Source organism: Podarcis erhardii (assembly GCF_964252035.2).
Source record: "Podarcis erhardii genome assembly, chromosome: 8".
Lineage (NCBI taxonomy): Eukaryota > Metazoa > Chordata > Lepidosauria > Squamata > Lacertidae > Podarcis > Podarcis erhardii.
In genome coordinates, this window is record NC_138499.1 from 30,801,794 (window position 1) to 30,873,882 (window position 72,089).

At 42.4% G+C, this 72,089-nt stretch overlaps 1 protein-coding gene across 1 annotated transcript; it reads right to left on the reverse strand.

Moving 5' to 3' along the window:
- Positions 1-10,066: 10,066 nt before the first annotated feature.
- On the reverse strand, positions 10,067-41,259 carry STMN2 (stathmin 2). The gene is made up of 5 exons (XM_081874839.1): positions 41,015-41,259; positions 18,543-18,638; positions 18,153-18,325; positions 13,206-13,397; positions 10,067-11,641 (listed from the first exon to the last, which is right to left on the reverse strand). The coding sequence occupies exons 1-5, from the start codon at positions 41,031-41,033 to the stop codon at positions 11,582-11,584; spliced, it is 540 nt and encodes a 179-aa protein (XP_081730965.1). The 5' UTR covers positions 41,034-41,259; the 3' UTR covers positions 10,067-11,581.
- Between the last annotated feature and the right edge of the window lie 30,830 nt (positions 41,260-72,089).

Sequence of the window (72,089 nt, forward strand, 5' to 3'; positions counted from 1 at the left end):
GGGGGTAAATGTGGTCCTCCAAGCCTCTCTGTCTGGTCCTTGATACTGGAATTTCCAATGAATCAAAGGGGAAGTACAACACTGTCATATTGTTTGCAATGTGTTTTAGGAGTGGTTTAAAGTCACTGCTTGCCTGACACACTCAAAAGATAATTATTTCACCACAGGCCCCGTTTGCAACTCAATCCACATTTGCTGTGCAACTGCTCCACAGACTTTTGACCTCGCTCTGGCTAATGCGGGATATACATGGCTTGGATTGCAAAGGAATGTCTATGGCAATGCAATCACACAAGCACCTCATTACCTCTTGAGCTCAGGTCAGGTCTACTCAATTCTCAGGCTAGCCAGACCACTTTGTTTGCACAAACTGACTCCTGGAAAACCCTATGAAGAATGCTAAGCTCATTTCCCAATAATAAAATATATTGCCTGTCCGTTTAAAACACAAACAAACAAACAGCAAAAAGATCCAACCTCGGCAAACAAATGTCAGTGTAATCAAGGTTTGCACAGTTCAACTTTTCATTTTTCTTTCTTCCTGAGAAATCCTTAAATGCTTCTGCAGCTCTTTTGTTTGGTAAAGCAGGATTCTCTCCCACCCACGCTTGAAAGTGACACAAAACATCAATATTCCATTTCACAAGAACGATTGGCTTCCGTACGGTTTCTTGTGTGTGACTTGAACAGGTTTTTAGCAGCAGTGTGGTTTTAAAAAGTCTCACATGCTTTCATGATGTATGAGCAGTTAAACTTAAAGCAAAGTGTCGCCCTGCTACATCTGTTGCCTTATTACACGTGATATTCCCAGTGAGCTGATCTGCTTCAGTGCTGAGGTTGATCGACTTGGATTCTTAACACTGACTATAATATGGAAGGATAAATGGAAACACAGAGCAAAAGTTCCATATTTTGGACACCACCAGTGCTTTTCCTCTAGAAAAAAAGGGTGCCAGCACCGTGCACCCCTGAGTACCCCCGGAAAATGAACACCTGCCTTTGCTTGTCTTCTCTCTCTCTCTCTCTCTCTCTCTCTCTCTCTCTCTCTCTCTCTCCCTCTCCCTCCCTCCCTCCCTCCCCCCTCTCAGCCATTAAGCCCCTCTTGTCCCACAAGTGTCTCAAAGAAAAAAAGCCCCTTCTGAAAGGCTGATTGCTCTTTCGAGTGCTTACGAACAAATACTGTTTTACCACCACTAAACAGGTCATGGGCCTTGACTAGTATCACAAACACTAGCCTTGTAGTAGATAGGTAGCCGTGTTGGTCTGCCATAGTCAAAACAAAATAAAATTAAAAAAATCCTTCCAGTAGCACCTTAAAGACCAACTAAGTTAGTTCTAAGAAGAACTAACTTAGTTGGTCTTTAAGGTGCTACTGGAAGGAATTTTTTTATTTTGTTTTGTTTTGACTAGCCTTGTACAATAGGTAATCCTTATTGGTTCAATAGTTTCAACGGTTATGCAGGCCTGAAGTTGTGCTCCCAAGGCAAGGGTGCAGCGGCGGCAGCAGTGGGGATTCTCAGGTTGTAGCTGCATTTTTACAGCACATGAGGAATGGGTCTCCTAGCTCCACCACTGGCTATGGCTTCTGTCCCCTCATCTTGCTGGTTCCTCATTGATAGCTAGGACCCAAACTTTTGGCGTCACATACTGGGAGCCAAGCCTCTTGAGGCACTCATCTGTCATGAAGTGTGAATAGCTCATATGAACCTACTGGAAGCCCAAAGTTCACCATCAGAAGCCTTGGTCTCTGGTCCATTACTAACTAGTGAAGATCAAAATGATGGAAACTTAGTGGCCCCACAGCTGTGGAATTATTATTATTATTATTATTATTATTATTACAGTGGCAACTCGGGTTACAGATGCTTCAGGTTACAGGTGCTTCAGGTTACAGACTCCGCTAATCCAGAAATAGTACCCCGGGTTAAGAACTTTGCTTCCGGATGAGAACAGAAATTGCGCAGTGGCAGCACAGCGGCAGCGGGAGGCCCCATTAGCTAAAGTGGTTGTTATGTACTGAGTTGAATAGGATCCAAACTGCAGCAGTCTGATTGGTCCTAGAACAATAGGATTCAGAATGCAGCAGTCTGATTGGTCCTAGAACAATGCAGCAGTATGATTGGTTGGCAGGATCCACCCAATCATGCTCCAGATATAAGTGAATCCACAACCTGATTGGCTTACAGTAGAATTCCAGAATTAGCCAATCATGTGCAGCCCATTGTGTGAATAATGTATATAAAGCAGATACTTTGAGGGGACATTCATTCATTCCTCCTCACCACTATGAGCTGAATAAAGAGCATGAAATCACTTTGCGACTCTGAGTATATTTCAGTGGTGCTTCAGGTTAAGAACAGTTTCAGGTTAAGAACAGACCTCCAGACCGAATTAAGTTCTTAACCCTAGGTACCACTGTATTATTATTATTATTATTATTATTATTATTATTATTATTTTGTATACTGCCCTATATACAGCAGGTCTCAGGGCGGTTCACAGAATAAGATCACAGTATAAAAACACAAAATACATAATCAAAATGAAAACAAAAGCAACCCAATACCCCCCCCCATTTTAAAAGGACATTGGATGTGCATCAACCAAAGGCCTGGTTAAAGAGGAATATCTTTGCCTGGTAAATTCCCTCATTGGAAAGCTCTATCAAACCCCTCTCCCCTTAATCAATCAATCAATCAATCAATCAATCAATCAATCAATCAATCCATTTATCCATCATTTCATTGGTATGCCTCCTTTCCAAAGTTAAAGCCATGCTTAATGTGCCTTACAACTGGGGCTGGGTGATAAATTGTCTGAAACCAGTATGGTTCTCACATTGTTGGCTTGGTGATGAAAGGGATGGAACAAGTAAGAGGATGTTCCCAGGCAAGTAGCAAAATATATGTAGCTCCTCCCTCCTCCTCTCAGCTCACGGTAGGAGTCTCTCTCACAGAGTTCTCTCTCTGCAAAGTCTGAGCTGCATGCTCAGACTACATTTAAGCTAGACCTAAGTACAGTATGTCTTTGTAACTGAATTACCATTTTAAGCCTGCCTGAACAAAGCTGCTGTTCAAAAGCACGTAATGCAAGTAGATAAATAGGTACTGCTCCGGTGGGAAAGTAAACGGTGTTTCCGTATGCTTCTCTGGCTTTGCTAGAAGTGGCTTAGTCATGCTGGCCACATGACCCGGAAAAACTGTCTGCGGAAGCAGACAAACGCCGGCTCCCTCGGCTTGTAAAGCGAGATGAACGCCGCAACCCCAGAGTCGTTCATGACTGGACTTAAATGTCAGGGGTCCCTTTAGCTTTTCTACCAGGAGAATATCAGCCTGCCTTAAAGCATTGGTTTTAAACAGAAAAGCTAAGCTTCTTTTTAAGCTGCAAAGAGATGGCACTCTGCAGAACTCACAAACATGAAGGAGGAAGGTTAATAAATATATCCTCTCCTAGCCTCTATTCACATCTTGACAAAGAGGATCACAGCTCCAGGACTCTGTTTCAGAGCAGAAGCATTGTCTGTTGAAGCACCTGGTAACTGATGCACTCTCTTTGTTTTGGCAAATGAATGAGATAATAATGAGGTGCTCAAGCTTGTTGATTTAATTTGTAATATTTATATATATGGAAGATGTAGAATAAGGCTGGGTACTTACTTCCTTTTCTTTGCTGGGGTTCATAGTTCATGTTAGAAGTTTAAATGGTATCATTTCCTTGCCAGACTGATTGCAAAGCAAAAGTTAGAAGGTGGATTTCAGCTGGCTGAAGATCTTTTACTAAAACTCCATGTCTGTTACAAGCTGAGCTGAGTTCAGTGGATCTGACTTCCAGGAGTGATGCACAGGATTGAAGAAGTCATGCTAATCCTAATAAATTAGGTATTACACAGCTAATTGGTATGCATGAAATTAGCTATGGGGGCTGTCATTATGAGCTCCTTTGCTTTAAGATTTACCACTGAACAACTGTACTGGTTGCTGGCTATTGCATATCTGGTAAGGCTGATCAGTAGCCGAATTTTTTTTCTGCAGATGTACAGTGGTACCTCAGGTTAAGTACTTAATTCGTTCCGGAGGTCCGTACTTAACCTGAAACTGTTCTTAACCTGAAGCACCACTTTAGCTAATGGGGCCTCCTGCTGCCGCCGTGCCGGCGGAGCACAATTTCTGTTCTCATCCTGAAGCAAAGTTCTTAACCGAGAAGCACTATTTCTGGGTTAGCGGAGTCTGTAACCTGAAGCGTATGTAACCTGAAGCTTATGTAACCTGAAGTACCACTGTATTATGTTCTTTCCACTTGTGTGAAGATTGGATCGTTGCTGAGGTCAAAACCCATAACTCAGATGAACTGAGGATCACTGCAGAGAGAGCCTAGACATGGTAATTATGTTCACTAGTCATAGGTTTAGGAACTACATTATTATTATTATTATTATTATTATTCTTGAGAAATCTGTGTTTTCTTTTCATAACTAGTTGTTAGAACAAGTGGGAAAGTAGCTTATTAAAGCAAGTGCTAAAATGACTGGCTTTTTCTTCCATTCCTTTTCTTCTTTGAAAGCCTTTCAAATATGAGAAAAGAGCAGCAGCGATGAATAGAAAATGAACAAACAGATATAAAAAATGGTGCTGGTGGTGGGGAAGAAGGGATGAAATGCATTTCTGGCATAACAAATAATGGTGCAAAGGAAGATCGATATAGACGGTGACAAATTATTACAGCAAGATAATAGCAAGGTGTCTATTATTATTATTAAGAATTATCTAGAGATATGTGATGGAAGCAAAACAAGCTGGTGTACTTGTGAGTGTTTTTGCATGCGAGAACACAATTATCTGAAGCTCAGAAGAAAAGGCATTTCTAACAGCATGTTTCTTAAAGCAGTCTGCTCCAACAAGACCTTGCATGTTGAGGAGCCAGCATATTATTGAGATGGGTCTGACAACATATGGCAAAATGGGTGTGTGTATTTGTAGGGAAGAAGCATTTCAGGAGCAGCTGTCCAGAACAGATGTCTTCTCCTTCCAGTGGATGGGCCCAGCCCATTTCTGAGATGTAACTCGGCTTGACAACAAATCTAAACAGGGAAGCAGCTCTTGCGAACAGCCGTCCGGTTGACTTTGTTAAGACGATTCACATCAGAAATGAATGCGAGCTGATCTGTCACTTGACTTGCAGTAGCTCCTCCCAGTTCCAGCTCGCTCGGTGCTCTTGCCATTGTCTCAAGCTAACATCACCTAAAGGAGACGTTCTCCAAAGTGGTGTGTGACAGGATGATGCACAGCCCCAGCACGTTGCCGCTAGGTAGATCGGCAAGCATGCGCTGAACACAACAGGGCACACAAAGTTCAAAGAGCTGGAGTGCTGTGTCTTATTGTGGTTCTGGTCTCTGCGGAGGGCTATGAGTGGCAGGTTTATTCGAGTGCTGCTAGAGCTTTCTGTGCAACTACGTACATGAGCAATTGCTGTGATTCAATTGCAGGGTATATTGGCACGCCTGCTTTTGAACACGTTGGTGGGGAGATGGGCTGTGGGTGACATTCAACAGATCAGCGTTGATCTGTATGTAATTTACTTTTAGATGCATGGCGACATTCCTGTTCTGAAAGCACAGGCTAGGTGATCTAGCTTCATTTTACGTCTTTCATGAGACTATTTGTGTGTTCTGCTGAATGTGCTCAGAATCCTCCATGTGACTGAGGATTCTAAACACAAATTGGTTGGACCCATGGCGAAGCTGGAGATGAGGTCAGTGTGTGCAGCCCTATATCCCCCTCTGTGCATTCCTGTCAAATGCCTGAATGGGGCTATTCTTTAGAAAGGTTCTAGTCCTGTGTAGCATAGAGCAACATTTTGGCCAAAAATGCAAATGCATTCTAACTTGGCCATTCATAGATATATAGACAGACTATTCTGACCTTGAAATAATTCACATAGGGAATGTTCAGTACTTGTAGTGTATTGTTATTACTGTTTCCCAGAAAAAGACTCACCTCAGAGAGAGAGATATATATAGACCGAGAATGAGAAGCTCAGGGCTTCTTGAACACGCTTTGGGGCTCCTGCTAATGTTATTGTTATGCATTCTTCCTTTTTAAGAGCTAGGAAATTCCAAAACAGCACTTACAAGGCTTAGTTTCCATTGAATAAGAGAGCTGTGGAGACTAGGGTGACATACACATGGTGCCTTTAGAGCACATTCAAAACACATACCCACCCTGCTTCGCCACAATTTGTTAAGGGCTGCTGGGAATTGTAATTCTGTGAGGTGCAAACTACAGTGCCGAGGATTATTTGAGGGAAAGAATGTGTTTTGTATGTGTGCATGCATTTTTAAAAATAATATTTGCTTTGTTTACAAATACACAAGCAGAGCACATATACTCCTATGAGCAGACTGAAAAACTGATAATCCTTCATCACTATTAAAGGACAACTTCACCCCAAGAATGACACAGCATTGGCCAATTCACAGCTCCCTCTGCCTGATTTTGCTTAAAAAGCAATTTCTTCATATTTAATGATCCTATATTGCCCTCTGGTGATAAACTAGGATTTTACATGTTCCTCAGAAATCTAACGTGAAATCAGATGAGGCCCTGGTGTGTGTTGGTGTGTGTTTTAAGAAAAGACTACAGCATTAATAGGACTTATGATCTGCAAATATAAGTGTTTGTTTGTTTGCTGCTAGTTTTGGATGTTTGAATTGCCTCTTACAGGTTTTCTGGAAGATGCTCAGGGATAAATTGATGTAGAAGAAGAGAGATCCACAGTTGTGACTTACCTCTGGGAAATCTGCATCGTATATGCGTCTGATATTATATCTTGCAAAAAGGGATTTAACAGTTGCCAACAGATGAGGTAATGAAGAGAGTCCAGGCCACTGAAAACACTGCAGCTCTCACTGTTTCTCTCTTAGCCTTAACAGAGAATTCTTGTGTGGTATTTGTTCCAAAGCCCACTCTTCCCTCCCTCCCACTCTGTATGTGGAGCTGGGATGTGTGGAGAAAATAATACATCCCGCTGTTCTATGCCCTTTTAGGTGCTTCTGTGTTTCTTTGTTTGCATTTCTGAAATACAGGCGACTCCCCATTTACTTGGGGGTTATGTTCTGGCCCCCTGCTCACATAAATGAAATGCACTTAAGTGGGGAGTGCCTTCAGCTTATGGGGAGCCTGTACCCAGAGCCCAAAGGAGACGTCCCCTTTGGCCTCTAGGAAGGGTCTCCTCACATGCCGGAGGCACAGCGGGGCTTTGTTGTTGCTCTTCAGGTCTCTCCCCCGCTTCCAGGTTTCCAGCGCCACATGTATGTGTGGTTATGCATGACTTGAATGTGCGTAATGTTAAGCATAATTGTTTAATTCACACAGAAATGGAAAATGCCTATGTCTTATTGCTGAAGGATTAACATGGTTTTTCCCCACAGTGGCATAGTATGGGGCTCTAAGCTCCTAAATGGGTTAATGATTGGTCTCTGCTCTGAGTTGAATGTACCCTTTGATCATGTGATGAGGTTATTGAGTTGCTAATTCACCATCTTGGAAGGGTGGTGGCTGGAGTCTTTCGCGACCTGCTAATTTTCTAAGTCTGGGTTTTTGGTTTTGGATGGAGGAACATTCGCTCATGCAAGATTCCTTTCCAGTTTTGAAGAGGCACAATCTAGGCATAGGATTTCTGAGAACTCAGCCTGAGACTAGATTCTGAAAGTATGGCACAGCGCTGTGTGGTGTTGCCCTTGGAAATGTGCTTCTGATCCGTTATCATGATGCTCATCTAAGCTCTGTTGACCAGGCCCATGACCAGGTTCCTGTCTGAAAATTTGCTTCCAGCTATAGCTAGATCGGAGGCTAGAGTTCAATATATGATTTCCCTTCACTCAGCTCTCCTTCTCCCCTCTTGTGTGCATGTGTACATGTACATACTCTCTAATATGACACGGCCCAAATCCGGGACACCATCTTCTGAGTCTGAAATCCCGTGTGAATCATGAGACCCATGTGAGATTGTGGACCTGGAAAAAGCGCTTTTGGGGGCAAGACCTTGGCTTGAAATCACATGAGAGTAAAGTGCCCCAAATTGCTGTATTCTCACTGGGGGTGGGGGGTGGGGCAGGATGTCCCAGTTTTTCCAGGTAATTGACAGGTATGTGTGCACCGCTTAGTTATACTAGATGTGACTGAAAGGACTGACTGAAAATATAGGAACACAGGAAGCTGCCTTGTGCTAAGTCATACCACGGGACCATCTAGCTCAAATCGTGACTGGCAGTTTCCAGGTCTTCAAATGAGTCTTTCCCAGCACTTCACAGAACTTTCTGCATGCAAAGTTATGTGGCCTACCAATGAACTACATATATATGGCGCTACTTCAAATATAAGACGATTAAATGGAAGCATTAGTCTCGTGGCACTGTGGAAGTGATTCAGGAACTTCCACTGGTTCTCTTATAGGAACCTCTTGGTTTCGACTAGGGTTGCGTGCTCATTTTTAAATGAATAAATACAGTGGTACCTCAGGTTACATATGCTTCAGGTTACATACGTTTCAGGTTACAACTTCGCTAACCCAGAAATAGTACCTCAGGTTAAGAACTTTGCTTCAGGATGAGAACAGAAATCGTGCTCCGGCGGCGCGGCAGCAGCAGGAGGCCCCATTAACTAAAGTGGTGCTTCATGTTAAGAACAGTTTCAGGTTAAGAACGGACCTCCGGAACGAATTAAGTACTTAACCTGAGGTACCACTGTATCAATATGAAGGACACCCCCTCCCTTTGTTTGTTCATTGTTACATTACAAATGAATGGGGATCTGCCAAATGAAAATTCATTCATTCACACATACATGTAGTGCGATGCCCTAGAGCAGGGGTCACCAACTGTGAACTGGAGAAGCTATTGTGAGCTGCAAGCAACCACAGCCTCAGATTATGAGAGAATGCTCATTTCGAGCCTTATTTCGGGAGGGAGGGGAAACTGTGAGTCCAAGGGAAGGCCTCTGCAGGTGTATATTCATCCAGAGGTGCCCCTCCCATTGGAGAGTGCCAGAATGTCTTCAAAAACGTGCCAATGGTCACCCACATTGTGAGCCGAAGAAATGGAAAGGTTATAAGGTGGTATATCTTCTTTCATCCAGGGGCGGAGCTACCTGCCCCGGCCCCCGGAGAGAGGGCGGGGCTAGCCGCCCACACAGTGAGCATCCTTAGCTGCCTGCCACCTGCGTGGTGAGTGTTGCGAGGGGCGTCGCTAGCCGCCTGCCGCAGCATCGTCCCTAGTAGCCTGCCACTCATGCAGCAAGTGTCTGGGGCCACCGCCCGTGTAAGCTGGGGTGGGTGGGTGGCGCGGCGATGTCACCTGCCCTCACGGCTGACACCTGGTGTGCACCCGCCTTCCTCCGCCAGTACTTTCATTGCCTATAAAACAGGGACTCTTTATCCAATCTGAAATTTGGGTGGTCTGATGCCCAATCTCATTTGGGAGCTAAGGGAGCTGGGCATGTTTAGCCTGGAGAAGAGGAGGTTAAGGGGTGATATGATAGCCATGTTCAAATATATAAAAGGATGTCACATAGAGGAGGGAGAAAGGTTGTTTTCTGCTGCTCCAGAGAAGCGGACACGGAGCAATGGTTCCAAACTACAAGAAAAAAGATTCCACCTAAACATTAGGAAGAACTTCCTGACAGTAAGAGCTGTTCGACAGTGGAATTTGCTGCCAAGGAGTGTGGTGGAGTCTCCTTCTTTGGAGGTCTTTAAGCAGAGGCTTGACAACCATATGTCAGGAGTGCTCTGATGGTGTTTCCTGCTTGGCAGGGGGTTGGACTCGATGGCCCTTGTGGTCTCTTCCAACTCTATGATTCTATGATTCTATGATTCTATGATTTGGATGGGATATGCCCCTTGGTTGGAAAATGACGCACAGAAACAATCACAAACAATGAGCAAAGGCAGGTCAAAATGCTAGGGGATATGAAGTGAAACAAATGGACAAATGAAACAGGAATTTTCTCTCTTAGCTTATATGTACCAACACTTTTCACGCTGGGAGAAGGGAATGAGCGAGTCAACAGACCAGTCCTTTTTCAGTTCACAGAACCCCAATTCTTTATTAATCACAGCTTGCTCACAATGACATACAGGAAAAATAGCACAAATGAAGAGTAGACTATGCAGGCAGCAATTCCCAGGAGGGAGAGGGACAACTTCAAACTGGCAGCTCTATGGGGAAAGCAGGCGAGCGATGCCACACCTGGCTCAAGCATCCTGGCTCCTAGTCGCTCCTGCTGCTTCAGCCCTTGTCATTCTTGGTATCTTTTTAAAACTAGGCAGGAGAGGAGAAGTCAGCAGGATTAAAAATAAGCTTGTTGAGTCTGGATGAAAAATGTCCTACAGAGCATCTCGTGCCGTAATGAAACAGATTAGATTAAGGCTTGGATCCTTCCCACAAAAGTGCACCTGGTTACCCCACTGATTTTAGCAATGGTGGGCAGGACTGTGGCCTAAGATAAATAGAACAGGTCACAGCATCTACACTTAAAAGCTTCTTGACTCAAGTTAAATAATTTCTTCATTGGTGAAGAGGCAGATTTTGAGTTATTTTTAAATCCAGCTTCCCCAAAACCCATAAGCTTCTTTTGGCCAGATATATGATTGGTCATTCTCAGCTGCACACAATGTCTATTTTTTAAAAAGTCAAATCTTGCTTCTGCTTGCCTCCTTGTCAGTGACACTTGCCTTTGAAAAACAGAAGCATTTTTCTTCAAAAGGCAGAAGAAATTGTTCCTGTGAATACTAATTTGCAGCACAACGCTGTGCATGTTTACTCAGAAGTAAATCTCACTGTGTTCCGTGGCGCCTACTCCTTTGTAAGTGTGTTTATGCCTGCAGCCTTTTCTTACCTTCTCCAATGGGTGTTAAGTCCCATTGAATTTGATGGGGTCTGACTTCTGTGTAGAGATGTAACAAGAGATGTGTGGTGCACTGCAATTTTGTTGTTGTTTTTTAGTGGAGCACTGAGGCTGTAATTAAAACATGACTGCTTAATGATTTAGGGGGGTGTTTCAGGACTGCTCTGTCAAGTCCCAATGCCTGTAATTTGCTTATTGTTTTAAGGAAGTGTATTGATCGCAAACCTTTCTAGGTAATTAAGCAATGGCTAGACTCTAGCACCATAGACCTTCCACTGACTTAGATGTTCACTTGGAATGAATGGAGGTTGCTGCAGGGAACTTCATAGGAACAGATCTAACAAATTCAACCAAATGGAAATAGACAACATCAAAAGCCTGTTACAGGACATGTAAAGATTATGAAATAACTTGCATAATGCAATACTTGTATTTTTTAACAAAAATGTAAGTATTTACAAAATAAGATCCAAGTTTTATTTTTAAACATCAAGCAAATCATTCTGCAAAAACTGCATTGTTTTATTTTTTTGTTTTGTTTTCTATTGAGTTCTTGATTCTTCTTCTTCTTTTTTTAAACCGTGTCATACATTTCCCATACTAATATCTCATGATCTGTAATAATATAGGCAGGGGAGTTTGAGGAGGGGTGGGGACTTATCCCACCCTCTCCACTGCTGGGCTCAGCCAGACAGTTCCACCTGGAGCTCCTTGTTTCTGCGGACCTCTGCAGCATGCCTCTCCTAGGAGGAAGAAAATAAAAATAAAAATAAAAACAGGAAACATTTAACCCCCACCTTCCTTCTCCAGAAAGAATTTTAGAAGACAACCATTATTTGGTTTCATGTACTGCAAAGTAAGCAAGGATATTAGAAGCATTTTAAACTACATAGAACAGGCAGGGAACCTGTGGTAGTCCTTCAGATGTTGTTCAAATCTACTGTACTTTCCATCAACCACAGCCAACATTGGCAATGATCAGAGATGATGTGGAATTGTAGACTGGAGGCCCACTGGTTCCCCACCTCTGAGGCAGAATATAACCCATGCTCCTTGGCTAGGATAACTAATGGCCCTTTCCATTCCTCTTTGGATTAGAGGGAACTGGAGAATGGAGACAGAAAGAGGGTTTGGGCCACCCTTTAAGTGTGAAGCAGCTGTGCTTGATAGGGAGCAGAGTCATTGAGCCCCCAGGTTCAATGAACTTCCACATGGAATTTCTGGAGTTATTAACATGGGTCAACATAAATGGTACTTAAGTGGGTATAGACACTAACAAATATGATGTCCAATGTGTGGACAGGTAGTTGGTCTAGAGCAGCCTTCTCCATACTGATGCCACCTTCAGAGGTTGTTGGACCTCATTATTGGTCATGCTGCCTGGTGGGAGCTGGGTGCCCTGCATTAGAGTCAGGCTAGGCACACCTGAGAGGGTAGGAGGTAAGCAGACATGATTGTGCTTCCACACCACATGCCATCTTTGCACGCTTATCTCTGAATCCATCTGTAAGAAAGTTATGACATCTTTGGGACATCACCTTCAGACTGAGGCAGGAAATAAGCTGAAAGCATGTCTGCTGCCTTTGGTCCCTTTCCTACACCTTCTGGGGAAAGCAGAGGGAATTTCCCCTATGTCTGCACAGCTTTCTTTGGCTGTTTCCCTCTTCGCCTTTAGCACCTGGGCAGCCTTTCCCAACCTGGTGCCCTCTAGGCTGCATTGAGACACAAGGCATCTTGGTTTAGTTTTTTCTAATTATAATACTCTGCACTTCTGTCCCATTTTCTGACGTTCCTTTTGCACTGCAGTACCTGATGCATTATGGAACTGTGGCTTTTTAAGTGATAAAACTGGCATGTTGTGCTAAATTTTATTCACACCAGTGCGTGTGGTTTGACATGACAACAAATGCTACCCTGCACTTTTTGCACATACATTTTCTATTCCTGCATGATTCCCCCATGAATACAGCAGGAAAGAACTGTATGCTGGCGAACTACCTCAAATTACATCACTTTACTCCCCTGATTTTCTGGGTTTAGGGGGCTGCAAATGGATTTTTTCTGGAATCAAATAACATGGAAATCAGCACTAAGCATGCACTATATTCACTTAGTTTTCTAGAAGTGTCTTTTACGTCATGTGAACGTTCAAATCCATGCAGAAATTAATAGCTAGGGAAACACTGGGGAAATGGAGTGAACTGTCACATGAATTCAGTCCAGATGTTTTGGACTACAATGCCCATCATGCATATTGAAATACAGATGACCACTTGCCCCCTCCTAAAATAATCTCAACCTGGTTACCTTCTCCTGGAGGCGTTCAATAAGAGCAGCTAAGTTAGCTTCACGGTTTTCTTTGATCTGTTCCATTTTCAGTATCAGTTTTTCCTCTGCCATTTTGCTGAAGTTATTGTTCTCCTCCAAAGCCTTCTGAAGGACTTCTCGTTCATGTTCTCTCTTTTCCGCCAGTTGTTTCAGCACCACAGCCTCCTGGGACTGTGAAAGGAAGGGGAAAGAAAGAGACCCAAGGGGATAGTTTGTTTGAAAAGCATTCAGCCAAGGTTGGAAGGATAATGTGTGAACTTCAGTTTGTCTAAAGCAAGGATGGTGAAGCTGTGTGCCTTCCAGATGCTGTTGGACTCCAACTCCCATCAACCACAGCTGGCATGGGTAATAAGGGATTATGGGAGTTGTAGTCCAATGGTATGTGGTCAGAGGTCTCCCACCTCTGGTCTGAAATGCCAATAAAAATGTCTGAAATTTTTTGAGAGCATCTGACAAACATGAATCCCTGAGTAGCACTCTTACTAACAGAACCTCTTCCAAATATTCTGCCATTCTATTTTTGCTGTTCTATGGGATTGTAGGCAAATTTTATGGGCTGCTTTAAAAACTACATTTTGATTGGGAGTAATGCTTCTGATGCACCAACTCCCCCTTCCTTCTGCAGTCTAGCACCACATCTTATATCGTTTCAGTGGGTTCACCTATCCTCTGGAGTACATTATTTTGGGAAGGGGCAAAGGGAGCTGTCAGAAGGCAGAGAAATCAACAGAAATGGCTTCCTCTGGTGGGAGCCACTGCTAGATCACAGCCTGTGCATTTTGTATTTCACCCAAGTTATGTATTTCACTGTATATTTGTTTACTTGATTGCAGATTGTCTCAGGAGTTAACATTTCCTCCATATCCTACGGAATTCACGATTTCAAAATGCCCCAAATGTTTTGTTGTTTAATCTGGCTTCAAACCCAAGGAGTTACCGAAAGTAATTTTTCTTAACTAAAGAGCTGGAATGTGTTTATAACCCTCGGATACTTTAGCGGTAGCATACTGTCTTGATTACTGCCCACTAAAAGTTACAGAAACAGAGAGCTAGCTTTTGAGTTTTATAAGACTCTTCTTACTGCTGCATGTTGTTAAGCAAAAAGGCAATCCCTTCGCCATTGAAGTTAACTTTCCTCCTTAATACAGGTATTATTACATTACTGTTTGGATTGTTTTGAACGGGTGGACAAAACTATCTGCATTTAAAAATCTCTCTTACTTTCCATATTAAACTTTATTCATCTAAATATTGATTAAATATTTAAAGGTAGCATACGGGGATGACCCAAATTCTCAAGGTTATTTTGCGTCCTGAAGCTGGCCTTTACTGTCAGCTGGGGGATGATTCACACAACCTGTGAACTGGTGTCAGACGATGACATCTGGTTGGGAACCTTTGGCTCCTCAGAAATCGCTGGACTACAGTTCCCATCAGCCTTGATTATTGGCCATGTTTGCTAGGACTGATGGGAAGTGTAGTTCAGCAACATCTGGCAAGCCCAAGGTTCCTCACACCTGGTGTACACACCACTTCAGTTGTGTATTTACACACACACACACACACACACACACACATCGCCATTAACTACTCTGAATGTGAATTGCGTTCCAGTGATATAAGGCAGTGAGAAGTCCATGATTAAATCCCCTACAGTTTTTCAAAAGGAGAAAGATAATGGGAATATGGCACTGGAGGGAGAAGAGTTAACCCTTTCCCTCATGCACTTATTACAATTCATATCCTCCCTAGAGCTGTTATTTGCCTTTCAGGGGAAGCATACAGTTACTGTATCTCCCTGCTCCATGATAATTGCATTTACTCTCACTTACCAGCTCCAGTTTTATATCTCTTGCTGTCTTGTCTAGTTTGCTCATTAAATATGGCAGAAAAAAATAAAATCCTGCACATGGTATGTGAAATGAATACAGTCAGCTCACCAGGAGGAGAGAACTAATATGTGCAGGGATTTCCATCAACTACTGCATGCTTAGTGGTTTTTAAGACGTGTGTGTGTGTGTGTGTGTGTGTGTGTGTTATCTTGCTTGTATTAATGATTTAATATGGGTTCAGACTGCGAGGGGCCAATTTCCACTTCAGAAGATCTCAGAAAGATCTGAGCTGCTCACATAACTGAGCTAACACACCACACTGTTGAATTTACTAGAGGCTTGGGCCAAGCAGATCAATTGCAGAGTCAGGAATGAGCTCCTAAACTAGTCCCAAAGTATTCTTCCCCACAGTCAAAAAGAATCTGAGCATAGCTGTACATGTAACTATATAGTGGGGCAAGTTTGTATTCTCTATCTGAGCTCAATAAATTCTAAGATTAAACACAAACTTTGAGAGAGTGGGTCATGCGCAGAGATGCTTGTTTTGCACTGAGAACCCTGAACCTACCAGAAAAGGAGATCATGAACAGTCTTCTAGTATATTTAAGTAAGAAGCAAAGGAGGAGGCATACACCTCCCCTTCCCACTGGCTTGTTTTAAAATAAAGGTTAAAAATAAAGGTTTATTTAGCTTCTGCATTCACAGACTAGAAAAGGAAATTGGATGGCATTGCCATCTGCTGTAACAGAGAAGATTTTGCTGATGATTAGGTGGAAGCTTCTTTTGCATATAGTCATTATGGTGAGTGATATTAACAAGCAAAAGATGGCCACTGAGCAGCTGACAGCATGAATACTTAAAAGGGTGAACATTATCCCCAATTCTATGGAATGTTAAACAGCAGGGGCTCCCCAATTACCTTTCACATAAATGCAAATCCATTAATAGGATCACATGTAATTTATGCACCATAATCCAAAAGCTACTAAGAATATGAATCCCTTTGGAATATAATTCATATTAATGTTCTGGCTAAGGAAGATCCAACTGTACAACTCAATCTTTGCTTTTAAAACCTTGGAAGTTGGTTTAACAGCTAAGTATTTTGAGTCCCCCAGTTATAGAAACCTTCCCCAATGTGATCCCCTCCAGATTTTTTGGACTATAACTCCCATCAGCCACAGCTATCCAAAGTTTTTGGAGGACACTCAGTTGGGGAAGGACTGGGTAACAGATGCTATGGCATGAATTCTGCCTTGCACTGATATTCAGATACATTTTTTTAGTGGATTGGGGACCATATATTTGGATGGATTTTATTTGTGGTTCTTGAAAATGAGAGGGGTGGATGTGAAATAATATACTACTACAGGCACTGGTGCTAATAATGATACAGCCAACCACATAGCACCACCAAAGCACAGCTGTCAACTTTCCCCTTTTTTTACGAGGAATCCTATTTGGAATAAGGGAATTTCCCTTAAAAAAAGGGAAACATTGACAGCTATGCACCAAAGCTTCAATTCAGGGTTTAGATGACAAGCTAAACTGTAGCTAATTATGACAGAGGTGGAAATGGCAGGGGAAATAAGCCATGGTTATCATGACATCTGAAATAGTTCATGAGTATCATGACAGGGAGTTCACACACTACATTAAGCAAGTGAACAATATGTATACACAAAAAGTTGAGCTGTACACTTGTACAGTTATTCACTTGTAGTGTTTGAGTGTGCAATCTGTGTACCCAACAGTGGAGCCGTACAAATCAACAAGCGCAGAGTCTTCCAAACAACCACTTGTACTTGTGTGGAGATGGCTTGCACCTGTGCTCAGTGTAACCTGCAAGCAAGCCTGTAGCCTTCAGGTGTAAACTTGATACCAATTGTACACAGGTGAGTGCTATTGATCTAAGTGGGGAGGAATGTGAATGAGAAACTAGGTACAAGATTGGGATGTGTGAAAAAGCAAGTGATCTACCGATTTCTTGAATGTGTAGGGACTGATTTTTACCTTTTCTGAATTGTATTTCCTGTATACCACTTAGAGACTATTGCAGTTAGGCGACATTTAAATTATTTAAAGCATAGTAGTAGCAGTAAGAGCAATAGTACACACACATACACAATATTAGCTCTCCTATGTGTCTAACTTCATTTTGAAGTGTTGTTTCACACTCCTGCCTTTGGGGGACAGTGTAAGAACTCAAAACAGCTAGGAATCCCATGGGAGTCTTGGACACAAATAGATTTACCATGACATATGTTTTCTGACGCTGTGGGCTCTGGTCTACAAAAAGCTTATGCCACAATAAATCTGCTAGTCTTAAAAGTGCCACAAGACTTTTAAGAGACCTTTGAAGACCATATCTTAACTAGGTTACAGAAATCCAGAGGGGTTTAAGATGCCTGTTTGCAGAAATGAATGTGCCATAGTAGAACTTCATGTTAGCATCAGCTCAGGCCCCTTTTCATGCTGCAACAACTGGAAATGTTCTCATCAAGCAGTCATGCTGTATCAGATTATGGTCCATCTAGCTCAGTATTGCCTGGGATTTTAGGGTGGGGTCTTTTCCTAGCTCAACCTGGAAGATGCTGGGTTTTGAACCTGGGATACTTTACATGCAAAGCATGTATCACTGAGCCTTGTCCGCTCAGCATTGAATGAGTCATATGCTTGGTTATTCTTAAGTGACTGTTCCATCTGCTTTCAGACACAGACCATAGATTTATGCGAACGAAGCAGCTCATTGATTCAACGTGGAGGACTATGTGTTAAGGAAAGCAATGAAGAATTGCATCTTTCCTCACAGTTTCAATTCCCAGCATTTCCAGGTAGGGCCGAGGGAGACCCTTGCCAGAAACTCTGGAGAGCCACAGAAGAAGAAGAAGAAGAAGAAGAAGAAGAAGAAGAAGAAGAACAACAACAACAACAACAACAACAACAACAACATTTTTGCAATGTATAACTTGTAAGTGCTCCTGCACCATTTTTGGTGTCAATAATAACATGGATTGCAAGTAGATTAACTTGAATGGATCCCTTCTCCTCCTCCCAGTTACATGTTTTGACCATGAAGTAAGTGGCTAGATACCTTTCTCCTCTCCTCTGCAGCTTCCAGCTTTTTCTGGATCTCTCCAAGGGACAGATCTTTCTTCTTTGGAGAGGCTAAAGTCCGTGGTGCTTCTGAGACTGGAGAAGGTGGCTTCAAGATCAGCTCAAAAGCTTGGCCAGAGGCACGCTTATTGATCTGTTTCACTTCCATGTCTGTAAAGGAAAAAATTAAACATTTCAACCCAATATTGTGCTAGTAATCTGTGCTGATAAAAGACCAATGGCAACAGATAATGCACATGGCTTCTTGGGCTGCCACAGACATTAGAATACACACACACACTATATAAGGGTGGGTTAGCACCCCTTATAAAAGGCAGCCCAAGGAATCCTTTGCTAAACCAAAGAATATCCACTGAAAGTTACTTACCATCATATGTGTATATGTTCAGGTTTCGAGGTTCAGGGTAAAAACAGGAGCAGATCAAAGAAAGCATCGACAGCTCCTTCATCTTTTCCTTGTAGGCTGAAATGAAAGAGACTGTATTAATCTGTTTCACCTCTCCTGATTCCTGTCTTACAGAATGTTTAATTTAAATGGCAATTAGTGTTGCTGGTAGATCTGCAAAATGAATTGCTCAACTAAAACTTTGTAAAAAATATCTAAGAAGATGAAAGATTTCTCATAAATGGTGGCTTTTTAAAATAATTTCTTATGCATTGAAGAATCTTTGATCTCTCTCATACATAAACACAGACACTCATTGTTCCAGTAGCAGTAAATATGACTAAGGCTGCAGTTCCACTAAGGGCACTGAGAAGTCTTGCTTCAGCCTCTCCTTTCCCAAGGCTCTCAAGTAGGTCCAGAAGCTCTAAGTTCTGCCCAACATTGGGGGGGGGGGACTGTCATGCGTGTATGATGTCACACACATGATGCACAGTGTGCTGTCATGCAAACATGTGATGTGCGACATGAGGCCTAGCAAGGCCTGCTGCTGCAATGAGGCCAGGTGAGGTGCACCACCATGAAGCCCAGCCCTTCAAGATGGGGGTGGGGGGGGGCGCTCAGCCCCATCCCAAAAACTTAGGGGGGTCTGAAGACACCTCAGCCATATGGAGTTGGCATCTATGCACAGGTCTTTCTGATGGCTCTTATTGGCCAGTTCTCTGCTGTGGAGAGGGGAGAAAAATTGGAACATATAATGTATGCCAATCTGCATTTATGAAGCCAGGATCCAGCACCACAGTGCCAATTATTCAAGTACTGAGACCTCCCCTCCAAGGTCCAGCTTATGTGAATGCAAAGAAAACTCACAAAGACAAGAGGCTACTTCTAGCCTTGAACTGTCTGTCTCATATATGTAGCAAGTACATCAACATCTAACTTGCATGTTTCTCAGCAAGATTGCCAATAGGATGTACTTTGGCTGGGATTCCAAAACCTACTTTCAGTATCCCCCCCCCCCCTCTTTGAGTGGCATTCTCATCAATCCCCTACCTCACTGCCTGGTCACAAACTCCTGTCAGTGTCAAAAGAGCTCTGCAAAATGACATGGGGAGCCTAAACGCAGGTCCAAAGCCCATAGTTCTTTGAATCTAGGGCTTTAAGTAAAATATAGTAAGCTGTGGGTGGCATGCAAAACATCTGAGGAATGAACTGCATAACAATGCACTTCATTTAAATAATGCTGCATGAAACATACACCGTAGATCTAAATATAAATTTTAGCTAACAAGTGAGATTGTCTTGTTTGGTTTTGAATGTATTATTAGTATTATTTCATACGGTCTGGTGGCCAAATTGCATGTGTATAGTCTGGGTTTGTGTGATTCTTTTAAAAACTAAGTAGCAGCTGAATGGGATGTAAACAATCCCATCAGAGAAATCTCAGCAGGAGGTAACTTTGGAAGAATCTCACAGCAAAACTGTACTGTGGCTACATCTGCATGTTACAAGAAACTACGGTTTATTATGGCAGTGGTGACCCTTGATTCTGCATACCCCTTCCTTTTCTCTCCATTCGAATGGCACCTACAAGCTCAGAGACCTTTGCTTCTAAACTGCAGCTAATATGAACTATGGATTGTTGAAACAAGCCAACTTTATAATCCATTGTTTGAAGTTGGCTTGTTTCACTCACTGCAGTCCAATCTTGCTCAACTCCCTTCCCAGCAGCTGCTATTTAAGAATTTAAAAAGAATCATGCAATGTCAAGCTACATATTTAACATAGTTTGGATTTGAGATTATAAAATAGAATTGAAATGTTTTCAGTGAGGTTACAGATTAAATTTTTCCTACAGAGATGGATGTATAGACATACACTGCTATGCCTGCAGATGCCCCAGTAAAAATAAACACTGTGGATACCTGTGCACAAATTTTATCCTATCTATCTATCTATCTATCTATCTATCTATCTATCTATCATCTATCTATCATCTATGGCCTGATCAACTTTAATGTAGGGAGGGAAGAAAAGCATAATTTGCTGTGGATTCCGTGATCATAAAAGCAGAGTGAGAAGGCCCCTCTATGCTTCATTGTTTTGCTTCAAAATACTGTACATTCTCTCTCCATTTCATAAAAAACATCACCACTCAGAGCCACATGGGAGAGGTTCATTCAGAGCTTTAACTGGAACATGGGGAAGCTGTCTACTGAGCACCTGTGAGTGTGCACTCACCAATTTCATTTTTAAGGGAATTTCTTCCTTGTAATTTTTAGCCAAGTCTTTCCATGCAGATTTCTTTAAAAGGAAAACACTAAACAGCTGTCAAGCAAGGAGTAGGCAGCCTCCCAATCTTTCTGAGCTTCCTAGAAAGCCCAGCTGAGGACGTCATGGGGTTTTCAGGAAGCACAGACATCTAAGGAAGGGTACAAAGTGCAGACCACTGGAGGGATGATTTAGAGACAAAAGACAAAATGCCTTTTGCCGCCTTATTTATGTATTTTATTTAGACATCTGTACCACTTAATTCATAAAATATATCTAAGCAGCGTACAGCAAACAAAACAGCAGCACGTTACAAAAATGCACAACACAACCATTAATACAAATGATGAATAAATATGGATATAAAAATCCTTATTTCGGCACGCTCGGCACCTCTCAGCCTCCCACCTCTCACCCAGGGCCCAAACAAACTCACAGATCACTCACAAAATCTCTCAACCAAGAGGGTTCCTGGAACCTGCTGACACAGATACAGGCATAGCTGATTCCTTTGTGGTGAGTGGGCTCAAAGGGGAAACCATAATCTGGCTCAGCCCCACCTTGCTGTCTGCTGCTGAGCCTTTTGCTGCTTAGGGAGGCTTTCAGGATGCATTTGAGTTCCTGACCCTGAATCCAATTTCATTTTCTGCTTTGGGAGAGACGCCACGAGAGGCAGAGGCAGGAGGTTCAAATTAGATGGAGCATGAAATGCAGGCCACGCGAGGGTCGCATTTCCTTTAGTGCATCATAACTGCATTTACATTGATCCCTCGGTCATTCCATTGGCAAAAGCAGTTTCTCAAATTCTGAAGGTTAAATGATTCAGCTATGCCGTGTGCCTTTTGGGTTTGTGTTAAATATGCTGCTGGTGTAAAGCCTGCATTTTTCTTTCAGTGTCAAACCAACACAGATTTGCTGGGCAGCTTTCTTAATTTGGTTCCCTTTGTGATTCACAATGTGGAGTTTCACGCTTCTGATCAACCACAATGAATAAATGGTTATGGAAAAATTACATTAATAGAAATCCTAGAACTAGGCATTAGCCTCATATTTCCTCCCCTAGTTTTTAAAACATCGCCATATCTACTATTTGGTTAGATTGCTTTGACTGCTTCGACTGACAGTTAAAATACAACTACTGTAAAAAATAGTAATAGGCAATGGTCACAAAGGGAAGTGATGTTAAGCACTGTGTTTTTTCTTCTTCTTTTGTTAACAACTGATGGAGTCAACATGTATGTTCTTTTATTTGTCTGCACCAGCAGTGGAAACCCTCCAGCCCTCCCACAACTGTCAATCATCCAGCATCACCTAATGTCACCTGCGCTTAGAGCATTAAGGAACATCCCACAGCTCATGTAATGCGCCTGATTGCAGCTGGGGCTTGACAGTCCATTTAACACCTTGAATCTGGATGAAATTGAGGTGCTGTTTGGTTTTGGGGCCTTTCCTCCACCCATGCCCTGCTGCTTTTGGCAGGGGAATGGACTAACTTGGTGTATCAAACCTGTACTACTATATTCTTTTCTTCTTCTTCTGAGACTTGATTTCCTTCCAGTAGATGTCAGTAGACTTCCTGGTTGCTAGCGACCCTCCCTCCCACTTCTTTCAGAGACGTGATTTAAATTTTTCATTTCATTTCTTCTTTTATTGTTATTCTCCTTTTGTCTTCAGCCCTGTGTACTTTAGCCACACCCACTTCCACCTTGGGTCCTGCCACTATGGGAATTGGACTCTTGGAGGGTTGGCCTTGTTCAAATCCAGCCCTTCAGTTCCCCACCCCTGATCGACACCGTGAAGTAGGCCACAATTCATCCAACAACGCAAGTAGGAAACTGGCCATGCATTTTTATACTAAGAAGTCAGTTCCCATGGAGTTCAATGGGTCTTGCTTTCAGGAAAGTGTTGCGGATTGCAGCCTTAGGCCTTTTGACACAACTTGCTCATGGGTGCATAATAAGTTAATGGGTGCTTAATGACTTGCTCATGGGTGCATAATAAGTTAATAACAGTAGTGGGGTTTGAACCTTCATGTCACTGTGGCCTTCAGGGTCCCTTCCAACTCTTCTATGATTCTATTATCCAAAGGCAAGTCATTAACCCTGGGACGACATGTAATCTCAAAGAATGGTATGTGGAATTAGCACATATAGTAGACGGTGGAGTAGAGGGCTACATGGAATAGCCATTCTTCTCAAGGTTAATTTTCTGCCATATAGAAGAACGAAATCAGAGTACCAGAGACATATGAGTAACCGTTTCCCAGTAATTCAGGGGTGGCTATTTCACTTCAGTTATTACTTGTCTTCCATACTTTTGACCATAGAAAGCAGGGATAAAGAAGAATGTAATGACCCATCTGTACAGTACATTTAAAGCAGTATCAAAGTACTTTAAGAAGGGAAGAGAGATTAATTGTAAAACCACTCTGGCAGCTGTAGCTCTGTGAAGGAAATAGGGCTCTCCTAACAGATTGCTGCACTCTTAACAAACTACAGTGCCTAGGATTTTTGGTGGGGAAGCCATGATTGTTCAAAGTGTATGATACTGCTTTAAATGTATAGTGTAGATTGGGCTCCAGAGCCAACGTGAGTGCTAAAAATCAACTGACTTTCATTATTATAGGTGGATTCACATAAATCTAAGATGAATTATTCAGGCTCACAACCAATCTACATGCTGCAGACTGTGCATTCTTACAGTATGCACTCCATTAGGGAAAACCACTTGCAAAATATGTATATTAGTCAAAGCTGCATCCAAAAAGGATTGAATTATTATTATTTTAATGCTGATTGCTGCAGAAATGAGGAGAGCTGACTGGAAATAGGTAAAATGTAAAGGCCCCCTGGATGGTTAAGTCCAGTCAAAGGCGACTATGGGGTGCAGAGTTCATCTTGCTTTTCAGGCCGAGGGAGCTGTCGTTTGAGAATCTGAGAATCTGGGAGAACTGAAATTGATGCTACAGGTGTCATCTGTCATATCAATCTTAAAGCCATCTAAGTTGGTTGTCATCAATCACTGCTTTCTGTGGGAGTGAGTTCCATGGTTTAACTATGCACTGTGTGAAGATGTACTGTCCTGAAGTCAACTAGTAGTCAATCATTTCCATTAATGCGAAGCAAGGAGCATGCCACAGCATATAAACTCTCTTTAGGCTCCTGCCGAGTTGTTGAGCAACATGCTAATCTGCACATATCTTTGCTGCAAGGTCCATCTGCCCAAACATCCTGACTGTTTGGTTACCTCCCAGCTAGCTGGACAACCTAAACATAGCTATCATCAGGACTCCAAATACTCTTCATAGGCTAGGGGTGGAAACTGGATCTGGCCAAGAGGCTAGACTCTTAACTCCCCCACCTCACATGGGCCCAGTTTGACAGGTGAGTGGGGCTGCCCATCTGTCAGTGACTTGACATCACAGTGGAACCAGGTGACCAGTTTTTATTTGCTTGTGTGGTTTGAAATCAAATCATGTGGGGAAGTGGAAGGGTGCTTTGCAGGCACTGACAATCAGATGATTTGTGGTGCTTGCAAAGCCCTTTTTCAGCTGAACCACATCTTTATACGCCCCATGTCAAGCATGTGGGTGTGGCTTGGCCAAAATGGTCTTGAAGGCCAAATGGGGAGGCCTGGCTAGCCTAATTTGGTCCATGGGCCAGACAGAAGATCATCACTACTGCCAGAAATTTATCCTTGCACCATGGCTCTCTTGCACTGCCCAGCATGAATCTTCAAAACAGAAATTTGTATGTGTCCGTTGAGAAAACAATGACCAAAGAAGCCATAGTGATCAGGTGGGTGCTTAACAATGATAGTTAAGGGACTGGATTTATGATGCTTATAAGGTTGCAAAAAATAAGCACAGGTATATGGGCATTGTACTTCTTCTTTTGGATGCCTAAAAAAGCACTGGATAGAGATCTGATTGATATGCCATTCTGTCATTTCCATGTTGACCCCTTGCCAAGCTGAATTATTTGTGCTGCACTTACAGGATTCGATCCTGAGGTATATATTAAGGTAATACTAATATTGCTTGCTTACCAATGCCAAAAGGTAATAATATCCCCGAAGGCTTGAAATTGCCATTTTACAGTATCTTCATTCCTGCAGTTCTGTTTGAACAAGCTACAGAGAATCCATTCCTAGACTCATTATTGTTATGTTCACTTCTCAAACATGAGTTAATGTGTCGGTTTTGCTGAGCGAATGCAAACACTAATGCAAAATGAAATTTTAATTGTGCCTTTTATTTTCCACCAGAGGAAAGCAAGGGCTCTTGCACTGGCTTTTGATGTGACTGAGAGTGGATATGACTCTGCTGCCTAGCATTTGCATCCAGATAGATATCAATTTTTAAAAAGGGAGGGGGGCTCAAATGTGTGCAAGCATCCTTTAAACAATGAATTTACCTACATTTCAGTTGAGCCACCTAAAGAGCAAAAAAAAGCTACAACGACTGTAATTCTGAGCTGCCCTTGCCCCCGGGGGCACCAAAAGCCTGTTCAGGCATTCAATTCACTTATGCAATGAATATTGCATTTTTATAACCTGCCCTGGGACCTTATGGTGCAGGGCCGGCAAGGAATCCTGTTGGCAAATATATAATTATCTTGTAAATTGCTTTACAATGATATTGCAAATTGCTTCAAGATGCCTCATGGGAAATGATTCACAAATAAAATATATAAATAAATCATGCATTTGGCAAGCCTTCTTGCTCCCTATGCTGGCAGATATAGCATGGTTCTTAAGTATCAGTTGCTGAAGATTGCAGGTGGGGAGGTGAGTGTTCTTCAGCTCAGCTTTTGCTTATGGGCTCTCCAATGGCATCTGGTTGGCCACTATGAGAAGTGAGTGTTGAGCTAGAAGGGTCCTTGGTCTGATCCAGCTGCAGGGTTTATCCTATGTCATGTTCTCCAGCACATGACCTTCCCTTGAAGGTCATTCTTCTGAAATCAGGCGCCTCCTCTGCCTATGGAGTTATAGGTATGACTTGGATTCATAGTGAGATTAAAACAGGATTCTACGTCATGCCGGGAATTTCCACAAGATAAAGAGCCTTCTCACTTTGGAAGAATGTCCTTCAATGCAGATGTGATGCAGCATAAGTGGGGCAGAGCTTGCAGGGCTGTCTCTCCCCTTCCTTGCATGGTTGTCCTTATGTGAGCGAAGTGAATGCTAGCAAAGGACTCAAGCTGCTTCTTAAATCAGCAAGGCAACTATGCAGCAATCAAGGATTGAAAAGCAGCAGAAATTTCAAAAGGTGGTCAACCTCTGATGGTGGGAATGAACAACAGGGGAAGGATACTGAGTTGATGGCCTTTATTTTCATAATCCCCTGAGGCATTCTGGCTGCAAATTTCTGGAAACCAGAATACTGGACTAGGCACTCTTCTTAGGCTATTTTGAGAATACTGGAAACAAACTGTTGTTCATTATCCATTTCTAAATGTCAGGATGAAAGCTGTCCAAGAGATTGGAGAAGATAGTTGATACTTGTAGTCCCAGACATCAGGCAAGCTCTTTATGCAACATCCAAGTCTACAACAACACAAGGGAGCGCAGAGGAGCCTTGTTTGGTGGCTGCTCTACAAGTCTGGAAACTGACTACAGTGGTACCTCGGGTTAAGTACTTAATTCGTTCCAGAGGTCCGTACTTAACCTGAAACTGTTCTTAACCTGAAGCACCACTTTAGCTAATGGGGCCTCCTGCTGCTGCTGCGCCGCCGGATCACAATTTCTTTTCTTATTCTGAAGCAAAGTTTTTAACCTGAAGCACTATTTCTGGGTTAGGGGAGTCTGTAACCTGAAGCGTATGTAACCCGAGGTACCACTGTACTTTGCTTGAGAAGCTTTCACTTGGTTACATTTGTCCAGTTACCCTGTCAGCCTAATCTACATCATAGAGTTGTGACGATAGGTACCACCCTGTGCTAATTGGAAGAAGGATCCATAGTTCTCAAAGAACTTCATTCTTGTCAATGCCTTTTTTCACTCTCAGGTACCGACCGATACCTGAATTTCTTGAAGATACACGGGATAGAATTGTATGTAAAGGTGTTGGCTGCAGACTAGGCAAGTGATTTACATCTTATTAACACTAAGCATCTCATCTGTTATTTAAACAGAGAAGCACGGGTGCTGTTCTCCTAAGGTTATGATATGTTAACTGTAGCCTGTGGTAGGCTGACTTCAAATGTGTGCTACATTTTAATCAGAAATTGGTAAATACTGTACATAGAATCGTAGAACATATACAATTACAAAACAACTGCAAGTGAATCAATTAGAAGCAAACAAATGCAATGCATGAAAGCAACTGTTTGCTGAGACCCTCTTGCTGAGTCTCTTGCTGGCATATCAGCATGAATTTGCATATGTTATCTTGATGACAATCAGCATGGAATACAGCTGGCATTTTTACGCTGCAAGCTTATCTCTTTAACTGTCTCCATGGCTTTTCTCAAAGAATCCTAGGTATTGTAGTTTAGTGAAGATGCTGATAATTCCCTGTTAGAGATTCCTAGTTCCTGCTTTAGGACTACAGCCCCCAGGGTTCACTGAAGAGAGGGAAAGACTCTTAAACTGGCTTGAGGTAAAGACATCACCAGTGCCCATAATTAGGTCGTCATGGTACAAATTTATCTAGAGTGTAATGTCCCCAGGGCTTCTGTTACAACATTAAAACACAATATTAAAAAAAGTTTTAAACAATTTACAACCACAAAAAATAAGATGGGTCCTAAAAATATATACCCCCAGGATTCAAAAACCAGAGAAAAGATGTGTGTTTTCAGTATTCTCCGGAAGCTGTATAATGAAGGTGCCAGACTCAGTTCTGTGGGGAGGGAATTCCACAGTTTAGGAGCCACCACAGAGAATGCCCATTCCCAGGCCACCATCCCAAACCTCTGAGGGTGGAGGAGCTACCAAGAGGGCCCCATCTGCCAATCTCAGCACCCAAGAGGGTCTTTAGAGAAGGAGGTGGTCTTTCAGATATTTGGGGCCAGAGTCTACACTGCTTGGTAGTGGATTCTCAAAGAAGCACCATCTTGCATTTGTCAGCTGTATGAATTAAAGGACTTTCTAAGAATTTGCAGAGAATGTTCATAAATACTGAACTAATTCTGAATAGAGCCAAGGTGGTAGATGTCCATTCAAAGGATCACAAAGGAATTCACAGTAGAAGTTTGCCACATTTTGGAGTTAATTAATACTTCAACTTACTTTACTCTAACCCAGAGACCAGGTACCTCAGGCTGGGAGGACTAGCCTCTCTGTCTGCCCTTCCCAGCCCACACTTCTCCACGACCAGCCCTGCTGTACCTTCTGCTCAAGTGTTTTTGCATGACTGGAATGTGTCCCTGAAATCTGATAAGGCCTTTTACCTGCCTGGATGGAGGATAAAGATGTGTACATGCATGGGTGGAAACCAGCCTATTGTGCGAAGGTAAAATTCACATTCAGTGACCTGTTTACTTTTGCCTTGGGCTCCACCTCCCACTAGCATGTGGTACCCTCCCACGAAGTTAGCCAAAGGAAATGCAACCTTGGCTGAAAAACTTTCCACATCCTTTCTCCAGCCTGTGCCAAAACAGCTTAATAAAGCCTAAGTTCTCCTGAAAAATAGTGCCCCAAGACAGAAAATATGTTGACTAAATTCTACACAAGAGCTCCTAAATCAGGGCAACACAATTTGTGACCCATCTAGATACGCTGTTTCCCCAGAGGTATAGAAAACTTCAATTGCTCCTACAAGATTTGCAAAAGAGGTGTTATCAAGCTCCTGCTGGTATTTGATCGCTGATGGGAAATAGTAAAAATACAGTCTGCGTGCAATTTTGAGGCCAGGCAAGCTGAATGGAGCCCACCTGCCATGTAATATATGCCTGCTCGACAGTTGCTTAGCACTACCCCCACCCCAGTGTTTTTACGCTCCCAAGCAGGCAGCAGAACCTGGGGGTTGATCAAATCCCTGGTGGGCTATAGGGCTGCATTTAGCTTGGAGGGAGCGATCCCAAGCTGTGTAGGCTTAATTTATCTTTTGAGAGTACTTGATAGATGACACACAATTATATTTAGTAACTTGGAACTGGTGTACAATAGTTTTAAAAACACAAGTCTATGGTTTAGTAATATGCAAGGATATCTAGTACCTGGCAGTAGTTGCTAGTTGGCATGTAATAGTTTTTGACAGTACTGAATGCTGCTGAGTAGAATGCAATGAATTTAGTATTAGAGAGTTGGCAGCTTTTTCTATTTGACAGCTTCCAAAAACTAAACAACCAATTGGTACTAACAATACCAAACCACTCAAAATTCTGATGCAATATTCTCCATTCAAAATATTCCTTTGGAAATCTCATATTTTAAAATTTAAACAGTGAAAACAGGAAATTTGCTGATTCCATGCGAATATAAGACTGTCTCCAAAATACGTACTGCTAACTAGTCAATCTGTCTAGTCAACATGATATTGAACTATTACCAACAATCTTATTATATATTATTACTGGACTCAATCCTGAGGTCCCATTTGCTCCCATGTTAAGAACTGGTGGGAAGTTGATTTTTGTGGATTTTTCTCTCTCCTGCGGCCCCTAAATATCTGTTTCAGTGGATTGGAGGAGCCCTTCTGGAACCATGTGGAAACTGGCTGGAGGGAGATGGATGAGCCAGCCAAAATTACTTCCTTCCCCTTGTTTCAGGTGGAGTTTCCACAAGAGGTGTAGTGGTCTGGGATCATGAGGGGTTGGTGAGTCAAAGAGCCATTACTACATTTGCAGCAGGGTCCCAGCGGAGACCCTGTCTCCAATGTCCAAGAGCTGTCCATTCATCATGAAATGGGAGTTTTTTTTAAAGCTACTGATTGGAGCCAATCAGAGTGAAAGGAGATGGGTCAGCCAGAGGATTGGCTCCTAGGGTCACTCTATAGGAGGCAAGTGGGAACAACACCAAGGAGGAGTTTTTCTGTATGCCTCCAAACTAAGCATTAAGGAACATTGAAAACACAGGGTGCTTTGGTTTCAAGAGAATGGTGTGCAAATGCTATTATGTACAATGGAACTTCAAGGAAAACACAGCTAAAGTCATTCCAAAATAAGGTACAGGAGCACTCCAAATCATTTGTCCATGTATGCATGCATAAAATAGCGGATCTAGCTGAAAGGAAACACATGGAGATCCCAGCACTGATCTCTGAGATGCACCCCTAATTATTATTATTGTAGAATTTAAAGATTATTGTATAATCTTAAAAGGGGCATGGCTGTGAGGGTGTGTGGTTCTGAGGAGACATGGCTGTGACTTATCAAGAAGGGACCCTGCATTTTAAACTTTGCCACTACATTACTGGTCTCCACTGGATTTAGGTCCCTTCTGGAAATGGATGAAGTCTTTCTGTTCTTGGAAGGTAACTCTGGATATAACCCACAATGTTAAAAGTTAGGTGTACTTCTGATGTAAATTGATATGATGCTATAGAGATATAGTGTTGTAGAGAATGTGAATGAAGAACCAGAATTGCTTTTGTATGAAGCAAACATTTTTGGATACCTATTTTTAAATGCTTCTTAAAATTAGGGCTATTTGGTTGAATGTTCAGTTGGGCTACCCACATCTTTGAGTTGCTGCTTTAGGATGTTTATTAGTCTTGCATATCTCCTCCTGCTGCTATTAACAGCCTCTATTCACCTGGTTAATTTGTTTTGGTGATTTCCTGGAGGCTTGTATGGTCTTCTATTTGTAACACAGACAATATATTTTGTGAATACCATAATAATATGAATACCAAGTCCCAGCTTGCATGTTTTGTAATTATCCTTCACATGCTCACTCATGAGAAGTGTAAAAAATTGAAAGCAGTCACTGCATTTACAAGTATGTCCTATGACCCTTACAAAAGGCCTCAGTAAATATCCCTTCAAAAATCCACAGTGCATGACATAGGGGAGGCATGTCTGTATCCTTTTGTGTTTCTGCCTCTTTTTCTGCTCTTTTAGATGTGGCAGCCATTTTGTGTTATTCCAGACACCGCATAGCAGCCATTTTGTGACTGACACCCATGGCCCTTGCTCAAAATTCCAAATGTGCTCACTTGCCCCAAAAGGTTGGTGACCCCTAGAAGATGGAGGTCCATTCTGTAGCATGGATGCTACATATAGCACAGATCCTTAGGCAGATACATGAGGGCCATACTAGAATGGGCATGTCTAATGCTTTGACTTTGTCTTGCATGTTTTTTTTTTTGCCACCTCTGAGATAAAGCATGTAAAGAAACATTGTCTTCTCTTGCTGCTGATGGTTCTTGGTTACAGTTATGTGTCTACTGTACTGTAATGAATTTTTAGTGGGGGGTTTGGGGGGCCGTGTTGAGGTATCCTTTGTTATTGTTATTAGTGTTTGGACAATAACGTCTTTGGTAGAAGTTGCCTTGAGCTCTTCAAAAGAACTTGTAAAATGTTTTTAAATAAATTAAGTCATAAGTGGTAAGCAGGGCACTGGGCACCATGTTTCAAAACTGTAGTGGTATTTGTTGGTAGCTGGAGCCCATTAGGTAAGGGTGGTAGAGAGTGGTGATTATTGGTTTGTGGTTTTTTTGTTCTTATTTTTTATCATGTATTTTGTGCTTTTATATTGTGTTTTTATGTTGTGAACCACCCTGAGAACTGTCGATGGAGGGCAGCGTACACATTTAATGAATAAACAAAACAAAACATGTAAGGCAGAAGGCAAGGAGCCCCAGAGAAGGCGGAGCCAGAGACAATGACAAGACACAGCCAACTAACTTTTCCTCCATCCTAATCCCTGTCGAGTTCTACAACAGTAAGGAGGAAGAAACGGATAGGATGGGCCATGCCCCAACTCCCCGATTGGTAGTAAGCAAGAACATAGGCAGGTAGGATTTGGCTGAGGGCAGACTGGTGGGGAAGTGCCCCATTTGCCCTAATGGACCAGACTCTTAAAACACCCACACTTAGAAGATTTGCTCAGCCTAAGCAAAGGAAACAGTGGTTGGTTACCACTAGGAGCGGAAAAGAAAGGTACAGACTGAAGCAGCACCGATAGGAAGGGAAGCAGGAGGGGAAGAAAATATCTTAGCAGGCATAGGGAGCAATCTAATGCACCCTTTCCACTGGAGTATGTCCCACTGAATTTAGTGATATTTCCTTCTCAGTAGATACACATAGGCTAGTTAGTCACATTTAATTAAGTGGGCCTTACTTCTGAGAATATAGGATCACCCTGTTAACGCAGCCTAAAGTTTAAATAGTGCTTTGTCAGATTCATCTATCTCAAGTGCTCATCCTAACTGAAATACTTCAGGACAATTACAATATATATGTGAGTGTTTTAGGTAAAATAGGAAACTTACACTGCAACCAGCTAAAGATAAACTGTTAATTGTTATATATACAATTACTGAAATTGGGTGTGTGGCATGGACAGCACTGCCATTTTTATCTGAGTCACATTAAAGTCTTTGATATGTTCCTAGCAATTTTCTGCTTTTAGTTTTGTTCTTCTCATGACAATTATCTCAAAAATCCGTTTTAGTTATGGCTGATTGGAATACAACCTTTAAAAGCAGTCTTTGCAAATTAATCTGAATAGATCAAGTAAAAATACACTTGCATTTAATAGTACCATTAAAAAACCAGATGACTGAAAGAGCTACTTATTTTTAAGAGAATAATCCTCATAATATGACATAATCTTCAAATGTCATTTTCAGTATATTGCATGAAAATATTATTCCAAAACTCAAAATAGTAATTATTAATGTCACTTTTCTGCTCCCACAAATTCTATTGTGTTCTGACACAGCTGCACAATCAATATCAAATGTACAAAGTGGCACAGGGTGAAATTAAATCCTGGTTCTGTTTTCGGATTGTCCTAAGATATCCTAACAAAAAAAATTCTTATCCGTTTAGAAAATGGCTGGCTTAGAAACATGCATATACTTCAGGCTGTCATGTGAGCAGGATATAAAAGCTTATCATCATAATTCTACATGAGGCAAAATATGGTTCTTCAGAAAGGTCCATAGTTCAGCCTGAAGCGGCAAGGCAGAAATGGGTATACTAGCCCTTACATGCACAGCGTATAAAGTGAGAGTGTTTAACATTAAGCTTGTGTAAGTAGAACTATGTGACTTGGCTCTAAAGTAGTGTCTGGAGATGGGCGTTAACTGCTTTCAGAGTTGGAAGTGATACAATAAGACATTTTGCTTTCCACAAAATGTTCCACACTATGCACACTCATACCCACAGTCAACTGTATTCAGAGGTTTAGCATATTTGGAGAAATGCAGGTGCTTTGGTATAGGTATTGTTGCCTATTACTACTACTACTACTACTACTACTACTACTACTACTACATTTATTATTTATACTCCTGCCCATCTAGCTGGGTTTCCCCAGCCACTCTGGGCGGCTCCCAACAGAATTAAAAGCATTATAAAACATAATAAAACATCAAATGTTAAACACTTCCCTAAACAGGGCTGCCTTCAGATGTCTTCTAAAAGTCAGATAGTTGTTTATTGCCTTGACATCTGATGGGAGGGTGTTCCACAGGGTTAGGGCTTTAAAGGTCAAGTATGCATGTTCATATTTTATGTTCCATTATCTATGACCTCTAGGCCATGGGCCTGATGTGGCCTGCCATAGCTCGTTCTAGCAGAGGTGGGCAGGAGGGGTGCAGGGAGGAGAGCAAGAGATATGGCAACCATGGGAGAAGAACTTTGAAAGTGTAGATCAGTCCAACTGCTAGTTGACCTGATCTGTAATTTCAGAAGTGTCCATTGACCAACAGAAAGAAAGACTTGTGTGAAACTCTGGACAGCTGGTACTACTTAATGTTGACTAGGGGCCACTATCCTGTGTAGTCCAACAACACATGGAAGACCACATGTGGTTGTGATTATGATTGTGGACATTGTACTATGATGCCTAAGTATTTTCTTCCTTGAATACATAACTTTTCAGTGTAGTGTTTCTAAAGAACTTGGATGCCATTTTGGTTAAAGTCAACAACAAGAATCTATTTGGCTTCACAGATCAAATCAGCCTGTCTCCAGATTTCAGCATGGGTCATTCCAACATCCTCACTAATTTGTTGCCAGTTTGTTTTTGTTTGACATAATTTCTATGGGATATATGGTGGTCCAAAAGAATAGTCACAGAGTTGTGTCTTTAATCATCTGTCTGCCCCAATCACATGCAAAGAATGGAAGTCTGAGTTATAGTGAGGAATGCTGAACCCTTTGCTTATTACTATTATTGCTGTTGTAAGTTGCTTTGGGTTGCCTTGGGTAAGATAAAATGACTAGCAAATTTAATAAATACGACTACTGAAATTTGTTTTATATTATAAATGTATATTTTTTTGGATGGGTTTGATTTTATATAGAGACAGACTGCTTTTATTTTGGAGAAAAATAATCAAATGGATGATGACCTAGTGTGCCACTGCTAGGGTAGTGTACAGAGTGTAGGACTCTGGTTCAAATTCCTACTTTTTGCCACAAAATTATTGGGTGTCTATGGGCCTGCCATTATGGCTCCCTTCAGATGTTATGGCACCAGACCCATGTCCCAGTTGCACAGAAAAATAATATTCAGGTAGGTAGCTGTGTTGTTCTGACGCAGTTTAAATAAATAAAAAAATTTAAAAATTGTCCAGTAGAACCTTAGAGACCAACTAAGTTTGTTCTGGGTATAAGCTTTTGTGTGCATGAAGAAGTGTGCATGCACACGAACGCTTATACCCAGAACAAATTTAGTTGGTCTCTAAGGTGCTATTCTACACGCGGGTGGCACTGCGAGTAAAACCTCAGCGCCTAGGACTTGCCGATCGCATGGTCGGCGGTTCGAATCCCCGGGGTGGGGTGAGCTCCTGTTGTTTGGTCCCAGCTCCTGCCCACCTAGCAGTTCGAAAGCACCCCTAAGTGCAAGTAGATAAATAGGTACCATTTCTAGTGGGAAGGTAAACGGCTTTTCCGTGTGCTGCTCTGGTGCTGGTTCGCCAGAGCAGCTTCGTCACGCTGGCCACGTGACCCGGAAGTGTCTGCAGACAGTGCTGGCTCCCAGCCTATAGAGTGAGATGAGCACACAACCCTAGAGTCTGTCAAGACTGGCCCGTACGGGCAGGGGTACCTTTACCTTTACCTTTAAGGTGCTATTGGACAATTTTTTAATTTATTTAGAAAAATAATATGGCTGTGTAGATATGATTTTTAACAGCAAAACATCTCATTGGGTAAGGAATGTAGGAGCCTCACTCTGACTGCCACCTACCTTTCTACAACCCCTCTCTCAATGTGCTTTCCCCCCACAGTCAAGCTCATTTCCAATATCTGAGCTCAACAGAGGAAGATTCCCCCCACAGTATGTGTACATCATATGCTGTTGGACTCCACCACCCCAAACTATGGGCTATGCTGGCTGGGGCTCATGGAAGCTGATGTCCCACAATCTCTCAAGGGTACCACATTGGCTACCACGGATGGCCAATGGCTAGGGATGATGGGAGCTGTTGTTCAGCAACATTAGTAGTTACAACTACCAGTTACAACTAGGTATCTGAGATTTCTCTGGCCTTGCCATATGACACAGCTTCTGGATTCCAGAGACCAGAACAAGCCAAAAGAGATTTTAGGACTATACATACTCTCTAATCCTCAGTTACACATGTTGTTGTTGTTTTATTAATTATATAGACAATTATATTCAGAAGTGTGTACTGGCTTTGGATCATTATTTTCTTCTGTTTTTATCGAGAGAGCAGCTTCCTATAGATTTGGCAACAGGAACTCCTTGACACTTTCTGAAGACTGAGTTACTAGTCTTTAAAAATCAAGTTGAACAATATAAGCATGAATACCAAAGAACAGTGGACATTCTGAGAAAAATACTAGCATTCTTGTTCCGTTTTAGGCCAAATTCTGCCCTACTATTTTGTGCAAGCGACATATTTATTACAGTTATCAGCACATTTTTGTAAAACTGGCTATGATTTAGAAATCAAACCATGAAATAAAGCTGAAGTGCTGAAGATATGGTTTGAGGGTTATGACCTAAGACATTTCCCCACATTAAACCCAATATTCTAATAAATTCACATTAATGATGCTGGTAGATGAGACACAATCCATTAGCCTGTATCTGTCTAGGCACTTAAGCATGTGGTTGTCTAGCATCATGTGCCATAACCTAGTGAAGCTTTTAGACTGGAAAGCAATGAACGTGCTCCTGTCAGAATTTAGCTCTTTTAAATTCCATTGATTTCAGTGTGAGTGTTATGTATGTGCTTAAATCTCCCGTTTAAATCAGTGGCACTAAAAAAGTGCTTAAATTTGGCTGTTCTTGATGTATTTAGAATAAAAGCTGTGGCAGTTTGCAAATAAATGATATAGTTAGGTTTTGACAGGAAAAACATAACCAAAGCAGCAACAAATTGTCATGGGAGATGCAAAAACCCCCTTCAGATATGCATCAATATTCCTAGAAAATAGGGAACTATACATGTTTTTACTTAAACATTTTACATCCCCCTTTATCTTAAAATTGGGCAGCTTCCAATAGCTTTAAAAATACATAAAAGATAAGTGCAATACATTAATAAAAATGAGATATTAAAACACTGTAATTTAACAAATTTAAGATCACAACCAGCTTCTATGGTAGAATAAAAGGTGCATTGAACAGGAATGGCTTAGCTGGTCTCAAGATGACAGATAGTGAACTTTTCTAAGAAAGGGGCCACCACTTTTAAGGCTCCTTCCCCAGTACGAGTATTTGCTCATAATTAACAGTAAGCACCTTAGCCCTAAGTGCAATTTAACTGGAAGTAAACCAGCTCAATTGTTGGCTAACTATAGCCTTCATGCTCACAGGCTTGGTAACAACAGATGGTGGGACAAAGAGTTGGTGATAGCCATCACCAACTCTTCCTGGTAAGATTTTACAGTAGGAGTAGTCATCCTCCAGATCACATGTTTGAACTCAAAACTCCCATCAGTCCCAGCCAGCATGGCCAATCGTCAGAATAATGAGACTTGTAGTCCAGCAACATCTGGAGGGCCACAAATTCCAGCACCCTGTTTTGCAGGCATTTACAGAATGCCAGACTAGATGGGCTTATTCCAGCAAGCTGCCTCCTTATTGTAATTTCACATAGAAAGAGAATTCCTCTGACATGTACAGGTTTCTTAACTTTCCAACTAAACACCCATTGCTCACTCTGACCTATATTTTAGTAGGAGTAGGGCTTCTAGGTCTGAACATCTGCCCCTGGCACATTTCTTTGAAAATCAATAACTGGTGAGGACCTCTATGCTGAGCTGAAATGGTCAGAATTCATGCAGTTCTTGGAAAGCTGGTATCTTGATGTCAGGACCCATGTATGATGGAAAGTCAGCCTAAACCATCAAATAATGCTATACATCTGTTGTCAAATCAGTGTCTAGTTCTTAATCTATTCACTGATCCATTTTCTGTGGAAGTATACGTCCCGCAGTGCAATTATTTGTCTTAAAAATAATTGACAGCCTTCCAGCTTAATGAGAACCAAGTGTTTCTCTCCCACACTGAGATGAGGACTGCATATCTGCGTTCCCTCTGGAATAGCAACTCTACTTCCCTACCCTAGGACATTAATCAGAGAATTTTTCAACTGATATAGGAGTCGCCTCCACCTCCCCCCTAGAACTCTGGTGCTGTTACAGGCTTAAGTTCAACAGATCCAGCTTTCCCATCACTGCATCTTTTAGTGAGAAAAGGCAAAGAGCCTCAGTGAGGAAACAAGATGACAACCATACCCAGTGGGAGGGGGAACAGATGGATTATATTTTAGCTACCAAAACATTCTTTCAAATTTGCATGTGTAAACAACTGAAAATAATTTTGCATAAGCAGTTTTTCACTAGGGATATTTAGAGGAGATACAAAAGCCATCTTCAAATATTTGAAGGGCTGCCACATAGACAATGGAGCAAATACGTTTTCTGTTGCTCCCCAGGGTGGGGCCTGAACCATTGGGTCCAAATTACAAGAGAAAGGATTTAGACTAAGCGTCAGGAAGAGCCTCCTGATGGTTTGAGCTGTTTGGCAACAGAACAGACTATCTCAGGAGGTGGTGGACTCTCCTTCATGAAAGGTTTTGAAGAAGAGGCTGGACAGCCACCTTGGGACATGGCTCAGTGGTGGAACATCTGCTCCCCATGCAGAAGGTTCTACATTCAATCCCAGGCATCTCCAGGTGGGCCTGGGAAAGACCCTTGTCTGAAACCAGGCTTGTCAGTGTAGACAATACTGAGTCTGATGGACCAATGGACTCAGTATAAGACAGCTTCCTCTGTTCTAATATTCAAAATATTTTGGGGGAAGAGCTGCAGCTCACTGGTAGACCATCTCCTTTACATGCAGAAGGTCTTGTGTACAATTCCTGACATCTCCAGGTAGGGCTGGTTGAGAACCCTGTTTGAAAACCTTGAGAACCACAGCCCGTCAGGGTAGACAATGCAGAATTAGATGGACCAATGGTCTAACTCAGTCTAAGGCAGCTTCCTAGTTCCTATGTTCCTTTCAATGATGCTTTAGCAATGAATCTCTGCACTGGCAGGGTGGTCTCAGAGGTGTCTTTCAGCTGTATGATTCCATGACTTCAGTTCCATTTTTTTATTTTTTAAAAAAAACTGAAAATGAAGATGTTATTGTCTATGCGGCAATGCAGTTACTCATGAGGGAGTTTTAAGAATAAGGCACTGCATTTATTTATGCTAGCAGACAATACCCTTGGTAAGTAAGTAAGGCAGGCCTGAATAGTGGAGTGACTAGGAAGGGTCTATTAATCATCAGGGTTAATCGGCAGCCGCTAGTGACTGCCACCATCTCATCTGCATTGGACTCATGAAATCCTCCTTTGCCAAACCCTGAAGATCCCTTGCTGGCTGTGGCTATGGAATCCTGAACAGGGGCCTTCTGCAGTGACCAGTCTCTGACTGACTACAAATTATCAATACTGATTACCCGATTGCAGCATTGGGGAGGAGTGGGAAGGGGATGAGGCCAGACTCCTGTCTGGCTGCATTGGCATAAACAGCTGTCTCATGCCCATCCCTCAGGAATAACAAAGCCCTCTGCCAGTGGGCTGGAGTGGCTTTCTGCAGCAATGAGCACCTCGAACCCCAAAGAAAGCAGCCTTTAAGGAGTGGGGCTCAGTGAGCATCCGTATTAATTTTGGACAAGTGAGAGTGCAGCAAATGAGCAAGATTCCTAGGTGACAAGGCTTTTGTTTGCAAGAGGGAGGACCAGGGGGAAGGGAAAAAAAGAAATATGATCTCTCCCCAAGTTGCCTGTGTGTCAGTTGGTATTTTTAGGGGGGAAATCGGCACCCCCTTATAATATATTGGTTTCAATTTTTGCAAAAGGTGGAGAAAAGAATTGGATATTTTAAAAAGCCATTTCAAGATGTGTGATGCTGGTCGCCAAACCGTCTCCCTTCACTTCCCCAGTACCCACCGCGCCCTTCACTGCAATATCTGTTTTCTCCACCATAAAGCAGTTTTATTGCAGACTCAGTTTTGGGATGGAGACGAAAAAGTCAGAGAAAGAGAGAGAAGGGGAGAAGGAAAGAGGGATCAATGGGGCAAGAGGAAAGGAAAGCCCGTGGCTCTCTTCCAAACAATGCTAAATCAGGAGATTTTACTGACTTCAACAATAACCTTTCTTGGTATAAATTCCGAAAACACAGCTAGCTATGATCTTTCTTCCGCGACCTGCAGTCCTGACTGCTGGAGAGCTCTCGGTGAGCACTGCAATGAACGTCTTTTCAAATGCGGAGGGAGGTTGGGTGCGGTGCAGGGGTGTGGCTGGGGGGCTGCTGAGTCTACATGTGTGTGCGTGGAGAGGGGGATTTGCTTCTGCTTTCAACGAGACAAAATGAAAACAAGGTCGCTGGAGGCATTACAGCAGGTGGGGCAATTCTAGCGGGGTGGGGAGAAGGAAGAGGTAGAGGTTTGTAATCCAGTGACCTACTTTTACCCCCTCTCCCCCCACAATCTGGCTACTAAAAGAACCAGCCTCTAGAGATCAAGGGGATCGGAGAGGTTGCTGCAGAAGCAAACAACTGGAAGGGAGCGGAAAACCGATGCTGATAAGCAATAGCTGCAATTTGGAAAGGGTAAAGTGCCTTTTCTTTCCTGTCCTCCAGCCCCTTCTTTTTTCTCCCTTGCTAGCTGAGCGTTGGGAGTGGGTGGGAGAGAAAAAAGCAGGGGAGGGGGAGGATTCCCCAGTGCGCCTGTGACTAGGCAGCAGCAGCAGCAGCAACAACGATATGGGTGGGGTCGCTCTGCATTGTGCCGGGCTGCTGGAGTCTGTGGCGTCGCTCTCTCTGCAGGTGCGCTCTCGCCGGGAACGCCCGGAGCAACGGCTGCATGACAGCCTTACACAAAGAAAGCCAAGGCGACCGCAACCCTAAATCCCCACCCTACAACGGGGGTAAAAGGGAGGAAAAACACGTACACCACCCGTCCATCTTTAACACAAAGGCAGCGCAACCTAATTCTTAAACCCCTTCTTCACTTCCTCTTTACGCAATAAAGATAGTTGGATTTAATGCCGTCTCCATCTAATTCAAAAAGGCTGGTCAGTTTCCCCCAATGCATTCTCCTAAACTCGCACCCCCTCCGGTTGCAAACACCAGGCGATGAGCAGGGCGTGATTTTAGGAGGCTGGAAACAACTCCGCATAAAACACAGAATAACTTGTTCCTTTTTGCCACACGCCAGTCGCAGAAAAGTGCTCTGGAAATGGAGCTTCGGGTTTACCTGACCCAAAACACTAAAGCAGACCGCTAGAATTGCAATCGGATTGCGCTGTTAATACTCCGGATGAACTGATTTGTGGCTAGGGGTGTAAAACAATCGAAGTGGATTTTTCTTTTTAAAAGTAAACCAGAGACTTATAAGGAACCCTCAAATTCTCAGCTGCTTCCAGGTTTTGGCTGTAAAAAACAACAAAAAACAACAACCCAAGGAGAATAATAGAAATAAAAACAGTATTTTTGATTATAAGTATTATCAGCGTTCCGTCAGCACCACGGACAGCAGGTTTCTAGAATAGAGCAGCTATTATACAGGATGAAGACAAAAGAGATGGTACTATTTCCTTACCCATTGCAGTTTTAGCCATTGTGAGATGTACAGACGCTCAGAGGTTGTGAAGGCAAAGAGGTCCAGCTACAGCAGTGGAGGGAGAGAGAGAGAAGACTAAGGCACTGAGTCAGCAGAGTGGGGCTGTGCAAAAGAAAGAGCAAGAGGCAGGAGCCCATGAATAATTATCACTCCTCTATCCAAGCAGATTGGCTCGAGAGGTCCCCTGACATGACTCCTGCAGAGCTAGAATCTCCAAGCATTAAATATTGATCTGCCAATGGTGATGGAGTATAAAGTGCCAGAATGCAGTTTGAAATGGAAATTGGCTCTTGAATGCTGCTACCCCCCTTTCGCTTTCATTTCAGTGGTACATTCCATGTCAAATGCTTAATGTCTTACATGAAAAGCCTATTGGTCTTGATATCTCTGGCTGTTGCTACCTGTAAAACATGCACAAATGCACTTTAACACGTTTTATGGTACTAATAGGAGGAAGCAGGGGAGAACATTAAACAAAAATTACCTAGTATTATAGCTGATTTTGCACCCATGCAGTGGAATTATATATATATTGGCTGTAATCCTATGTACATTATCCTGTGAGTAAGGCCTATGGAGGTCAGGGAGACCTACCTCTGAGTAGACATGCATCGGATTTCATTGTGAGTGTAATTTGTTAACACCAATAGTTCGCTGCTTTTTAATGTGTTTTGGTTTGCTCTTATAAACTCTTCTTGTTATCATGCATATCATAAAAATAGCAAGTGGCCAAGAACTGAAAAAAGCAAAGTGTGGGATCATCACTGCAAGCTTACAAAATAAGAATAGAAAATATGAAGTTTGACATCCACATTGTTAAGAAATATAGAATGATAAGGCAGAGAAAGTGTGATGACTCCCAAATGCATTAATGGTAAATGTACAGCTTCATTTGCTTATGTACAGTATGTGTCTGAAATTTGGGAACTGGGGAAATTCTATTGTGAACCCAGTGTGGGACAAGAATGAACCTGTTCTTTCCTCTTCTGTGGTGTGGTGACAATGGAGAAATAATATTTTATTGGAATGTGGGAGGGATCAGTCCTATCCTCTATTCCATTAGTGTGAAAAGAACTGTTAGCTAGATGGAGTGTGTATAAACCATAGGGTTTTTAAAATGAAGAATGGAAATGGCCTATTCACCACTGTCTTCTAGTAATTTAGTACTCTAAAAAATATAGGATCGTTGCTGGGGGTGGTGGGTGTTAGGTTTCACATGGGCCAACTATCGTGGATAAGAAAGTGGCAGAGCTTGGCCTGAGACTAGCAAATATAAATATAAGCATCTGAGAAATTGCAAAATGATCAGAATATAATCCTGGGGGGGGAAATGTGTTTCAAGTGGCTCCGCATCTCTCTTGTTCTCTCTGATGCAATTATATATCCAGGTGATGATAATTATCTGATTTAATTTCTGCTGCCATGTTTCCCTTCCTTTTGTCACAACTAAGCACTAATGTGATTGCCAAAAGGGCTGTGTGTGTGTGTGTGTGTGTGTGTGTGTGTGAGAGAGAGAGAGAGAGAGAGAGAGAAGGACTTTCCCTCCTCCCTTCTGATCCAATAGAGCAAAAACATCAATTTGTGCTTTCACCTGATAATTTGAGTTGGAGAGAATTGAAATTCATGTAAGATACAGACTCAAAGATGCTGTGCTAGGAAGGACTATGAACACAGCTTCGGTGAGCTAAGAACTAATACCAGTGATGTTCTTTCTTTTGTACTATTTGATAGTCAAAGCGAAGTAGTACCCTGAGATTTACCACAACACACACTTCTTTGTGAGTGAAAATAATTGTGAGGTAGCTATGATGAAAATGATTGGTGGGAGGGATTTTTCAGGCACCCACTGTGTGTGTGTGTCATGTTAGGATTTTCACTCTCTAATTTTAAAACACATCTCACCTTTGTCTCACTTGAACACCCAAGGCAGGTTATAAGAATATCAAAAAGCCAAAAATGCTAAAATCACATTATTATGATTTAAAACAACATCATCCCAGAAAATCCAGTAGAGAACTAAAACACTTTTTTTTTAAGCATCAGGGCAGATTTCATTTGTCATACTCCAAAAAGCCCCCCAGAACATCTGTGCCTTCACAATATTCTGAAAACCAAGAAGGAGCAAAGCCTTCTCAGGAAGGGGGTTCCAGAGTCTGGATGAAAATCCCCGTCCTTCTTTTATTATGGGCTCCAAAGCACAAAAGCAGCACTTTGAATTGGGGCCAGAAGTAAATTGTAAGGCAATAAAGATGATGTCATATTGATGTTATAGGCTCCATACAATGAGTCCCAGTTAAGATCCTCTCAGGTGCATTTTGAACCAATTAAAATTTCTAAGCAGCTATTACAAGCAGGCCCACATAGACAGTAATCTGGTCTGGCTGTTGCCAGGGCATGTACAGCTAGGACTAGGTGAGGGGTCCCCGGAAAAGGCACAGCCAGCATATCAGCCAACACTGAAAAAATGTTTTTGTGCATTCTAGCAGAAGCCCCAAATTGTAGTCACTGGTATATTGGTTAAATCTTGCCCAAATGTTCAGACTGGGACAGCAGTTTACAGTATGATGTGAGGACCCTGGAATTTCTCTTCAAGGCCTTGAGCTACAACACTGATGGAGAACCCTTTTCAGCCCGAGGCCACATTCCCATCTAGGCATCCATATGGGAGCCACATGCTGGTGGTATTCCCTGGTGGGGAAAGGATTGCACAGCCAACACTGTCCTCCTGCCCATCAACTAATATCAGGGTATGCATGGTTTGGGGGGCAATGGCCACATGATCCAAATTGGACCCTCTGGTGGGCCAAGATTAGCCCACAGGCCAAAGCTCCCCCCACCACCATGTAGCAGGTATGATTCTCATATCATATCCCCACTAAGATGTTGAAAGTCCCAGGTTATTTGAAACAAATATTAAAACAACCATTATGGTCTTGCTGAGAGGGCAGATGGTTGATATTTTCCAGACCAGAGACAAGTGTTGCTGATGCACTGCGAAGTCTTGCGGGAGAGCACAGGTGCTGCTTGACTTTGAATGAGACAATGTTAGCTGTACTGAAGTGAAAAAGGGGATTCATGTGTTGAAATAAAAGGACAGCTCTTGTAGCAAGAGCCCCAGACACTGGTAACTTTCTTTGGATTTCCATGAAAAGGTTCTAAAATCTAGACTAAGAAACAGAAACCAACCCATAATGAGGATGCAGATCAGAATAGTCATAATTATCAGCTTGTGGCTGCCTCGCACAGGACTTCGATGCTCACCAGGCAAGCAAGAACGCAAGTGAGCAGCCGCACTGGAGCTGTCCTTGGTACTGAAACACTCTGCAGCTTTCCAGACTGTTACATTGCCAATCGAATCACTTAGCTGAATCATAAGAAAGCTTCCTTCAACCACAGCAATGACTGGAACTGGGGGGTGGGGTGGGAATGAATCAGGGTCTAGCTTGGGGACCCCCCCCCCTGTGTATCTGTTGCTTCCTTTCTTTATATGATATTTTCTCCAACATAAGAAATCAGTAGTTTCTGTCAGTACCTTGCCACTTTCATTATACATTATGTTTCATTATATTCTCACTCTGTTCCTTTTGTCTGGCTATAAAGCATGAAAGCTAAATCCCCCCTCCCTCCCATCTGAGCTGGATTAGGAATAGGAGATGGGATGTAGAGGATGAATGGGTGCAAATGGCTGACTTCAGTTAACTCTTTGTGTAGCACAATGTGGCCTCTGTAGATACAGCCATAAAATAATCTTTACTTTTTATCTTAAAAAGCATATTATCTCTTCTGAAACAATTTAAAAAGCAAAGCTCAGTAGAGAGGGGGTGTGGGGAAGGGGTTGATCTCTCTCTCTCTCTCTCTCTCTCTCTCTCTCTCTCTGTGTGTGTGTGTGTGTGTGTGTGTGTGTGTGGTTTTCATTTACAGAGAAGAGAGAGAAAGGTAATGGCTTCCTTGAGTCATACTCAGAGGGGATACAAGAGCATTAGGGTATTGTCTTTTTTCCAGTGCAGGAAACAGTGGTTTAGTGGTAATTTATGATGTGTAGGAGCTCATCATGACACACACACACACACACACCCCTATAGTGCCTGATCAGTCATGATGTGTACTGGGTGACTTCAGGCCTGAGTCTACCCTAGGCTCATGTGCCAGATGAGATCTGTCTCTGAATCCCCACAAATGCCACTCTGGCAGATGACATCATAGCTCCTACTGTGAAGAAGCACATGCATTGCCCTTCCACTACACCATTGCTAGGGACTCTTCCTTCAAGCATGAAGTCCACCCAGCCCTAGGCCAATCCTTTCCTGTTAGTCAGACACTTTCCTGAAATGAGGCAATATGTGACGGTCACTTCATCTGGTGCATTTATTAAGTATTAGGGCTGGTAGAGTGGGGAACATCATGATGTTTCCACAGGATAACTTCCTGTTGGAATTTTCCTGTTGGTAATCAATGTGTCTATGCCACTTGATTTTTCTGCATAAGGCATCCAAACATTTATGAACCTTTTGGCTGTTACTGTAGAATCTAGAAGGTAATTTTCTTTGCTGGCAGATTTCCTCCATTGCACATCTGTGAAGCAGCTTGAGGCTGAACATTTACAGAAGAGCATAAATGAGTCTCTGTTTGACTTATTCATTTCCCTCTTTCCCTTACTGGTCTATCTGATGAGTCTAACCCTGGATAATGCTAGTGGCCAATCACTGCACAGTAAATCTCGTAAGTTAATGATACATTGTATGAAGAAGTACCTGATTTAATGTTTCCTGAATCATCCTTATTCTAAGAACACAATATGTAACATTATTAAGGTATGTAAAGCAGAGCACTCTAAGACCACTGCTATCTGCAAAGCCTAATGCCATTCTGTAAGACTTCATGATGATCCATAGACAGCTTCTTTGTTCTCTGGGATTTCACTGGGAGGAGTAGAAAGGGCAACTTGAGCCAAAAGGGGGAAGGGTTTCTTTCATTGTGGCTTGCTGCACAGATCGAGCATTTCCATATTTGAAAAGAAAATGTGGCAGAGTAACAGGCCACATTATTAACTTGTCAGGCACATAAAAATCTGCCTGCCCCCAGAGGGAACAGGGAGGAGACTGTCTTGAGTACCGTAGAGATTTCCATCACCAAAATCTGGGCTCAAGAAATTACATGACAATCAATGTCATGTCAAACCCTTGGCATATCAGTTATTTATGGGGAGCAGTTATCAGGCCGTCGATGGAGCACTCGGGGCTACAAATTTTTTATACTGTTCACACAAATTGTAGAGAAAAGTTGGGATGGGAGGGAGTTTAAACCTTCAGGATTTGACATTAGAATTTGCCTCTTTTTAAACGTTCTCTTCTAGTAATTCTCTTCAGATGTTTCAAGAGCTGAGGGGCTATATGAAGCGTTTGTTGAGTTGAAGTACGGTACATATATGAGTGCCCCTGAGTTTTGCGTACATTGTCATTCATGGAAATATAGCTCTCTCAAACGTTTGTTCCTGAACAGGGTAATATCTAATAGCTTTTAAAATACCACATCCTTAGTCAATACACTGTAAATGGCATCTCACACATTGCATTTTGCAAATGGAGAGCTGAGAAACCTCTTGCAGGTGTAAATATTTTAGCATGCTAGATGATTCCATGTATGCTGGAAAATAAGAAATTGAGATAATTAGGAATACGTGATTGTATAGACACAGAACATATTAGGGATTATGTTGCCGGTTCAGATGATCAGAAGGTTTGGATCAGGGTTAGGTCTGGCTGAATTATTAGTCCCACTAGCACAATGCAGCCTTTCCTCCTCTGCTCCCCCTGTAGCCCCCCATCAGCTGGGGAAATCAGGAGAACCCCCAGAACAGCACGGGGGGCTGGGGGCTGGGAGGAGATGGGAGAGTATTCCATCAGGCAGGGAGGCACTCTGCCTTGCCCCTGCTACAGAGGGTGCCTGGGGTGGTGACTTGCACACATTGTGGGCCATGTTGAGTGACATGCAGACACCCCATATTGTGTGTGCCCTGCTGTATAGAAGTTTGAGGGGAGGCCCCCTTCATTGAAAAATTGTGGGTGCCTGGGCCCCCACAGCCCAACATCTGGCAAGCAGAGATGCTTATGCTGATGGACTTGCTGAGATTTCCATTCCACCTTAAGGAGCAGACATGGAACTGTTGCGTGTCACATGTCTTTTTACATACCAGCACAGCTTGCTGGGAACTTCTATTGTGAATATAGATGTCAGAGCTGCCCCAAGGTCCCAGCTCACAGAGGACCAACGCCAGGTCGTCGTTATGTACAAAAGTCTTTATTAAAGTTCAGTTTCCATTTCAAAGCCGCAGCGCGCAGCTCTACGTCTTAAACCCTAGACCGTCAAAGTTCCGTCTGAATCTCCTCCCCCCTGACACCAGTTTAAGATTCTAGCCCTGCTCCACCTCTTCCTCTGCTCTCTCCTCCGCTGGGTCCTCCTGCCCACTGAGGCATTCCCCTTTCTGGACTCTTCTGACGCTGAGTCGCCTGACTCCTCCCCCTGCCTCCGGCGGGCTTTAGGACCTGGTTCCCAGTCCTCGTTCTCTACTGTCCCGCTCGCCTGTACATTTGAACTTGGCTCTCGCGCCAACCCAGTGACCTTCCTGCTGACCGTTACACTGCTTCTATCACTGCTTCCCTCTTCCGGGATGCTGGCTGGACCTGACCTCTCCTCCGTTGCCTGACTCTCCGATGGAGGCGTGGTCAGCCCTGACTCATCTTCTCTCCCTGGTGGGGGATACGCTGGACCCGATATCTGGGACTCTTCCCCCCCACTATGCTCTGGTGGGGAAGCTGGTCCTGATCTCCAACTGCTGCTCTGGGAGTCCCCGCTGGCCCCTTGCTTCTGGAGTGTCCCCCTTGGGACCCCCCTTGCCCTGGCCACTGGGGCCCCCTTCTGTGAATCTTCCAATTCGCTGGAGAGGCTCATGGAATCTCTTGGGCCACTGTCATCTTCTCCTACGCTGCCCTCCGATTCTTCCCCTTCGCTCTCCCTTTCCTCCCTTCCCTGTGCTTCTGCTCCTGAGCCCCTGACAATAGATTTTGCTTTTCTCTGTCTCTCTGGGAAGACAAAGAGAGAGAAGACATGTTTCTTTGTCCTGATTTATGATTAATAAATCAGTAGTTGTAGTATGCTTCCACAAACCTCATGCCTATTCTGTGTGTGCAGTTCGCTCTGCTGAAATAGTATGCCCTGGCTTTGAAGCCTGGGTCACTGATGTACGTCGGAGCAGAGGCTGATGCATCTTCGCAGTGGGCCAACTGGAAGGAGACGACTTAGCTGGGGCTAGCCAGCTGGCCTTGCAACCCTCTGCATACCAACAACAGGACTGATCTCCTTAAGGCTACTTTATATTCCATCCAGAATATTGGGGAAGATGACCCCTAGGTTTGATTATTGTCTACAGAGGCTTTGAACTGGATTCCCACATTGAAATTATTCAGCAACCAACAATAAAGAAATATAAAATACTAATCATGCAAACAACATAAAATATGTTTTATGTGCGCACACACACACACACACACCAGAACTGTATCCAGACCTGGTTGGAACTTTACAGCCCTGTGAAAAGAAAAAGTCAGAAAGCATTTTGCAAATACTGTGAATGCATATTTTATAAATTTTCAGGACTAGAAGCTTGATTACTTTGTAAAAACTGAAAGCTGAATTCCTTAATGATTTTAAACTCTTAAGGGGGAAAAATGGCTATAATAAGTCCATTCTGATACTCTTCTATACAACTTTGTGTTGAAAAAAGAATGCACAAGGATTATACTAAATTAGAACCTAATTAATTACCAGCACTACATGATAGAGAATATTGCTTCCTGCACTGGAATTTGAAGGCTTAAATTTGAATTTAATAATAATGGCCAGGAGGAATAAAACTGCTGCTGTAAATCATAAGAAAAGAGACTCCTTATTAAACACCAAAAGTTGAAAAAGACTGCAAGCTGTTATTAATATGTACCAGCTCAGAAAAGCCAATTAAAACAGTAGCTCACTGCTGGTAAAAAAGAGAGAGAATCAACCCCTGTCCAGCATCAGGGTTTATATGCAGCAAAAACAATTACATTGCAGTCATGTTAAGATTCTCATTTCAGAGTGAAAATAAAGAATGTCAAAAGGCTGTCTCTCTTAATTATTTACTTTCTTGTCTTTAGTCAACACAGTGATAGAACTTTGAACCTCCCTGTAGCTTGTTAGCAGAACATTGCTGGGTAAGGATAAATTTGCCTTCTCTTTTCTCATTCCTCGTTATTCTTGGGTTCTATGGCTTGGGCTGTGGTTGGCTGGCTGTATCTCAATCCAGACCTTCTAAGGTCAGTGTCTTGAACTTGGAGGATGCAGAGAGCAAAATATATAGCTTTGTTGACCCAGCAAAGAAACACACCCAGGTTCCAAGTAGACTACTGCTAGACGTAATCAATCCAGATATTTCTGCTGTCTTCCAGTCATGTGGGGAGATGTATCGTTAAAGCAATAGCTCAGAATTGGAGCATCTGCTTTGCATGCTGAAAGCCTCAGGGTCAAGACCCACCATCTCCAGATAGGACTGGGGAGAACCTGGCTTGAAATTCTGGAGAGACACTGCCTGTCAGCGTAGACTGTACTGAGCTAGATGGAGTTTGCATCAGGCAACTCCCTGGGTACACATTTGTCCCCTTCTGCATCTGAAGAGGGCACTGAGGTCTCAGGAAATGCAGTCCACAGTAGCTTAATAGGTTAGGACCAAGGCTTTTCAGACCCTGAAGGTTGTTGCTCATGCCTGGAACCTCTGCCAGGGGAAAAGCAGCAGCTGGATATTAAATTGAAAGGGCAGTAACAATTGGAGTTCCATTTTTTGGCAATGTGATTTCTCATTAAGAGGTTTACAATGCATTTTTCTAAAACTTTTTTTTATGTGTCTAGATCCAGCCCTTGTCTTCAGAGCAGACTTTCCCAACCTTGGGTCTCCCAGATGTTGTTGGACTACCATTTGCTTCTGGCCTCACCCACCAATGGCAGATGGTCCAGAAGGAAATGTGGTCCTCAGGCTGAGAAAGGTTCTCCACTGTGGATTTATTCACTCATTCAACTTCTAAGCCATCTTTCATCAAACTAGACCCAGGTTTACAAAACAAAAGTCCTATCTAAGGGTTCATCTGGACTTCCTTTTGCACCACACTTTCCAGGCACAGGGTCCTTTGTCTGAGTGGGTTTTTTTACCGCTGCATCAGAGCAAGTGGTAATCCACAGAAAATCTGATTGCCATTTGTCCCAATTTAGTGCTAAAATGTAGGTTTTCCTGTGGGGGCGGGGAAGAAATGCTCAGACGCTGAGCTTTGAAGCCTAGAAACACAGCAGAAAAGGGAGTCTGGATGAGCCCTGATTTTCCTTGCCTTTTATTGGTGCTGCTTTCTTATTTGTGTCTGAGTCTCTGCGCTGCTCATTGAATCTGCTCTGTTTTGTTATGCTTGTCAATGTATGCTGGCCTTGAACACCTGAAAGGCAATGAATAGATTTGTTTAATAAAAAATAAAATAAAACCATGTGCTCTGTACATCATACATCTGAAGGTCTTGGTGATCACCTGTGGGCCATTCCTTTGAAGTGACAACCAATTGTATGTTGCTATCCATTAACATCATAATGTTGCAAACAGCATTTCACTATTGAAACTAAGTTGTCTTTGGCTATCTTCTATCTTCACTTGGTCAATGCAGGTATAAAGCATAGCTGTCAACGTTTCCCCTTTTTAAAGGGAAATTCCCTTATTCCGAATAGGATTCCTCGCAAGAAAAGGAGAAAGTTGACAGCTATGGTGTAAAGTTGCTTTTATCACTCACGATAGTTAACAGGTCCACACCTTCCATATTGTGGAACCTCTCATCTCTTTTATTATTGTGGGTGTTACTTCAGCGCTGACCTAAGCTGTATATAAGGCAAGTTAGCTTCTCTCTTAAGCAGGATTTGAAGCCAGCTCCATATTTTTAGTGATTCGTGCTTTACAATTTTTTTAAAAAAACAAATTACTACACCATTTCTACAGTTGGTCTTCAGCAGCTAATTTATTGACATGCAACTACTTGTTTACACATAAATGTTAAAAGCATAAAATATTTAAAAGCAGACTTTATAAAGAGCAAATATCAAAAGAAAATGGTAAGCAGACAAGACAACACAGTTGTAACCAGCTAAAATTAAATGATTTGCTCTAATTACTAGTTGTTAGAATTGAGCCATCAGTTTACCAGTGAAAACCAAATCTTGCAAGACAGCTTAATCACCTCATTAATATCTCCTATCAAAAATGTTATTTTACTATATGGGATTCCTGGGCTTTTCAAATGAACACTTGATAAAGAACATGTATAATGAGACAAATACATTTATTAAATGTCAAAACCCAAGGCACCACTTAAAACTATAATTTTATGGTGAAATCTTATTTGAATAATACACACTTGCAAAATTACTAAAACGATAGAAGGATAAAGTAGATCAGCATTTTAATTATTATTTTTCTCCTGTTGACGTTTACCTGTTGGCCTTGCTTTTATTTTAATATTTAAACATCTGCCCAATTTGTTGATTTAGTGGAAATGAAAAACGATTCCACACGCTGATCCCTAGGGTAATATTAATCACCTCCAACACTGCTTCCTTGCACAGGAGATGGGAATTTGCAGTGACAAATTGCCAGGTTGAAATGAACTATTGCAGACACCCCCAAATGTGATGTGCTTTGAAAAATTCTGATTGCTGCAATGCACTGTACATGGGGCTGACTTTGAGCACTGTTCAGAAACTGCAGCTGCTTCAAAACACAGCAGCTAGTTTGCTGACTGGAGTCACTGGTTTCAAGTAGCTCTTGGTCCATTTCTAGCATGTATGCTCCTTTTCATTTTGGAAGGTGTCAATGGCTTGGGAGAAGTGCAGCGTTGCCATGCATCTTACTTTAACAGAACAATCATTTCCTTGGAGGGTTGCCTGCTTTGAATCCAATTTAATGATAAATTTCCTTAAGAAGAAAGAGTGGAGGTCTTTGAAGTTCAGCTAGCGCCTAGACAGCAGATTGATTCCTATCAGTAGTGTTGATGTGTTGCAACCTGGAACACCAACCTGACAATATGGATGGGGTAGAAGACCAGGCACACAGGTCTCCTGGTCGCATTCTTTCCCCCGATGCTGAAATGTATTGTCTTCTTATTTAAATTATAGTCATTATTCTAAATTCACATCTATGTGTTTGCAAATCTCCGCCATGTTTGTGTGTGTGAAGCATTTCTTTCTGTTGGTAATGCAGAAGTTGCCAGCGTCCCTTAGGGACTGACTTCTTCTGCATGGATCTGCATGGATTTCCCTCTGCAACAGCACTCTGTCTACGTGTGTTTCCCAGTGACTGGCACTCATAATAATAATAATAATAATAATAATAATAATAATAATAATAATTTATTTACACCCCGCCCATCTGGTTGGGTTTCCCCAGCCACTCTGGGTGGCTTCCAATGAAAGATTAAAAATACATTTAGACATCAGTCATTAAAAATCTTCCCTAAACAGGGCTGCCTTCAGATGTCTTCTAAATGTGAGATAGTTGTTTATTTATTTGACATCTGATGGCAGGGCGTTCCACAGGGTGGGTGCCACTACCGAAAAGGCCCTCTGCCTGGTTCCCTGTAACTTGGTTTCTCAGAGTGAGGGAACCACCAGAAGGCCCTCGGTGCTGGACCTCAGTGTCTGGGCTGAATGATGGGGGTAGAGATGCTCCTTCAGGTATACTGTGCCGAGGCATATGGCTTCTTGACAGTGGAGGTAGGGATGACACATAGAATGTGCATGATCTTCTGCCTCATGCAATGGGAAACACTTGAGGGGAAATGCCTAAATAGGGCCTGTGTAGGGCAGGAAAGCAAGAGATGAGCCTTAGGGTAAGTCCAGGCATCCCCACCAAAAATAGCCAATCTGTTGAAGTGAAGGAGTGGGCCATAACCTCTGCTGCTCTCTCACATCTTTAGATCAGGGCCATTTACAGGCAGTTAAGTCATGTTCCCTGTTTGTGAAATGTCATGACTAATCTGCCTTTTAACTGTGATGTCAGGCTTAGGTAATGATCACACTTATTTAATCATATTTATCATATACACAGCACGGTTTGAGCACTGAAAGCACTTTCGCATCCATTATTGCTGGAAAGCAAATGGGCATTTTATTATCTCTAGCTGAAGCTGAGGAAACAGTGGCTAGCCTAAAACCCTTTGCTGAGTCTGTGGCTGAACTGAGATCAAATTAGAAGCTGACTGGCTTGAACTCTCTTGGGCTGCAATCCTAACCACATATACCTAGAAGTAAGTCCCAATGAATTCACTGGTGCTTGTGCCCAGGTATTGCAGCAGCTGGGGATTGCAGCCTTAGCCACTAGGCAGGGCTACATGACATCCCGGTCTTTCATTCATTTGTATCCCACCTCCTGAGCAAAGCCACCAAGAGGCTGAGAAAACTTGTATAGAATGCAATGGCCCCAGTAAATAACACCACTATTTTAGAAATTTAGAAACCATAAAAGAAATGGGCTGATGGGGGAAGGGAAGGGAAGCAAATGGGAAACCAGGTTGCGTACGAATTGTTAAACTGCTGAGCTCAAAAAACAAGCCCGAAACAAAGCTAAACAAGGAAAAGTCTTACAAGCAAAAAAAGACCTAACTCTTTTGAATACGAAGGATGGCAGTAACAAAGAGGTAAACTCTGACATGAGAGCAGGCCCAAGATAGTGAGTTGCTTGCCTCCTCTAACACAAGGCAGTTGGCTAATCATTCTGCCGCCCCCTTCATAGGTGGTGAAATTGGAGGGAGGGCAGCGATTCAGGGGGTGAGGCAAAATGTGGGTGAAGGGGGGCTTAGAACCAGCAGTGCCATTCTTCTTGGCACCTCTGGCCCACGGCTACCATTTCCTCCCTCAGAACAACCCTCAGAAGATTGCAACATATTGTCAAAGTGTCATGCCAAGGGGGATCCTACAGGCAAATATGGCCACTTCCATCACACAGGAGCAGTGCTGCCACAGCATAGCAGATGTTGGCAAGAAAAGACAATCTGCCTTAGATGGATGAAGTCTTTCTATTTTGGTCCCCCCCCTCTCATTTTTCAGATCCTAAGTTCATTTCTTCACATTTCCGCATCGTTTTCTGTTTTCTTTAAAAAAAAAAAAATCTTATGAAAACTCACCAGCATTTTTATGTGAATTTCTCCCAATGAAATGCATTTTTGAATTTCCCTTTACATCAGTATGTGTACCTTTTTATGCACATTTTAACATAGCACAAGCAATTTTGTACACATTGTTCAGCTGGAGAACTGCATCACAGTATTTGGAGAAGTGCATATTTTGTTTTTTTTTTTAATAATATTTATTAAGAGTTTCCAATTATAACAATATAAAAAAAACAAAACATCCAAATTTATGATCTTATTTTCCGTAACATCTTTCCAGGACTTCCCCTCCCCTCCCCCTCTTATATTCCAATTCTTACAAATAAATTCAGCAATTTATTATCCCAAATTTTAACCTTATTATCATTAACCCAATTTAAAAATATTTTCCCATCTCCTAAGATCGACCTATTCCCTTCCGCGCGTTCCCCCCTTTAATATACATAATAGATTAAAATATAATAAAATAAAATATGATTTTGCAGCCTTTGGATTCCAAATTTCCCTCCCCCTTTTCCTGGTTGCGTTCCCCATATTGATCAACATCTGATGTCTTCCTGGAGCTCCCACATTTATTTAAACCATAGTCCTTTACCAGCCTTCTTTAATTTTAAATGTCCAATCTTGGAAGGAGTCTATCTCAAAAAGGCCCATTTTTTCCATCCAGATTTTTATATACTTGGGAGTAAAACTCCAATTTTATTTCTTAAACCTTTCAAATCTGGATGTCCCAAATGTTCCCACTTCCAACTTTGTCCAATTCTTATTATTCTTGTTGTTCTTGTTAATCTCTCTCCTCTTTCTTTTCCTGTTTTCCTGCACAAATGTTCTAATTCCAAAAGCTTCTAAATTCCACTGCAGAGGCTCTGTTATTCAGGAACGAAACATGATGCCAAGTCCCTTCCATTTTTCAATAGATAAGTCTATTGTCTACTTTAGTGTGTAAACCTCTGTAGCCAAAATAATGTTCCATTTCTGCAGTTTCCCAGGAGATAAAAAGTTCTGTCAAATTCGATGCCAACAACTTGTAATATCCCTCGGCTCCTCTAGGTGGATTGTAGTAACTCAGTTCCCTTCCAGATCATGTCCACCAGTCAAAGTAACTTATTATTCCTTGTTTTAAACATTTTGTATCCAATTTGTAACAAATATAACCGGCAAAGTCCTTGTAACAAAGTTCTCATTTTTGTTCTTCTGCTTTGACAGCTCTTTGACAGCTGTCAAAACCTCTCCTTGTCTTCTCCCGGCACTCTAACTAAAACGCTCCCAGGTTCCGGGGGGGGGGGGGGGTTGCTTTTTGAATAAATTCCACTTTTCTCCTCCAGCTCAATCTTATAATTTTCCATCGCGAAATTTCATAACTTTATCAAAATAAGGTTGCGCTCAATCTTAGATGTTAAGTCCTTTACTTTAGCTCCTCTACAACAGGGGGGGGGGGGGGCTGACTTCCTTTTTATGCCTCCCCCGCTCGTTCCGAATTCTTTAAAAATTTCTCGCCTTTTTTAATCCAAGTTCCAATTACTCACGGGTTATGCTTTTAAGTCCAAATTTCCAATGGAAGAAGTCAGCGCTCTCCGTCGAATGGCATGCGGCTTCGCTCGGCAGGGGAAGCGGAGGACTCAAAGCACCACCCCCCCGTCACCCGTTCCGTAGCCTTTAAAAAGGCTCCTTCGCGGCTCGGGGGGGCTCAAAAGGTGCCAGCCGAGTCACCATGTCCATGGGTTTTAGCGCCCATGGTTTTTAAGGGTCCCCGCGTCGCCGGCGCGGCAGGACCCAGCCCCTACCGAGCAGGCTCCCTCCGGAGCTCGGAGGGAGTCCGCCATTCGGCGATGGCACCAACCCGGAAGTCCTGGAGAAGTGCATATTTTGAAGGTTGTATTTTGGTTTGCATTTTGTTATGGAAAGGAGGTGGGCTTGTCTTTAAATGAAACTGAATCAAACCTCTCTCCCATTCCTACCATAGTCTTAGCTTCTGTTTTGATCCCCAGCCTCTAAAATTTCAACTCAGCCTTAAACTCTTCTAGGGCCACCAGGCATGTGTGAGGGGGGAAAAATTTGGTTTAACTGAAGCAGAAGCAGGTGTGAGGGGAGGTGATTGTTTCTCTGCCTGCCTGCCAGCCTGCCTCTCCCTCCCTTGGCTCCAATTAACCACTTCATTGCTTTGATTTACTGACACATTTGGCTTTGGAGTTAAAATGAAACATAAAAGCTGTAACTACAAATGATTTAAAATAAACTCAGAAAATATACAATTGGAATATATTGCACTTTTAAAAATTAGGTTAAGAGTGGATTTTCAGCAATGCCACACACTACAAATTCCAGGAGAAGATGCTGGCATAGATTTGCTATAACAAATTACTATAAACCAGACCTGCATCCTACTTATTCACAAAGTTATTTTTGGGTGACAAAGTGACAACCTTGCTTTTTGACAGGATGTCTAATTCTAGGGATTAATTTTATCCAAGATGTCCTTCCCTTTTCCTGAGTTTAGATTTACCATATGCCAGTCATGCAAAATGACTATCATTTCATATATTTTTTTGAAGAAAATAATTATAACTTTGTAATCTTTATATTCATGTTCTGGGACAGAGTTTTGGAGACCAATTCAGCTAGTGTGTATATATTTTCCCTGGAGCCCAAGGCACTTGATCCTTACAACATCCCAATGGGGTAGGTTAGGCTGAGAGTCAGTGGCTGAGTAGGATTTTGAACTTGAGTCTATTGAGTCCAATTCTGGCACTCAACTCTCCAACAGCTATTTTATTTTAATCAATCTGCTGATTTTGTTTCATTCTGTTGCCTATAGGTTTCAATAAGCCCTTAGAGCCTTCACAGAGTTTGAAAAAGAAATATGGTCAAAGGGTAGTAACATGGCAGCTGCTGGGGAAAATTACTGTAATGGGGAGTATTTTTGCAAAGCACCATGAGTCAAAGAAGATGGCAGAGATCGTACTCAGGAGGGGGAAATAATTTTACCCTGCCCTGATTGTGCTTTCCAGCACCCAGGAAACTCAACAATATAACTGGAATGTACCTCATTTTTAGGTGTCATGAATAGTTGGATGTGAAATACTCCAACAAGCAATACAAAACACAGCATTTGTTCATTAACAATAATAATATCTCTATCATGGTACATAATATTAACTGAAGTAGGGAACTGACTGTAAGATTAACATTAATATTTCTTCTGGGGGAAAAAATATACATTTAGAAACAGAATTACATTATAGCACTAAGACTTCTTCCCCTCTCTTGGAACTGAACTCTGCTGTGTGAGTAATCTCATTACAGATAATCCATCTTTAGAGGCCTCCTCTTTGCAGGATAATCTTGTCTGCTTTTCTCTGTGATCCATTAACTAACTGGATTCATTTCCTAAATACCGCTGCTGCCTGTTCTGTTTAAAGATTACTTTCCTTGGGAGTTCCTGACAGATAAACTCATTCTGCTAGGAGGCATCTGAAATCTATTCGCAGGTTTCACCTTTGGTTGGGACATAGGAAGTATCTTATACTGGGTCAGATGGTTAGCCTGTCTAGATCAGTATTTATAACCTTGTGGGCAACCGAGCAGCAGCGTGCCAACAGTGGGTAGGACCAGGCAAAGGTGCTGCTACTGAGAACACACTCCATGAGTTGCCGCATATCAGACACTCAACAACTGTGGCACCGTTGAGAGGCTGTCCTCGCCTGATCGTAATGTTTGGGAAGCAGGTGGTCCATCAGATGCCCAAGCAATCACCTTGACCAGAATGGCAGCTGGTGCCATTCTTTCAGAACTGGTATTGTATGTTCACAAATTTTGTGGCTTCCAATGTGCCCATTGCCACATATCAACCTGCAGAGTAGTTTGGGATACAATCGGACATGTCCCTGTGGAAATAAGTGACAGGTTGGTGTCCTAGTGTGGCACATTTGCAAGACATTTTGCTGATAAGATCCCTGCTTTCTGGTGAGATGTGAATGCCTTCTTGATCTGTGAAGGTATCGTGAGGCTCTTGGAGGAGTTATTTCAGCCAAAGGACGGGGAGAGGAGCCTTGGAGCTGTTTGGATGACAGGGCTATATCCTGGCTCCTTGCCTGTCTGAACAGAGGGTGCAACTTGCACCAAATTTTGAGTCCGCTACCTTCCAGTACACTTTTAAAAATTATTTTATTATTTGCATTTATTCATCACTTTAGGCAAACAAATGTCTCAGGGACATGTACAACTTCCTGAAATGCAAAACTGAAAACAACAAACTTTCCAATATTTGAGTTCAATAGACCTGGTTCTTTGGCTGCCATACTTTGCCCTGTGTTCTCTGTCTGATTTTGTTGTATCTTTAGCTCAGCTGACCTCCCAACCCTCTGAACCTGGATTATGTGACTGCTGTGAGCCTTTAACTTTTTTTGGTGCTCATCAGAGACACCTACTTCTCAAAAACATTGTGGGGTCCCAACACAAGTTTCTGACGTCACGTGCATGATGTCACATGGAGCCAGGGGGTGGAGTCCCAGTGACCGGCAGCCCCCATCCTCCTCCTCCTCTCGCCATACAAGGGAAAGATGGAGGAAGCTACTCCTAGACAGTAGTGGTGGCAGCAGCAGCTGTTGACCACTGAGCCCTGCCCTGCCTGGTTCCATGCTCACCCTCTGAAGAGACAGGTTTTATATGAATATTAGCATGCAGCTTTTTAAACAATGCTGTGCCTGAGCCACTGCTTGATGCATCTGTGCAGATTGGCCTGCACTGTAACTGACTGCAGAATTTCCATGCTACTGGATGTGCAACATGTCTTGTTGGTCTGGAAAAATACCCCAGGGCTCAGTTTCCCCAGTGATGATCTCGTTCCCTTCATTTCACTCCTTTTCTGAAATCATTCTCCCCTCTAGGACTGGAGGGCAGTTAGCAAAGAGAGAATATAGTTCTGCTAATGTCAACGCTCGGTGATTCAGCCAAGAGCACAATGACAACTGTCTGTGACTCTGCTCTGCATCACAATGGCCTTTGGTCATTGACAGATGCCACATGTCACAGATGTCACTGTTTAGGAACAAGGTTCTATACATTAATTGATAGATTAATTAGCCAGAAAATGATGTTGTTCCAACAGAACAATCTGGCTTGTTAGAATGTAAAAAAATGGGCAGTATAAAAACAAGGTCCCTTGTTAACATTGCAGTCATGCTTCTCCTTTTGTCTTGCAGCATTAAGGCTGATCTCATGGACTCCTTTTACAAAGGCTGATATGCAAAGGTGCTTTTCTCTTGCCCCTGGCTGGCCTTCCTTCTCCTTCCAACATTTACAATATTGAACTCTTAAATACACTGCAGAAAATAATTGTGGAGCACTATAGGAGCCAACTTCTAGGGCGTCAATGACCCCCCCCCCAATATTTCAGGGATCAACCTCCTCCCCAAAGTTGATAGGCATTGCCATTCAAATGGTGTGCACGTGCTGTGTCATGTGATTGATTATGCAGGGTGGGGCTTACCTCCCCCCCATATTTTATTCATGTTTTATGCACCCCTGTGTAGCACACTACACCAGTGAGCACAGTAATATTAAGCAGATTGTGTAAGTACTGTGTTCAGTAGCAAACCTCCTTTTCTTCTGAAACTGCCTGTATTAATTTGTCTTTCGCAGTGTGGTTCAGTGTCCAAATATATCTGCTATGCTTTGGCAGAGTAGGGCCAGTCAGCAGATATCTCCACGTGCCTTTCTGAACCAGTGCTATTTTTCTAGAAAAAGAGGTGCCGGAATTCACAATGAACGTATCACTGTTTCTCTTAGAATGACAATGGCACTCACCTGAGAGGTTCCAGAACCCACCTAAGAGGTACCAGAACTGAGTTCCTGTGCATTTCCCCTGAAAAAAGCCCCATTCTTAACCCCAAAAGGTCTGCATCACACTCTTCTGAGATTTAATACTTATCCAGTGGCCAATGGTCAGCGATGATGGGAGGTTCTCAAGCCCTCTTTTAGGGCATTGCCATTGACTTTAACCAGTCAATGGATGTGGAGAATATCAATTATCTGATAACATGATTCTGATTGTTAGATTGTTGTGTAAAATGGAATCAAATGTAGGTACAGTAGAACAAAGGTCATAGTTTTGTTCTTTTAACGAAAAGTTTTTGATTTAATCAGAACCTTGGCATGGTTGCCTTTTGTAACAGTGTGAATAAAACTGATAGATGAATAAAAAATTACTTAATTGATTTTCTGTTTTTGATTATGTTGGAGCTAATTTTCTTTCCACTTAGAAGTCAGCAATAATGCCAAATAATTCCAAATGCAGCAAGGCAGTTCTTTCAAAATTATGCTGCTGTTTTTTAAGAAACAAAATCCAATATAAATTGTTCTCCCCCCCCCCCGCCCCAAGAATTGGATTGGGGAGAGAAAGGAGGGAACAAAATCAACAAAATACATGGGTGGAGGGGTAGCCATTGGGAACTAGGAAACGCAACAGATTGCAGAAAGAATGAAATTGATTAATTTCTTATTTCTCCCCCCAAAGTCAAGAAAATGCAAAGTGGAAGAAAACAATGGTATACAAATTGAGACAGTCCCAGCACATGAAGATTATACAAATAAGATGAATTTTAATTCATTACCAGAACATTTTATAGACCTCCTGCTATTGTCTTGAACAAGAGAGAGGTTACAGATAATGACACATTCCTGCACAGGCTGCAAGAGCACCTTAGCACATTTCCATTTGCAATTCTTAGCATTTGTTAAGGCTGTGAGTGCACTTCACCTCTGAAGCTCATTCAAAGCACATTCTGTCCCTCAAAGAATTCTGAGCACTGTAATTCACCCCATACAAATTTACAATTCCCAGCAACCCTAAGCAAACTACGGTGCCCAGAATTGTATGTATTTTCCATGAATTTGTTCAAACCTCTTTTAAAGGCATCCAAGTTGGTGGCCACCATTCCCTCCTGTGGGATTAAGTCCTGTAGTTTAAGTATGTGCTACATGAAGGACCTTTGTTTGTCTGTCTTGAATTTTGCAGTATTCAGCTTCATTGTAAGTCCATGAGTGTTACGTTATGAGACAGAGAAAAAGATTTATTTATCCAGTTTCTCCACGCCATTCTTAATTTTATAAACTTCTATCACTTTTTCTCTGAACTAAACTGTCCCAATTGCTGCTACCGTTCCTCATAGGGTAGTCACTCCACCCCCTTGATAATCTGGCTGAGTTTCTCTGAAGCTTTTCCAGCGCCACAATATACTTTTTTTGTGATGAGGTGAGTGAGAAGTGGGGAGTCCAATGGTTTGAGTATACTCCAGCCTTTCCTCATGGAGAATCTTAGAATCACATAATTGTAGACCATGAGGTCTTGTTGGGTTTTTAAAATAGGCTATGTAGTTGATTTGTCCTTTTGACAAATAATCACTTTGACATATTTCTGCGCCTTGACTGACTAGCTACCACAAACTATTTAGCTAGTTTCATATTCCAATGATGTGTTGAAGAATCATTCAAAAACAACACTGCCTGATGTGCACACGTAGAGTTCTCATCTAATGGAGATACCTTGAGGTTTTGGAATGGCATGAGGGATACAAAATTTCTTGAAGGCCACAGACTTTTTAATATCAGTGTTGTTTTTTAAATTCAATTATTTGATTACAGTGTTAATAGTTTTTAAGCAGTGTACAACGAGGTTATGAAAGATATACGAAAAGATAGAAACAGTTAAGATTAACCCTAAACTCAGGGGCAGAGCAGTTTGCAGCAACTTATCATTGGGATATGTTAAGAAAAGACATCTGACAGGACATCTCTGCAAAAAAAGCTAGGAATTTGGGACAGGGTTAGTTCAAAGTACTAAAGGTAAAAGGTAAAAGACCCCTGGATGGTTAAGTCCAGTCAAAGGTGACTATGGGGTTGCAACGCTCATCTCACTTTCAGGACAAGGGAGCCGGCGTTTGTCCACAGACAGCTTTCCAGGTCATGTGGCCAGCATGACTAAGCTACTTCTGGCACAAGGGAACCAGTGACGGAAACCAGAGCATATGGAAACACCATTTATCTTCCTGTCACAGCGGTACCTATTTATCTACTTTACTTACTTACTTACTTACTTACTTACTTACTTACTACACTGGTATTTGAAGAAGAAAATGAGTTTATTAACATGTTAAACTGAATTGATTATAGTGATCTGGTGGCCCATATTTGATGCTGACATTGAGAATCTGATCTGGGAAAGATAGGTTGATATAACTTCTGAACCTAATCTTCTTATTGGTTGAAGAGCTGCTATGATGATTTAGCCTTAAATCTGTAGTAGGTAACTTTGTGACCAGGATCTGAATATGGCTTCTGTATTTGCCCTCTCTGGAATCTCCCCAGCATGCACCTGCTCCTCAGGCCACAGTTTTCATCCTCCTTGGGTACTTTGAATGGTGGAATGTGTCCTTGGAACTATGATAGCACCCCTCATCGGCATCGAGATGTGGGTGTCCAAAACTCTGGCTTTTGCATGGTATGGTACAAAAGTAAGAGTAAGATCTGTACTCCACCCACTTTTGCCACTTCCTGTTTTGCCAGGCAAAGCATTCTGCTTCTCCCAGGCTTTTGACTAATTAAGCAATCTACATCCTTTTAAACTGTGGTGTGTGTGTTATTGTTTTGTTTCGTTTGTTTTTATGTTACGTATTTTTGTGTTTCACCCTGTGATCTTTGGATGAAGTGCAGTATAGAAATTTAACAATGCATACATATATACATAAGGGCATAATTTTCTGTAGAAAACATTCAACAGGAAAAGACCCATGGCCCAAAATCCAGTTGAAAGCTAATGATGATGCCAAGATATAGCTCCAGACTTGCAAACATTTGCTGCCAATTTCAAATCACATCATTACATAAATCGTGAGATTGTAAATGAAAATACCTTGGGGATTATTTAGTTCCTTTCATTAACAAATTAGATTGAGGTGTGTGTTTTGTTCTGTTCTGTGGAAATGGTTTGGTGCCCCTCTTTTCATGATTTCTTTGTACGTAATACGGCTGGTAGCTGCTGCAGAAGAGGTGGAGGTAGGAGTGGTCTGTCACCATGGAAGGAACAAAAAAACACAATGGAGAGAGAGAAAGGAACCGGGAGCTCAGAATAAAATATCAAAAGAAGGATAATGGTGGGTGAGAGAGCTGAGTATAGGGCATGACATAGATGGCAATTTTTAATGGCAAGCTCAGAAAATTAGCAGATGGTGTCAAAATGATTGTGATGGAATCTTGGCACTCCAATATTCAACACAACACAAGTCTCCATGGCGTAACTGAATATTTTCCTCTCCCCATCAAATCTCCATATTTCTAAGGCTTAGAAAGCAAAACATTAGCCCCAGGAAAATCTATTACATCAAATTCTTCGCTTTAGATTACCACTATTTCTACAGCTTATTTCTGAGCCTAAAATGAAAACTTGCTAGCTCCTGTCAATCTTGCTTGGATCAATTCCTGCTACTTCTCTGTATGTGGAACGTTTGCCCAGGGGATGTCAAATGACATATAAAGGACTGCAGCTTCTTAATCCGTTGAGCTTTCTACAGCCCAGACATTAACTTGTCATTCAAGGTTTATGCCCTAGACCTTGATCCTAAAAATTTCCCGTGTAGCATTAATTTAAGGAGTGTTTGGTTGTATTTATTCATGTATCTTGCCACATATATGATGATTTGCTTAACATTGACATAACCACAAGGTGAGCGGCTTCATACAAACCGCTTGCTACATAGCAGCTGCTATGTGAGCAGTCACCTATGCAATTGGCTTCTTGTGCAAATCATGCCTTATTAATGGGTTCTGAATTAGGATGCTAGCAAGGGGAAAAGAAAGCTTATTAAAGCATAAAAGCTTATGCCTTCAGCTTTGCCCTTATTAATTGTTAATATGCTACTGCCCCTTTAACAGAAGCCAAGTGGGATTATGGGGAAAGAGGAGGGGGAAGCAGACTCCAGGACAGGTTTTAGAATTGTAAAAGAGTGTCGCTGTCCATGTCTGCTGAGTTTGCGAATGTTTTCATGTTAACAATAAATAACTAGTAAGATACTTAATGGTTGCAAGAATTCTAACAGTGATATATTGGAAATCCTTAGAGGGTGTAAATACAGAGAGATGGTGTGACCAGTTATGGCCACTGGCCACAGTAGAGAATGGCAGCTTACCCTCTTTCCTGGGTGGGTGGCAATTGCAGGCCTTCGCTATTGGCCGCCATCCCAGTCATCACTGGACATGCAGGCTCAGCCATCTGCTTAAATTGCCACTCAACCACAAAACTCACAGGGTGACTCTGGGCCAGTCACTGTCTCCAAGCCTAACTTACTCCAGAGGGTTGTTGTGAGGATGAAATGGGGAGAAAGAGAACCATGACCGCCATCTTGAGCTCCTTGGCTGAAAGGCGGGATAGAAATGTAACTGAGAAATAAATTATCACAATGACTAAACTTGATTTCAGTGGAACATACTTTTGGATAAGTGGACTTATGAATAGGAGTACAGAATTAATGGATCAGAACTGAATCATGTTAGACACAAAACCCAAAAAGACTCTTCCCAATGTTGTGTCTTGTGCTTTTCTTCCTGCCACTCCCCCCTCCCAGTCCCCATCCTTGTACATCTAATGCCAGAACAGAAATACAAATGATACAGACATGGTTGCTTCCTTCCAGATTCCACTAAGACCCTTGGGATGGCATTCCATTTACTATGTAATTTAAATTAAAATGAGCACTTGGCTTAGGCCTATGTTAATGGAAGTAGAAATTAGCTAGCCTATACATGGTCCAGTGATTAGATAAAACTGACCGGATTAGGGCGGGGGGGGGGACCCATTCTCCCTTTAAGCTGTGTTGTCTTCTTACCTGATTTAATTTTATTGCAAGGTGTTTGTCATACTGTCTCAGTGTAGACTCCAAGGAATTTAAACTGAACTGTACATTTCTGTGACTCTGGACACTAAACTGTGAAGCAATGCATAGACATGGGTCCTATTTCATTGTATTCTTTTGAAAAAAATACATAGCACTTTTCATTTATATATCACAAAGCACTTCACAGTAAACATACAAAACCATTAAAATCAATCCATCACCATCTCTGTGCATTTTTCTGCATGTGGCAAGAATCCTAATACATGAGACAGAGACAAGAAGGAGATGAGGATCCACATTGTCAAAGAAGAGGACAGCCATCACCATTAAAGGCAACACATTTGCGTAATGCTTGCATTTGTTAAATTACTGCATAGATGCAGATTTAGAAATAAGTAGTATAATTTAACTCAAAATACAAGACACCTCACTAGACTGGGGAAGACGGTGGTCAAGAGACCTGTGTGTTGTATTGCTCTGCTGTGCAGCTTGATGGGAAATGTCAAGGGCCCTGCTCTCTCTTCTTATGCTGTTTTATCTTTAAACAGAACTTGAAGCAGAGAGCCCTTCAACTGGAAGACCATCCTCTGACAGCATCTCAGTAGAAGGCTGTTCTCTGTAAAGTAGGACAGCGGCCACCCTAGCAACTACCTCTCCTGCCACTACATCCCTGGGCAAATGTAGGGATTCTGTTCTTTTCCTTTCCTGGTGAAGAGCCTCAGTTGTCCCCTATTGTCCCTACACAGGAATACCTTATTTAATAGGCTATTCATTTCCTTTCATTACTGCTGGAGCACCCAGGACCAGACCTACCATTAGGCAGAGGGAGGAAACTGCCCTGGCTGATCCTCACAAGCTCCATAGTCACACCCTTCTGCTGAAGGACATAGCTGTACATTCCACATGGTCTCTCCTGCACCCCATAACTAGCTTGCTGCCTTTGGAAGTTGGAGAGGACACTATCCTTTTGCTAGTTTTGAAGCAGTCTTTTATATCGTAGAAGGGCGGGTGGAGAGATGCCATCTTGCCCTTTGCTGTCTTCTACCTCTATAGTAGTTGAAAGAACAAAGGACAAAGAAGATGTTCACACCACAGAGGAAATAAATGAAAGAGCTGTCTTGGCCTTAAACCTTCAACTTCTCTCCAAAAAGAGCTGCTGCTGCCCCAATGAATACAGGAGGGAATCGTGGTTTGTCAAAGTAAAGGGGAAAGGAAAGGAAAGGGACAGATTAGTGCAGGGGCAGGCAGAAGGTAGACTGGGATTGATCGTTAGAGTTCTGGTAATTAGCAAGGTTGTCTGATGCAGGTGTGTCTATGGGTAGGAGAGGGACCTTCTGCGATTCAGGACTCAGACTGAGCCATCATTATATGCTCTTTGGAAATGGCAAGAAAACACCAGGGATAGGGATCTGGTGTTCCTAGATGTCACTGGATTTGATACCCAGCAGCCCCAGCCTGCATGGCCAGTGGTCAAGGATGTAGGAGTGATATATTTTTGCCACATCTAGAGGGCCACAGGTTCGCCACACCTGCTTTACAACACAGAAGGTTTAAAAGCACCACAGGGCAGCAGGCTAACTAGAGTAATTGCTCACTGGCAGAGACCTAAGTGGGTACACATATTCACTAACTGAAACCCATGTTCTTTGCTCTTTAAAATAAAGATACCTACTATAAATTAATAGCTAACAGAAGAGCAACTGAGTTGCTGTTCAAATTATATTGATTTCTGTACTTTGGTTTCTATTCTCAAAAAATAGGTAAGGCATGAAATGAAATGAAAAGAATTACTGGCAGGATTGTTGTTTCCATGGCAGGAAAAGCTTGTGCAACTATTTTTCTTCCTGGCAGTCAGCAAATTTACTAGCAGTTGGCAACCTTGCTTAAGAAACATGTTCCCCTTGGCCAAAGTCCCTCTAAGAATGCTGTGAGAGCAGAATTGAACTATTCTAAAATCAAGATTTTCATGCTATCTTTCCCACGCTGCAGCATAATGTTCAGTTCTAATATTAGAAGTCACAGAATCCTGAAAATGGGGGAAATTGTATTTCCAAATTATTCAGATTTCACACCAAGGCCCAGGACCTTTTAGCTTCATTTTCAGAAGCTTGTTTTGTCAAAGTGTTGCCTAGAGAGACTTGGTGCATGTGGGTTGTATTCAGTTGGTACCCCACCGCTGATGGAAGACTGTGACCCAGCAGAGCCTTCCACCAGCGGAACACAGTTCAAGATAGTCTGCCATTTCCCTGCAGTCACCCTTTATGTCTGCCATAGCTGTTCTGGAGTGTTGCTGGGGCCTTTCAGACAGCATGGAAAGTGGCATGGGGAACTGCAGTAGAAAAGACAAATCACCATTCCATTGAGAGAAACCTCCACTGGATCTAAAAGCCTTCCATCAGTGGACAGACACCAGTGGGATTCAATCTGTTCTTTTAAGCAGCTCTGAGACATCATGAACATATTATTCAGTGGGAGGTAGATGAAGGAGTCAGTAGACTACCAAGACTGCTGATGTTGTAAACAGTATCTATGTGGTTTTAAGGGCCTTTGCACATTGTCATGGAAAGCTTACAGGACATCAGTCATAGCGATGGGGAAGAAAGTCAACTGAGTTTGTATTTAAAGGTGAACCTACAAAATCCACACTTTCTGAGACGTCTCCTATTCCTAGAGAGATAGGGAGTCTGGATCTACTTAAAAGAACGGCACACAGTTAATCTATGGTGCCTGAATACAAAACAGAAAGGATTTCTGTTGCAAAGAATGACAAGCTGGCACTTCTCTTTGAGTACTAATTTCATTTGAAATTTATAGTTTGCACTTCTGAAGCTGTGTTTTTTTTGTTTTGTTTTTACAGTAGGAGTCTGAGAGAAGAGATAATTGCAGCATGCAGAATTTCTGGAAACTTGATTGTCGTTTATAGTTGCAGACAGTTTGCTCAGAAATATTTGCAGTGAAATATATCGTTTGACTACCAGCCTCTGTGTTGCTTTCATGATCATCAGCAAGCTTGTCAAGTCAGACTCTTCCCCCCACTATTGCAGTTAGACTCCTGATAGGGATGCACAGAAGACACAAGCACACCTTACTAGTGGAACATAGGAAGCTGCCTTATTTTGAGAAGCACTGATGGTTTTTCTAGCTCACAATTGTCCACACTGTCAGTGTCATGGACTGGTTGGATGCAGAGGAATGGTGGGAGGAACCAGCTGGGGAACCACCAAAGAAAGAAGGCTCAGAATCCATCAAGAGGTGGTGAGACTACAATGAGTGGTCAGAGGGAGCAGAGGGAGAAGACTGGGAGGAAGAAGTGTCAGAAGCTGAAGAGGGAACAGGGCTTAGTGAGCTGGGAGAGTCTGTGGCAGAGAGAAGTGCAGAATCAGAGGCAGAAGCTGAAACAGGTGAGTGTGGGGGGGGGGGGGAAGAGGCCAAGAGGCAGAGATGAGTCAGAGTGGTCTCTGCCTCCTGCTGTGACAAGTCCCCACCCACCCCCGGTCTCCCAAAACCAGAAGAGGCATGAAAAGAGCAGAGGCACAGTCTCTGATTATTGGGGGAAATCCTGTAGAGGAGGGGACGCAGATGGTGGTGGGGAGGCAGGGACTTTCAGTCTCGGCAACTAATTCCATGGAGCAAGACCACCAGGATTGAGCTGCTGTGCTCATTACACCTGACACTCAGCCAAGTCTGTGAAGATCGTGCTTTTGCTAATGAAGAGTTAACTCCAACTTTAGTGATTTTAGGGACGTGGGTGGCACTATGGTCTAAACCACAGAGGCTTGCCGATTAGAAGGTCAGTGGTTCGAATCCCCGTGATGGGGTGAGCTCCCGTTGCTCGGTCCCTGCTCCTGCCAACCTAGCATTTCGAAAGCATGTCAAAGTACAAGTAGATAAATAGGTACCACTCCGGCGGGAAGGTAAATGGTGTTTCCGTGCGCTGCTCTGGTTCGCCAGAAGCGGCTTAGTCATGCAGCCCACATAATCCAGAAATACTGTCTGTGGACAAACATCGGCTCCCTCGGCCAGCAAAGTGAGATGAGTGCCACAACCCCAGAGTCGGCCACGACTGGACCTAACAGTCAGGGGTCCCTTTACCTTTACCTTTTTAGTGATTTACTGCTGACTCGCTCTGTGACAGTCAGTGGCTCTCCAGGTTTTCCAAACAGGATTCTCTCCCAGCTCTACCTGGAGATGCCACGGATATTCTGCCACTGAGCTACAGCCCTTAACTGGTAATTGGAACACTGAAATGGGCTATAAATTCTTTGTACTGCATTTTACAAATATTCTTTATAAACATCTTGTGATTGGCTAAGTGAAAAAAGTCAACGGCTGGAACCATTGTTCTATGTGTACAAATTATTACATTAAATTTTGTTATTAGGTAAAAGGGGGCATAAAATGCATATATTCATGAAAATAACATACAAAATTGGAGGTGCACTATACTAGGAGGAAATATGCTTTGCAAAAATATCTATATTAGCCAAAACAGTATAAAAAACTGTGTTCATTAGGAGAAATTTGCACCAAAATGTTGATGAATTTTCATGTGGATTTTTTTTTTTTTTTTAATGAGCAAATTGCTGCAGAAATGTGGAGGACTGGATTTAAGATTGGAAAAATGAAAAAATGAAATTGACAACTTTGCCCACCTCTGGTCACAGGTCCTTCTCTCCTAAGCACCACCACATCCCCAATGGGGCTCTTGCCAAAGAGATAACCACAAAATCATAGAATTGTTGAGTTGGAAGGGACCACAAGAGTCATCTAGTCCAACTCCCTGCAATGCAGGAATCTTTTGCCTAACATGGGTCTGGAACCCATGGCCATGAGATTAAGAGTCTCATGCTCTACCAACTGAGCTATCCCAGCCCGATTTCCCCTCTGTATGTATTATGTAGCCCAACCATGTTGAATCATTTGTTTAATAGCTATCACACTGCCCAGATAATGTGTGAATTAGGCCTTAGAGCCCCATTCTCGAATATTTTCCTGGTACTGACAACATTTTCCCCATCAATAACATTAGCACCTAGAGAGTGCTTTAGAAACTGGCTTGCGGATTTTTATATTTATTCTTTTTGTTGAAATGATTCTTTTTTAAAAAATGGTCATTTAAGAGCTTATTAAAATATACACACATCCACAACTTACGGACCATTAATAATGATGAAGTCATTTTGCAAGGTGGCAACACTGTTCATGATGAATGTTATGGATGTGTTGCAACTTTAAACAGATCAGGAAACTAAGAAGAAGAAAACAGAAAAACAAGCAGATAGGAAATGGGTACCTCCACATAAGCCATGCTCAGAGTATATCAACTGAAATAAATGGAAATGACTATCTTAAGCAGACTGATTTCAGTGGGCCTACTTTGAGTATGATTTAGTTGGAAACAACGCAGCATTATTATTATTTTTAAGAAGGCAGTGGTGTGTTGTGAGGCTAAATGTGGTACTCAAAAATACAGGGGAAGGAATAATGTACTGGCTGACAGATGGAAGAGATAATGAAAGAGGATGTATTCAGAGCATAGGAATATGCACCTAAAGACAAATATATCTTTATTTTGTGCAAATCAGTATATTTATATTAAAGCAAAGAATGCTCTTCTGGTATATGCTAGAGGTAAATGCTAATGATGCTGCTCCTATTACGATTTTACATTTATATACATGAAATAACTTGGAGAGGGGAAAAGATAGAAAGAAATAGGTTTACATCATCTCAATCCAGATGCAGTTAAGCATTTTTTTAGTCCTTCTGTGGAACTCTAAGGTTATAATCCTGTGTACACCACCAAGGGCCTTTTCGGTGGCTGCTCCCAGACTGGCTCCCTCCTTGTTGTCCTTGCTCTGGCAAATGAAGACAGGCTTTTGGGAACTGACTGCTTTTAATTAAAGTGCTGGTGCTGTTCTGCTTCTAGATTTTGTATAATTATATATAGTCTTAATTCAAAAAATTCTGGACTCACAGCTGTCCATGGAGGCGCAGGTCAATTTTGTGTCCAGGGCAGCTGTTTATCAGCTCCATCTGGTACGCAGGCTGAGACCCTACCTGCCTGTGGACTGTCTCGCCAGAGTGGTGCATGCTCTAGTTATCTCCCGCTTGGACTAATGCCATGCGCTCTATGTGGGGCTACCTTTGAAGGTGACCCAGAAACTACAACTAATCAAGAATGCAGCAGTTAGACTGGTGACTGGGAGCAGCTGCTGAGACCACATAACACCGATCTTGAAAGACCTATACCAGTACGTTTCCGAGCACAATTCAAAGTGTTGGTGCTGACCTTTAAAGCCCTAAAGGGCCTCGGTCCAGTATACCTGATGGAGTGTCTCCACTCCCACCATTCTGCCCGGATGCTGAGGTCCAGTGTACCTTGCAGCTCTACAATTCTATGATTCTATGACATCAAAACGTAACTGGGTGAAAAATTCTCACAAAATGTTTCTGTGCTGTGCCTCTCTCCAAATCAAGTGGTAATTTTGTCCTTAGCCTTCTAAGGAGCTAGGTAAAGGTAAAGGGACCCCTGACCATTAGGTCCAGTCATGACCGACTCTGGGGTTGCGGCGCTCATCTCGCTTTATTGGCCGAGGGAGCCGGTGTACAGCTTCCGGGTCATGTGGCCAGCATGACTAAGCCACTTCTGGCAAATCAGAGCAGCATACGGAAATGCCGTTTACCTTCCCGCCGGAGTGGTACCTATTTATCTACTTGCACTTTGACGTGCTTTCGAACTGCTAGGTGGGCAGGAGGAGCTAAGGAGCTACAAGGCTGTTATTGGTGCAACGGTATTATTTCAGTTATTTCAGTATTAGTATTTCTTTTCCAGATATTTCTTTTATTTTCTTAAGTGTCTTCTTGCTGTATTTATGACCGCATTTGGTTTAAGAATTAAGAAATACTTTTTGGCAAGGGGGGCAAAATCCCAAGACCTTTAAGGCAAGA

Excerpts from the sequence above, each read along its gene's own strand:
- STMN2 (XM_081874839.1), bottom strand. Across the intron at positions 13,398-18,152 it reads CTGCAGAGGAGAGGAGAAAG|TCCCAGGAGGCTGTGGTGCT; the intron begins GTATCTAGCCAC and ends TTCCTTTCACAG. Across the intron at positions 11,642-13,205 it reads TTGAACGCCTCCAGGAGAAG|GAGAGGCATGCTGCAGAGGT; the intron begins GTAACCAGGTTG and ends TCTTCCTCCTAG.